Source organism: Nuphar pumila, chromosome 8 (genome assembly GCF_984573655.1).
Source record: "Nuphar pumila chromosome 8, dmNupPumi1.hap1.1, whole genome shotgun sequence".
Lineage (NCBI taxonomy): Eukaryota > Viridiplantae > Streptophyta > Magnoliopsida > Nymphaeales > Nymphaeaceae > Nuphar > Nuphar pumila.
In genome coordinates, this window is record NC_143256.1 from 106093324 (window position 1) to 106165412 (window position 72089).

The 72089-nt window shown below is 38.0% G+C and overlaps 1 protein-coding gene across 1 annotated transcript; it reads right to left on the reverse strand.

Moving 5' to 3' along the window:
- Positions 1 to 30677: 30677 nt before the first annotated feature.
- Positions 30678 to 44433, reverse strand: LOC149830130 (ABC transporter G family member 42-like). Its single transcript, XM_090016327.1, has 24 exons — positions 44162 to 44433; positions 43654 to 44080; positions 43162 to 43371; positions 42534 to 42618; positions 41791 to 41950; positions 40680 to 40756; positions 39037 to 39090; positions 38721 to 38811; positions 38254 to 38555; positions 37809 to 38090; positions 37394 to 37710; positions 36684 to 36844; positions 36360 to 36469; positions 36122 to 36275; positions 35856 to 36020; positions 35324 to 35493; positions 34298 to 34630; positions 33433 to 33723; positions 33232 to 33315; positions 32722 to 32855; positions 32353 to 32580; positions 32053 to 32224; positions 31704 to 31958; positions 30678 to 31254 (listed from the first exon to the last, which is right to left on the reverse strand). Exons 2-24 carry the CDS (start codon positions 44025 to 44027, stop codon positions 30985 to 30987), a joined length of 4479 nt encoding a protein of 1492 aa, XP_089872453.1. The 5' UTR covers positions 44028 to 44080; positions 44162 to 44433; the 3' UTR covers positions 30678 to 30984.
- Between the last annotated feature and the right edge of the window lie 27656 nt (positions 44434 to 72089).

A 72089-nucleotide genomic window follows, 5' to 3' on the forward strand; every position in this document is an offset into this window, starting at 1 on the left:
TGGCATGGACACCTAGACTAACTCTAAGAACAGAATGAAATCCAAAAATTAATATTTGTGGTATTTTTACATATGAAAATTCAAATACAAACTCTAAATTATGTTATTTTTGCCTAAAAATCTAGACCTAGCCTAGTAAAAACTGAATTTTGGGTACTAACCTACCATAGAAATTCCCCAAACCTTATGGGGTGATAGAGGATAGTTAGGCAAAGATTTTTTCCTGTTACAGATTTTGAATTTGACCTATGGTAGGAGTTTGATAGCTCCGGCAAGTTGGATCAGAATCCGACGACTGTGGAATTTAGTGCAGACTGACAGGTTTTCACAAAAATTCAAGACAAAATGGAAAATAGAGGCCAAAACCTATGAAATTTTAGGAGAATGACCCTGACACACAGGGAAATAATTCCTATTTTGACAATTTCAGCATTAGACCTATGAATTGAGTGGACACAGAGGATTATCAGACCTCTAATTCTGATAGATTAAATGAACAGGGATTTAACCAGTGAACTTATAAAATCTGGAAAAATAAAAATACAAATCTCTAAAATCCTGCAATTCTGGGAATTGATAGAGGAGTTCATGGGAAAAAACTCTTTTTTTGATAGGTTTGGCATTGGACCTATAAATTGGAGTATCATAGAGGATTAGGGTTGGTCTGGACCCTGACAAGCAGAAAACCAATTTTCACAGAAGTCTGAAAAATCTGATTTTTGGAAGAGACCAAATCTTCTTAGAAAAATATAGAAAAATATTACGTTCTATAAGGGATCTACAATATTTTTTGGAGAAGGATTCGGATCTCCCATGGTGGAGATCCAAGATCCAAAAGTCTGCTAAAATAGGATTCAAAATTTCCAGAGGGTTTAAAACCCGATCTGAAGTCCGATTTATTTGCTGAGGTTACAAACCTCAAATCTACCTAGATTGTGGCAGGTTATCACATATGAACATGTCCATAAATCACGAAAATATTCACTATTTATTGACAAAAAACTGGGCATAAAATAATAATTGGACTATCACATACGAATCAAACCTACTAACGATTAGACAAATAGCAACGAAATGAAATAAACTAACTTTATTCATTAAAATGAATTAACTATAATGCCTAAAACAAATGAATTATATGAAAATAAAGCTTAAAACAGGGAAAGATGAGGGAGATACGAACTCTTTTTTTTTATATATATTTCTTTTGACTCTCAAAGTGAGAGGTCCGATCCATCGAATGGATGGACCTCATCACTCGTTTAGTCCCCATACATAAGATGATAATCTCTCAATATTTATTAAGTTAAAACCATGAGAAAAAAAAGTTCATATAGTTGTAGATCTAGTCCTTGGTCTGATTCAATAACACTAATTACGAAAAATGAGATCTAAAGACCCCATGTCAATAGGCGGCAAGGGTGAGTACCATAAGGTTTTAGCGAGGACTAATAAAAAGCACAACCACTCACCTTGAGGTCTTGCTGCAGCAAATGGAGGACTGTAGGTGATGCCTATGGTAGAGTTGAAGATGTTGCACACGCTCAAGCAATGGAGGATGAAGTCTTTGGTTGTTGGAGATGAGGAGGTCCACCACTTGAAGATTGAAGGAGGGGCGCCAATGGGAGGAGCTTGCTGCTGATCTTGGTGGAAATGGCTGCCAAGGTGAGTCGGTTGGCTGGAGGTTGCAAAGTTGAAATGGCGGGTGTCCTTGAAAGAGGTGACTGCAACAAGGTAGTTGTTGTTGTAGTGGTAGTCACCACCATGGGATGTGGTGGCTGGAGGTGGTGCTGGATATAGTTGGGCTGCCACCAAAAAGGGGGCTGAAGAAGGTTGGAGTTAGGGCTTAGAGAGGAGAGAGAGAGAGAGAGAGAGCTAAGGGGGTTGGGCATCCAATTCCTTGGGATTTGAAAAGGCTCACACCTTATGGTGTGGGCTGGACCAAAGAGGAAAAGGAAGGAAGGAGGGAAAAGCGGAAGGAAAGAAAGGGAAAAGAAGAAAGGAAAGAGGGAAGAAAACGGAAAATGAAAGAAAGAAGGTAGAGAGGGAAGAAAGAAGAGGAGAAGAAAAGAGGAAGGGGGGCTGGTCGACCAAGGGGGAGAAGAAAGAAGGAAAAAAGAAAAAGAAAGAAAGTAAGGAAAGAAAGAAGAAGAAGAAAAGGAAGAAAGAAAGAAAAGAAGAAAGGAAAGAAAAAGAGGTGAAAAAAAGGAAAAAAAAGGAAAAAGAGAGAAGAAAAATAAAGTGGGGAGAGGGCTGGTGGACCCCCCCCCCCCTTGTGGGTCCCACCTCTCTCTAAAAAAATGAAATAATAAAAAGAAAATAAAAAGACATAAAAGAAACATTTTTTTTTAAATAAAAAGAAAGTGCAAATGGATTCAATAGTGGCGCCACCTTGAGGATGGGTCCATATTCAATTTTGAAACTCATTTTAAAGGTCAGAGGGGTAGAATGGTCTCTCAAAAAAGATCCAGATAAAGTGAGCTATTTTTGGTAGTTTTTGAAATGAGCTCAATATTTAAAGTTTTGTACCCCATTGCGAAGCAAATCCAGTTTTGAATTTGAAAAACCAAGTTTGAAAAGAATCCAGATTGTTTTCTCAGGAAAATATTTTCAAATTTAGAGTCTTGACTGTAAAAATGTCAATTTCTGAAATTCAGGATTTGGAATTGATTTTTAAAGACTTTAAAACTTGAATCTGGATTGAAATTTTCAAAACAGGAGTTTTGGACCTCGAAAATGAAATGAAATGTGATGAAATAATGAGAAATGATGTGCAATGCTATGCAAAATGCCAACCCTGAATGAAGAATTTTGGATATTGGACCTCGATTGATACTTATAGCAGTTCAAAAAATGATAATTTTGACAAAAATGGGCAAAATGGTTCAAGAAATGGTTTTTGGTCTATGTCAGGCCAAAGTGACACTGAAGATTAGGGTTTGAGCTAGTTTGAACTGAAATGAACTAGATTGAGCTGGGTTCTAGTGTTTCAGAACTCAAAGGGACTGACAAGACATTGACTCAACTGAACTCCTCAACTGAATTATCAAGAAAAACTATCATTTTTAGATAAATGATGAAAAATGGTCATTGGAGTGAAGTGAGTTACAGAACAGAGTAGGGTTTGAGCTAGAACAAAGATCAGTGATACTAAGATAAACTAAAATTGAAGCTCAAACACTAGCTCAACTCGCTGGACTCATCTCAATTTTAGCTGAAAGAGCTGAAATGGGATCCTGGATACTTGAAAGTGGGTTTGAACTAAAACTGGAGCACTTGAACTCTTGTTAAGCTCAAGCTAAACTCAAAGGAATAGAATTGGCTGGGAATGACTAACTCAGAGACAATTGGCTTGGATTTGAGTGAGAAATGAGCTCATTTTTGAAGAAATGATCCCATTTTGGCAGAAATGAACATCACCTGCTTATTGCGAGCTCAGGTGAGCTAGAAATGACTGACATTCTAACTATTCTGAGCTTGAGAATAAGCTTGGCTGACTTGGACTGACATGGGTCTAGGATGGCCTAGGGGTAAAATGGTATTTCTCCTAATGAAAGTGGGTAAATGGTAATTTTCTAAGACAGACTCGAAGTTGGACTCCTGTACTGACCTACTAGGGTTGGCATCCACACAGGGGGGGGGGGGGGTGTTTGAGAATGGATGAGGAAAATTTGGGGTGTTTACAGATGCCCCTCTTTGCTACTAAGTCGGTTTAGAGCCGAACTTAGTGGCAAAGAAAACACACCAAATTTGGGCTATAAAAATGCCTCAGTTAGAAGGATCTGACTGGGTATGAAGAAATTAGCTCTGATGAAAAATGGTAGGTATGAAATAGAGAATAATGAAGAAAGATTCACTCCATAGAAGTGAAGTTCAGGTTTTGCCCTTAACCTGGATGGGACGGAAAATACCTCGTGTAGAAACGAGGCTCATGTTTTACCCTTAACCTGACCTGAAAATGAAATACCTCATCAGAGTGAGGATCAGGTTTAACCCTTAACCTGATCGAAAATGAAAATGACAGAATCTTCGACTGAAGAATCCATGATGGGACCTTTAGACTTTCGCACAATGAATCCGATAGGGGTTTTGCAAAAGGATGAAAATGAGGTCCCTCAAGCTTAAAAAGGGGTTTAATTTTGAGTGCCTCATTGTTGAGACTAAATAACTTTTGAAATGGATGACTTTTTGCGAGAAAATGATTGATGACTTAACCTCGAGCCGAAATTGGACTGTCTATGGTGGGACAATGGGAACACAGGGAAGTATGTGAATCTGAGAGCCCAGGTGCTCAAATTATACCAAAGAAGGAAAGAAATCTTGAAAACTCCCGTTATCAAGTCCTAACAAGGTATGACAAATGATGCCAGAATGTGTCAAAAGCGGGCAACAAACTCTCACTTCACGTCAGGATAGCTAGAAAATATTGTCAAAATGTTGAAAATTGTTGTTGATTCAAAATAATTGAAAATGATACACATTGGTGCAAAAAATATTCCTTCTTTTCTACCTGAAGTATTACCTTTAATTGGGCTTAACCCTGTAGAATCAAGATTCGAATTCAAATTGCTTGCAATTGACTTTCTTTCAAGGAGGCTATCAATTTCTTTGATATGATCAGAAAAGAGAGTATTCTTGATATTATGAAAACAATTGGTAAAAGAATATTGATAATAGAATTTCAGAAAATTAAAGAAGATTCTTGGCAGATTTAGAAGTTTGATATCCTGGATTTTTCTCACGATGACCTTTCTACACTCTTTTTTTTGACAGAATAGGAGCTCTCTTGGGTTTCTGGGGAGTTTATTACATCATCCTTTATTTTAGAGATGTCTTGACTTTTCTCTCTTTTTTTTTAGAATGGTATGTCACAAACTCCTTCAACATGGAGATGTTTCGATCCTTCTTTGTCTCAGAAATTATATTGACGGTATTGTCTCATTAGTTGAAAATCTTTTGATGATAGTAGAAATCAAATATCTTTTAGGGTTTGTCGGGAGGTTCGTCACATCCGCCTTCAACTTGGAGGTGATCTGAACTTTCCCTAGAAGGATCCGTCACAAACTCTTTCATCTTGGAGATCCAAATCTTCTTTAGCCCCAGGGGTCTAACTCATCCACCAGTCTTTAACATGACGATGATTGAGAGATCCCTTTTGCAGATACTTGATTGCAACTTAAATGATTGAGGAGATATGGAAATTGAGTGGATTTTTCATTATCACCCAGGATATTTCGACTGCCTTGTTACCACAAGAATAATCTTTAAAAATGCATCATTGACTGCGATCAATTTTATTCACTTATGACTTTGTAACAACATTGAATTTTCTTTATTGACCATATCGAGGGTTTATTCTTCTTCCTTTTGGTTGGCCAATAGAAAGATTTTGAATTTTGAATCCATCTTCGCGAAAGCTTTTCTCTTTTGGAAGTAATGCTGAAGATATTCTGAGGTAATTTTTTTGTGCAATAAAGGTTTTAAAATCGATAAGTATTTGATGACAAATTGATAAAATGTTCTTAAAATCCTTGATGAAAGAAATTGCTTGAGGTCTAATTGACACATCCATGACTAAATTGAGTCCTAAAAAGACTCAGTTAAAAGATCAACTCGAAAGTTGGGTTTTATTTTGACTTACCAGCTTGAAAGCAGGATTTTTGTTTTGACTTACCAGCTTGAAAGCAGGATTTTTGTTTTGACTTACCAGCTCGAAAGTAGGATTTTGGTTGACCGACCAGCTCGAAAGCAGGATTTTGGTTGACTGACAGCTCAAAACCAGGATTTGTTGACCGATCAGCTCGAAAGAAGGATTTTGTTGACCGACCAGCTCGAAAGCAGGATTTTGGTTCACCGACCAACTCGTAAGTAGGATTTTGGTTGACTGACCAGCTCGAAAGCAAAATTTTGGTTGATCGACCAACTCGAAAGCAGGATTTGTTTGACTGACCAGCTCGAAAGTAGGATTTTGGTTCACCGACCAGCTCGAAAGCAGGATTTTGGTTGACCGACCAGCTCAAAAGCAAAATTTATTCACCGACCAGCTCGAAAGCAGGATTTGTTTGACCGACCAGCTCAAAAGCAGGATTTGTTGATCGACCAGCTCGAAAGTAGAATTTGTTTGACCGACCAGCTCGAAAGCAGGATTTGTTGACCGACCAGCTCGAAAGGAGGATTTGTTGACTGACCAGATCGAAAGTAGGATTTGGTTTGACCGACCAGCTTAAAAGTAGGATTTTGATTGAAAGACTAATTTGACGGTTTGAGAAATGATTGACATTGATAAAGTTGTGATCCGAAGGTTGGAAAATGACTGATATTGATGAGATTGTAACTCGAAGGCTTGAAAATGATTGATATTGATAAAATCGTGACCCAAAGACTTGAAAATGATTGATATTGGTAGGATTGTAACCAGAAGGGTTTGACAAGATTGGTCGACCCGGGGGTTTATTTGTAGAAATTTGGCATTAAGCACGAGATTGAACCATTATAGAGAATCATGTTACTTCTATGAATGGTCTCAGGATTATCCCTTATCTTGAATGGGAACTGAATTGAAAATTGGGGTGAATTGACAAAAAGAGGAATAGAAATTGATGGAAGATTGATAAAAATGGAGAAAATTGAGGAAAGATTGATGAAAGTTCTGAATTTCAATAGGCCATCATAGTTAACTATATGTAGCCTGATTTTCAGGATTAAACCCCTTATCCTGAACGGGAAAATAAATTTGATGCAAATGGATGCGAATGAATGCAGATCAATGCATGCAAATGAATGCAAAATGACGTAAATGGGTGCACATGCATGCAAAATGAGAGATTTGTTTGATCCTGCCTGCATACAGGATGTTTTGAAGACAATTTTCAAAATAATACCTCAGTGTAATAGGGGAAGCAAATTTTGGATAAAGGGGAGATAACTGACGTTTGAAGAACGCTCTTTGAAGGTGACAAAGCAACTGACTTTTGATTGATTCAGTAGGGACTCTGAGAGAGGTCATTCCTCATGAGAGACATTTTGCAGAGAAGGAGAATAAAAGATGGCACCAAGCTTATAAGGAAAATTGATAATTTTATTAATGCATTAAAGGAAAGATGACAAATCAAGGAAAGATAAATGGGATTACATCATAAAAGCAAAATAAGAAATGGAAAAACACTCGTGTTGTCAATTTCTTAAATGATTGAGGAAAAACTTAGTCAGGATGATTGGTCCTCCTTTTCATTTTCAACGAGAAGACTCTTATCAATGCATTCCTGAATGATATTCTTGTAGACGAAACAATGCTCGGTGTCGTGACCCATTGTCCAATGAAACTTGCAGAACTAATCTTTAAATCTTTCCATAATCACAGGAGGATCTGGCATCTTGGGAAGTTTAACCATCCCTTTGGTTATCATATATTCCAGAACTTGTTCGAGCGACTGTTCTAAGGGAGTAAAATTACGGTCGTATCCCCAACCGTCATGCTTTGGTCTTCCTTGGGGCTTTAATTCTAGTTGGATGCTCGAGGGAGGGATATCATTCTACCTGCTGATTCTGTCATCTTGTCCTGTATGATCATCTCTGTCGGGATTTAAACTTCTTGATCTGCCGGTGTGGTTCTTTCTGCCACCCCTTTTGCTTTTACCATTGTTGTTGCCGGTGGTATTCACAGAGAATGTGACACATAACTTATTTTTGGTATCAGAGCTGCTTTTTAAGAGTGTGAGGCTCTCATATACTCTATACTCTATTCCCATCTAAAGCCATTCAACTCGTTCTATCAATTCAATGAAAGATCATGCCGGGGAAGTGGAGATCAGGCCTCTCAAAGGTTGGGAGAAATTATTCAGAATGATCGACAACACATGCCATTCCGATATTGGATCCTTCATTTGATTGCAAGTGGATCTTCATCTGTGAATAAAGTCTCTGGCTTTTTCATTTTCCTTCTGCTTCAGATTGTAGAGATGATTGAGGGTCGGAAGTGCCTCGATATTGAACAAGAATCGCTCAATGAAAAGATTAACCACCTTATCGAATTCTTTCAACTCAATGGGATTGATGTACTCTGAATACCATTTGGCGGTGGTGCCCTCCAGACTGTGAGGAAAACATCTAAATAAAGCACGATTGTCTCTCTTGAATCGATTGTATTCTGCAAAGAACATGGCCAGGTGAGCCTTGGGATTGCCAGTCCCATCAAACTTGACAAATTTGTAGGGGAGATCCTCCAGGCTGTCATCTTCTTCTAAACCATCGTAGAAGTCTTCACTTGTGAAAACCTTCTTGCCTTTATCACGAGCTTGCAGATCCTTGACCATTTGACCACGTCTCTAAGTTGTGACTAGTCAGGGTCATTAACAAGCTGATCCTTGGACTTATTGGCTGACCCCTGCCCCTAAGTCATTTTCTGAAAAGTTTGTTGAGCTTCACACTCTTTATCGGTGTCGCCCTCTGACTCGGTTTCTTCTGAAATATCCTCCTACTAAGCTCTTTTTTTAAAAAAAAAAATTGGGTGTTTTTTTTTAGAATACAGTCCTTAATCTTCTTCTTGTCGGAATTGGCCCCTACTTGCTCTGTCACCATCTTACTCATCACCTTCTGAAATAATGAGTACATTTGTGGATCCACATCATCATTGGCTTATTGATTTTGTTTCCTGGTAGATCGTGGCGAATCAATTTCTTGCTCACTGTCACTGCTGGGGTGCTGAGGTAATGTTGTTTTCTTTTCAAATCTGGTCTGAATCACTCCTCAATGCCAAAATTCTTTGTAGGACAAAAGGATGATCAGATTAACAACAAAATCTTGAAGGCAATAACTTTGAGAGTAGAAGAAAAATAATGGATGAAGATCTGAAATCAGGTTGACAATTTGAAGAATATCCCTTTACCATGGATTGGGTCATTGTTGGGATCACGACAATTGTGTTGTTATTCCTTGAGAGGAAATAAACAACTGAGATATGCCTTGTAATTTAGGCGAGGTCGTCAATCATGAAGAATAAGACATTTTTTAAGGAAAAGATGTCTCTTGGTAAAAATAACCCACAACAGGGATTTGGAATGAAAAGAAAGCAAAATGGGAGGTGGATAGGCAATCTCCACCACAATAATCAGGGAATGTACGAGTAAAATAAGGTGAATAATTTTGCAAATAAATAGAAGGATTGAAAATCCGAGGAAATAAAAGAAAAATATATGATTTGAAAAAAATTACAGGCAAGATCAAAATGAGGCTGCAAATTTGAGATCCAGAGGAAAGGTAGGAAAAGGGAAATCACCTGGACTTTTTAAGAAAAAATATGAGGTTTTTGAAAATCATTCAGGATTTTGATAAAACTATTGGAAAAATAAATAAGATTTGAAAAATGATGTAAAAGGCAGATAAAAGAGAAATGAGAAATAAAGGAGAATGCATTCAATCACATCCTGCACAAACAATTATGCACATACAACACTCCTTAAGAAGCTTACTCTAAATGCATCAATTTTGAAATAGCTGTAGAACCCTAATCCTGACTCTAGGCTCAGATCAATTGTGTCCAATCATGCTATGCCGATATACTCGAGTCGAAACCCGAAGTACGTGGCATAAAAATTCATCTCTGGTTCTAGGCTTGTGTTTCCCAACATCCATGGGCGTATGCCGATATACGTTGGACTATGGCCCTTGGTATGTAGCAGAGGGGCGTTAGCCCAAATAAGTGACTCAGTTGTGAGGCTTTGTCCCGAACTATGGTTCTGAAAGAAAGCTCAGCAATGTGAAGGCCAGGAAGACATAGGTGGGGTAGTTTTTGAAAAATGATCACATGCAAGAAAATCAAAAGGCTCTAAGTCGTAAAGAAGTAGAAATTTGAAAACCTTGAAGCAAATATTGTTTACAAACAAATCCTACATTGAGGAGGGTTGTATTTCAGACCTAAGTCTAAGTGAACATGAATAGTTATCCTCAATCGGTCCTACCAAACCATGCCTAGTCTACATGCACTCCATGTCGGCTGGGTTCAAGTCTAGGCTCTTAGGTTCACATGATATCAGAAAGTAAAAGCTGATATTCCATAAAACACAATTTTGATAATTGAGCTAAGTCAAAGCACACAGTTGATCAGACGAAGACAAGTCCCATCATGGTCGCCAAACTTGTTATTATCGCAAAAAAAAATTCCTCCCTCTACGAGAGAGAGAAACTATTATGTGAGTCAAACTTGACCAAAGTTTTGAAAATTACTCGCCTCCATTTCTGCAAAATTGTGGGAAAATTTTGTGGAATGAGATTCACATGTCGATATGAGGTTCAACCGTTCCTGGCGCCTTTACCAGGGGTAACTAAACCAAGGATCAAATGTGTGCTTTGACTAAGTTTAATTATCTAAATCATGCTCTGTTTTCCTAAAATGCACAGAGAATCAGGCTTGTGTTATGAAATTTTGAAAAGATGCAAGTTTGAAAAATATGATGTTTGCTTGGAAAATTGAAATGTGCTTGGAAAAGGAGTTCCTAGGAAAATCATGAATTTCATTGGAAAATAACTCTTGAAGGAAAAATTGATTCTCAGGAAAACTTGGGCTTTGAGAAAACCGATTTTGAGATTTGGATTGCCTTTACGAGAAAATCGATTTGTAAAATGGATTTGAGAATTCTGGGAAAACCAGTTTCAGAAATAATTCAGAGACTGAGAAAATTGATTTGTGAACTTTGAAATTGAATTTGAGAATGTTAAAACATTGAAAAATCATGATTTGAACTTGGGAAATAGTTGAAATATCATTTGAAAACTCAGAGTTTTTGAGAAAATCAAATCCTGAGAAAGTCTTAGAAAATTCTGAGAAAATCAATTTCTCTGAAATGGAATTGGAAAATGAGTTTGAAAATAATGCAAATTGAATAAATGGATATGAATTTGAAAGATATTTTCATGAGAAATTGGGAAAATCCTTTTGATTTTTTGAGAAATCCAGTGCATTTTTTAAGTTAGCCTAAGAGTGTAGGCTGAATATGGCTAATACGAAGATCACAAATCTAGGTTTCATTCGTATTCTGACTACTGGGGTTAGTAGCTTCTGGGGTTAGACAAACTGGGCAACAAAGAATGCATGCACGAATGAAAGGAAGAACCAACAAACAAATAAGATAGCACACTACACAAACAAGTTGTCGGTCGGAACCCTCATTCTATCCAAGATGAAGAGCCAAATACAATAACGACTAGATACACGCTTTATCGCTAGTTGCATGCAGGACAAGTGCAAACCGTCGATTAGGCAAATGATACTGGAAATAGATGGCAAAAGAAAAAAAGATCGAGCGCTATGTTCTCTGCACTTGAAACACACAACAACAGAAGAAACTATATATATAGCCGCTAAACAACCAGAGTGATCATTTTCGGACTAGAAAATTTCTTATGCTGGAAAGAGGCATAGATCGAGATATTGAATCGATGGTAAAAATGGAAATCCCTATCTCGCTAGAGGGATTTAATGTCGCTCATGGTTGGATCAATACACGCAAAAGATGAATGAAACGGAAAAATGTCAACTCCATAAGAGCTTGTGCACGTGCCATTCGTATCAACCATAGTGGATTTAGAAAAATGTGTATGAATGATACATTCATCAGATATTGAAATTGTGAAAGCAAATTATATACAATGCATTCTATTCTAAGCAGAAAATGTAACTCTTATTCCAAATATTACATCTTGATATTACATTGAATTAAAATAAAAGGAAAATGAATAAAAGTCTTCTTCTTGAATATTCCTGCAAAACTAGAAAACAAGTTAGCACAAAAATGTAGGTTTATCTCGATTTATCCAAAAATATTAGGAAATTATCAGATTTTATCCAGATGTAAACCCTGATTCATACCTCCCTGATATAAACATAAGAAACATATGATGAAAATGATTAGAAAATCCGAAAATAAAGTTTGAAAATTCGAAATTGGGGTCAAAATGCCCCTGATAGCAAGACTATGGCCTTGAAATAAGGGTTTTTCAGAAACATATCTTATAAAATGAGATTTTGGAATTAAAATAAAAATAAATCAAACACAATATGATATGATATGATTGAAAATATGAAAATAAAAGTTTAGAAATTTGAAATTAAGGTCAAATGACCAAAATGCCCCTGACAACAAGATTATAGCCTTGAAATCAGGGTTTTTTGAAATAATTTTTATAAAAATGTAAACTTTAAAATTTAAATGCATGCGAATGACATAAAAATCAAATATAACATGATATGAAATGATGATATGTATATTAAAAACCCTAAAATATAAAAATATCCTAAAGACTGAATTTTGCCCGATTTTCGCCTTTAATTTTAAAAATCAACTAACACAAAAGGAAACTGAGTTTGGAATTGGCTTAAATTTGGCATGGACACCTAGACTAACCCTAAGAACAGAATGAAATCCAAAAATTAATATTTGTGGTATTTTTACATATGAAAATTCAAATACAAACTCTAAATTATGTTATTTTTGCCTAAAAATCTAGACCTAACCTAGTAAAAACTGAATTTTGGGTACTAACCTACCATAGAAATTCCCCAAACCTTATGGGGTGATAGAGGATAGTTAGGCAAAGTTTTTTTCCTTTTACAGATTTTGGATTTGACCTATGGTCGAAGTTTGATAGCTCCGGCAAGTTGGATCAGAATCCGACGACTCTGGAATTTAGGGCAGACTGACAGGTTTTCACAAAAATTCAGAACAAAATAGAAAATAGAGGCCAAAACCTATGAAATTTTAGGAGAATGACCCTGACACACAGGGAAATAATTCCTATTTTGACAATTTCAGCATTAGACCTATAGATTGGGTGGACACAAAGGATTATCAGACCTCTAATTCTGATAGATTAAATGAACAGGGATTTAACCAGTGAACTTATAAAATCTGGAAAAATAAAAATACAAATCTCTAAAATCCTGCAATTCTGGGAAATGATAGAGGAGTTCATGGGAAAAAACTCTTTTTTTGATAGGTTTGGCATTGGACCTATAAATTGGAGTATCACAGAGGATTAGGGTTGGTCTGGACCCTGACAAGCAGAAAACCAAATTTTCACAAAAGTCTGAAAAATCTGATTTTTGGAAGAGACCAAATCTCCTTAGAAAAATATAGAAAAATATAGAAAAATATTAGGTTCTATAAGGGATCTACAATATTTTTTTGGAGAAGGATTCGGATCTCCCATGGTGGAGATCCAAGATCCAAAAGTCTGCTAAAATAGGATTCAAAATTTCCAAAGGGTTTAAAACCCGATCTGAAGTCTGATTTATTTGCTGAGGTTACAAACCTCAAATGGACCTAGATTGTGGCAGGTTATCACATATGAACATGTCCATAAATCACAAAAATATTCACTATTTATTGACAAAAAACTGGGCATAAAATGATAATTGGACTATCACATACGAATTAAACCTACCAACGATTAGACAAATAGCAACGAAATGAAATAAACTAACTTTATTCATTAAAATGAATTAACTATAATGCTTAAAACAAATGAATGATATGAAAATAAAGTCTTAGAAAATTATGAGAGAATTGATTTCTCTGAAATGGAATTGGGAAATGAGTTTGAAAATGATGAAAATTGAATGAATGGATATGAATTTGAAAGATATTTCCTTGAGGAATTGAGAAAATTCTTTTGAGTTTTTGAGAAATGCAGTGTATTTTTGAAGTTATCTTAAGAGTGTAGGCTGAGTGTGGCTAATATAAAGACCACAAATTTGGGTTTCATTCGTATTCTGACTATGGCCAAAAATATAAATTCCACTGAGTCTGTCAACTCCATAAGAGCTTGTGCACGTGCCATTTGTGTCAACCATAGTGGATTTAGAAAAATGTGTATGAATGATAAATTCATCAGATATTAAAATTGCGAAAGCAAATTATATGCAATGCATCCTATTCTAAGCAGAAAATGTAACTCTTATTCCAAATATTACATCTTGATATTACATTGAATTGAAATAAAAGAAAAATGAATAAAAGTCTTTTTTTTTTAATATTCTTGCAAAATTATAAAACAAGTTAGCACAAAAATATAGGTTTATCTAGATTTATCTAAAAATATTGGGAAATTATCAAATTTTATCCAGATGTAAACCCTGATTCATACCTCCCTGATATAAACATAAGAAACATATGATGAAAATGAATGGAAAGTCCAAAAATAAAGTTTGAAAATTCAAAATTGGGTTCAAATGACCAAAATGCCCCTGCTAGCAAGACTATGGCATTGAAATCCAGGTTTTTTAAAAAAATATCTTGTAAAATAAGATTTTGGAATTCAAATGAAAATAAATCAGATACAATATGATATGATATGATATGATTGGAAATATGAAAATCAAATTTTTTAAATTCAAAATTGAGGTCAAATGACCAAAATGCCCCTGATAGCAAGACTATGGCCTTGAAATCAGGGTTTTCTGAAATAATTTTTGTAAAAATATAAAATTTAAAATTCAAATGCATGAAAATGACATGAAAATCAAATATAACATGATATGAAATGATGATATGCATATTTAAAACCCTAAAATATAAAAATATCCTAAAGACTCTAAATTTTGCTCGATTTTCGCCTCAGTTTCGCCTTTAATTTTTAAAATTAACTAACAAAAAAGGCAAATGAGTTTGGAATTGACTCAAATTTGGTATGGATACCTAGACTAACCCTAATAATAGAATGGAATCCCAAAATTATTATTTTTGGTATTTTTACATATGAAAATTCAAATAAAAACTCAAAATTATGTTATTTTTTGCCTAAAAATCTAGACCTAGCCTAGTAAAAACTGAATTTTGGGTACTAACCTACCATATAAATTCCTCAAACTTTTTGGGGTGACAGAGGACAGTTAGGCAAAGATTTTTGCCTTTTACATATTTTGAATTTAGCCTATGATCAGAGTTTGATAGCTCTGGCAAGTTGGATCAGAATCCGACAACTTTGGAATTTAGAGCAGACTGTCAGGTTTTCACAAAAATTCAGGAAAAAATGGTAAATAGAGTCTGAAACCTATTAAATTTTAGGAGAATGACCGACACACAAAGAAACAGTTCCTCTTCTGATAGTTTCAGCATTGGATCTATGGATTGGGTGGACACAAAGGATTACCAGACCTCTAATTCTGATAAATTGAATGAACAAGGATTTAACCAGCGAACTTATAAAATCTGAAAAAATAGAAATATGAATCCTTAAAATCCTAAAATTTTGAGAAATGATAGAGGAGTTCATGGGGAATAACTCTTCTTTTGATAGTTTTGGCATTGGGCCTACAGGTTGGAGTACCAAAGAGGATTAGGGTTGGTCTGGACCCTGACAAGCATAAAACCAAATTTTCAGAGAAGTCTGAAAAATCTGATTTTTGGAAGAGACCAAATCTTCTTAGAAAAATCTGGAAAAATACTAAGTTCTATAAGGGATCTACAGTATTTTTTGGAGATGGATTCAGATCGCCCATGTTTGTGATCCAAGATCCACAAGTCTACTAAAATAGGGTTCAAAATTTTCGGAGGGTTTAAAACCTGATCTGGAGTATGATTTATTTGTTGAGGTTACAAACCTCAAATGGACCTAGATTGTGGCAGGTTATCACATATGAACATGTCCATAAATCACGAAAATATTCACTATTTATTGACAAAAAACTGGGCATAAAATGATAATTGGACTATCACATACGAATCAAACCTACTAACGATTAGACAAATAGCAACGAAATGAAATAAACTAACTTTATTCATTAAAATGAATTAACTATAATGCCTAAAACAAATGAATGATATGAAAATAAAGCTTAAAACAGGGAAAGATGAGGGAGATACGAACTCTTTTTTTTATATATATTTCTTTTGACTCTCAAAGTGAGAGGTCCGATCCATCGAATGGATGGACCTCATCACTCGTTTAGTCCCCATACGTAAGATGATAGTCTCTCTACATTTATTAATTTAAAACCATGAGAAAAAAAACTTCATGTAGCTGTAGATCTAGTCCTTGGTCTGATTCAATAACACTCATTACAAAAATGAGATCTAAAGACCCCATGTCAATAGGCGGCAAGGGTGAGTACCATAAGGTTTTAGCGAGGACTAATAAAAAGCATAACCACTCACCTTGAGGTCTTGCTGCAGCAAATGGAGGACTGTAGGTGATGCCTATGGTAGAGTTGAAGATGCTGCACACACTGGAGCAATGGAGGATGAAGCCTTTGGTTGTTGGAGATGAAGAGGTCCACCACTTGAAGATTGAAGGAGTGGAGCCAATGGGAGGAGCTTGCTGCTAATCTTGGTGGAAATGGCTGCCAAGGTGAGTCGGCTGGCTGGAGGTTGCAAAGTTGAAATGGCGGGCGTCCTTGGAAGAGGTGACTGCAACAAGGTAGTTGTTGTTGTAGTGGTAGTCACCACCATGGGATGTGGTGGCTGGAAGTGGTGCTGGATATAGTTGGGCTGCCACCAAAAGGGGGGTTGAAGAAGGTTGGAGTTAGGGCTTAGAGAGGAGAGAGTTAAGGGAGAGAGAGAGAGAGAGAGCTGGAGAGGAATGAGAGCTAAGGGGGTTGGGCGTCCAATCCCTTGGGATTTGGAAAGGCTCACACCTTATGGTGTGGGCTGGACCATAGAAAGAAAGGAAGGAAGGAGGGAAAAGAGGAAGGAAAGAAAGGGAAAAGAAGAAAGGAAAGAGGGAAGAAAAGAGAAAAGGAAAGAAAGAAGGAAGAGTGGTAAGAAAGAAGAGGAGAAGAAAAGAGGAAGGGGGGCTGGTCGACCAAGGGGGAGAAGAAAGAAGGAAAAAAGAAAAAGAAAGAAAGAAAGGAAAGAAAGAAGAAGAAGAAAAGGAAGAAAGAAAGAAAAGAAGAAAGGAAAGAAAAAGAGGAGGGAAAAAGGAAGAAAAAGGAGAGAAGAAAAAGAAAGTGGGGAGAGGGCAGTTCGACCCCCCTCCCTTGTGGGTCCCTCCTCTCTCTAAAAAAAATGAAATAATAAAAAGAAAATAAAAAGACATAAAAGAAACATTTTTTTTAAATAAAAAGAAAGTGCAAATGGATTCAATAGTTGTGCCACCCTGAGGATGGGTTCATATTCAATTTTGAAACTCATTTTAAAGTCTAGAGGGGTAGAATGGTCTCTCAAAAAAAATCCAGACGAAATGAGCTATTTTTGGCAGTTTTTGAAATGAGTTCCGAATTTGAAGTTTTGTATCCCGTTACGGAGCAAATCTAGTTTAGAATTTGAAAAACCAAGTTTGAAAAGAATTCAGATTGTTTTCTCGAAAAAATATTTCCAAATTTAGAGTCTTGGGGGTAAAATTTTCAATTTTAGAAATTAAGGATTTGGAATTAATTTTTAAAGACTTTAAAACTCAAATCTGGATTGAAATTTTCAAAACTGGAGTTCTGGACCTCGAAAATGAAATGTTATGAAATGATGTGCAATGCCATGCAAAATGCTAACCCTGAATGAAGAATTTTGGATATTGGACCCTAATTGATACTTGTACCAGTTCAAAAAGTGATAATTTTGACAAAAATGGCTAAAATGGTTCAAGAAATGGTTTTTGGTTTCTATCGGGCCAAAGTGACACTGAAGATTAGGGTTTGAGCTAGTTTGAACTGAAATAAACTGGATTGAGCTGGTTTCTAGGGTTTCAGAACTCAAAGAGACTGACAAGACATTGACTCAACTGAACTCCTCGACTGAATTATCAAGAAAAACTGTCATTTTTAGAGAAATGATGAGAAATGGTCACTGGAGTGAAGTAAGTTACAGACCAGAGTTGGGTTTGAGCTGGAACAAAGATCAGTAATACTGAGATAAACTAAAACTGAAGCTCAAACACTAGCTCAACTGGCTTGACTCAGCTCAATTTCAACTAAAAGCGCTGAAATGGGCTCCTAGACACCTGAAAGTGGGTTTGAACTAGAACTGGAGCACTTAAACTCTTGTTGAGCTCAAGCTAAACTTAAAAGAATATGATTGACTGAGAATGACTGACTTAGAGACAATTGACTTGGATTTGAGTGAGAAATGAGCTCATTCCTGAAGAAACGATCCCATTTTGTCAGAAATAAACATGACCTGCTTACTGTGAGCTCAAATGAGCTAGAAATGACTGACATTCTAAATGTTCTGAGCTTGAGAATAAGCTTGGCTGACTTGGACTGACATAGGTCTAGGATGACCTAGGGGTAAAATGGTAATTCTCCTAATGAAAGTAGGTAAAATGGTAATTTTTTAAGACAGACTCAGGGTTGGACTCTTGTACTGACCTACCAGGGTTGGCATCCACACGAGGGGGGGGGGGGAGGGGGTGTTTAAGAATGGATGAGGAAAATTTGGGGTGTTTACAGTTTGGTAGTTTAGGACGAGCGCACAACAAAAAATAAAGAAGGCAGTGTACCTGAAAAAGCCATTTGGAACCGACAACGGGTGATGGTTGGTGATGGTGGTTGGATCGGGATGAGCTTTGCTCCTCAGCCGGACTGCAACCCTCCAATGTGCTCAAGCTTCTTCAGCGGTCGGTGAGCAGGATCCATCTTCCCTCTTTAGTTGAAAAACTCAGAAGAGGTAAATTGTTTCCTTAACCCTTTTTTGTGTTTTTCTCTACATATGAGTTTTTCATTTACACCCGTTTATATAGCCTGTAGCAGAGGGATCAGTTAGCGTAATTGTTTCCTCCCTAATCTTCCATATGTTTAGTGGAAGGAACACAAAAAGAAAAACTTACCAAATCGTGGGTAACTGTCACGATGTGTGGCTTATCCCAACAATAGGATCATCCCCACTAAATGATCACAAGGGAGATCTCCCTCTTCCCTACAACTCTGTACGTGGGAAGAAAAAGTGCCCTCTTTAATGGAGTCTCTTCCTCTCTCCCACTTCCCACATAAATGGGGAAAGTGGGGGAGAGGAAGGGACTTCCCCCTTGCTGTGACCTAGTCAAGCTAGGTGTCTCTAGCCCACCTGGCTTGGCTAGGTATGGGTTTTACAACTATAGTGGAATTCACAGATTTTTCATGCAACACACAAACGCATTACTAGTTATATAGAATGGCAGAATATCAACTGTTTCAAGCAACTCATAACAACTCTCTCTCTCTCTCTCTCATGAATTTAAACAGTTCGAATTAGGATAGGATGTGACCAATACCATATCCTACTAACCAATGTTGCCTAAACAGATTCTAATTCGGATTTGGATGGTAAAAAGCTCGTACTAAAACCACTTTTTTACATGTAAATGGATTCAAATATCCATCAAAACTAGATTTTCATCAGATTCCGTAGCAAAAAATCAAAACCATATCCACATCCTATTACAATCAGATATAGTTTTGGCTTACCAAATTCAACTAAACAGAGCTCAGATTCAATCAAATATGGATTAAAACCGTATCCATTGACATCCTTACTCTCTCTGTTGCAGCGCATTTCCCGTAGTGTGTTTGAATAGCAATGCATGTATTAAATTTGGTACGTGGCCCATTCTAAGATCTGAAGTGAATCAAACGCTAAATGAAAAGGGCCCAGAGATTCTTGAATTTCAAATTCATGGATTTCAGATACACGGGTGAGATTTGAGCATTCAAACACATCCTTAATGTAATGATGATTTGATTGAATATTGACTGTGAAAAATGGGAGGGGTTATGTTAGGGAGAGAGATTTGAGAGGGAGATAAGAGGGAAGGTGGGGATTTGCTGACCCTGCTGCCGTTTGAAAAGCCCGGGGAGATGGATTCGGGGACTCCATCTCTCCATTTCAACTACATCATCATGAAAATGTAGTTACCAACTCCATGACCATCAAAACATTTTTGTCTCCACCCTCGTCATCCCTCTCATTTCCGCTCCAACATGGGCTCCCAAGCGCAGTACAACAAGGGCCCCAACTTGTATGACATTTGAAGGGAACTTGAATGATACGGTTATATGTTCTCTCCTGTGGAATGCCATGTTAAAATAATCTAAAACGTTTTTGTGCATCATTAAACCTGAGTACTTTATCATCTTTACTTTCCTCAGCCTTTTTCTTTCTGATAATTCAAGGGAAACCCCATCACTGAAAGCACATTGGCTGGCCTCCGGTTCGTAAAACCCTTGAGGTCCCCTCTGCCCGCCCAGCTTTGACCTTGCGGCAAGGGATGCCACCCATAAGTTTTAAGCTTGTGACATCTCATCTACTTGATGGCATTCACAAGTCATCGTACCATATAAGCGGAGCCCTTGGCTACTTTCCTCAGCATTTAGAATATGAAAAAGCAAGGAAAATAATTGTGGTAAATAAAGCCCACCTCTCTCTCTCTCGGAAGATGCTCTCTAACCCTCTTGGAGAAGTTACAGTGAGGTGTTAGAGAAAAGGAAAATATACTGGTAAAAGAAAAGAAACACACTCAGTTTTTTTCTGTGTAACTCTACATCTTTTGGATGCTATCACCTCTTATTTAGACGGAAAAAAAACATACACGAAAAAAAACAACCCACGTTCCCATGCAAGGGAGTGGTGCCCAAAACTAACTCCTACAATTTCTGTAACTTACTAACAGAACCAACGTTCCCATGCACAACACGTGGAACAACCTAAACAAACTCCTCCTAAAACTACTGCAAGGATTTTGCACTACACGTGCAACTAGGAAAAACAAACTCAAATGAAAGCAAACTGATTCCTACTTTATTGCGCACGAGCTTAACCAACAATCACCCCCTAAGCTCGTGCATTTGCTTGATCTCAACCATACCGATCCTATCTCGAAGCTCTAGAAACTTGGCACGACCAAGCGCCTTGGTCAGGATATCCGCTAGCTGTTTTTCCGTCGCCACGAACTCCACTACTACCTTGCCATCCTCAATACATTCACGAATAAAATGATACCTCGTCTCGATATGCTTGCTCCTATCATGAAACACCGGGTTCTTGCACAAAGCAATCACGAACTTGTTGTCAATTTTAAGCGTGACTGCCTCGGGCTCCTTGCCGAGTAAACGAGACAACCACACCCCCTGACATGCCGCTGATGTAGCTGCAATATACTCTGCCTCACAAGAAGAAAGAGCTACCACTCTCTGTTTCTGACTTTGCCAAGTGACAGGAGCACTACCATAGAAGAACAACACCCCCGTAGTGCTTTTCCGGTCTCCCAAATCTCCAGCCATATCACTGTCACTAAACCCGGTTAACACAGCTTGGCTTTCTTCCTTCTTTCTCCCATAAAAACATCCAAGAAAACACGTCCCCGCGATGTAACGGAGAATTCGTTTCACCGCAACAAAATGTTCCTCGTGAGGTTCCTGCATGAATTGGGTCACATAGCCGACAGAAAAAGCCAAGTCAGGGCGAGTGTGAGTTAAGTACCGAAGGCACCCAACTATACTCCAGTACTTGGTGGCATCTACGAGTGGCGTAGCACTGGTCTTGGACAACTTGAGACGATTCTCCATGGGTACATGACATGGATTGCACCCTGCCATACCACTTTTTTCTAGTATTTTTTTCGCATAAGCAGATTGCCTTAAACCAATGCCGTCCGTACCTTGAACTACCTCAATGCCGAGGTAATAAGATAGAAGTCCCAGATCACTCATGCAAAACAAACTCTTCATCTCAAGCTTGAACTTTTCAATCCCATCCTTGTCCGCTCCCGTGATAATGAGATCGTCGACATAGACTCCCACCAACAACATTCTTTCGCCAGACCCACGCGTATATAAGCCATATTCCACTGTACTCCTTCCGAAACCCAGGGACACCAAACTCGCATCCAACTTGGTGTTCCATGCTCTTGGAGCCTGCCGCAACCCATACAACGCCTTCCGTAACTGAAGTACCTTGTGTTCTTGTCCAGCGATAATGAACCCGGGAGGTTGCGCCACATAGACTTCTTCGTTTAGTTCGCCATTGAGGAAGGCGGACTTCACGTCCATGTGATGCAAAACCCACCCCTCATGTGCTGCCATCGCAACCAAGAGCCGTACGGACTCAAGACGGGCCACGGGCGCAAAAACCTCTTCAAAATCAATGCCTTGTTTTTGAACATATCCTTTTGCAACCAACTGTGCCTTGTGCTTGACAATCGTACCCTGCTCATCTCGCTTCACCTTGAAAACCCACTTGAGACCAATTGGGCGATGTCCCGCCGGTGGATCCACCATCTCCCATGTATTGTTCTTGATGATGGAGTCCATCTCCTCCAACATCGCCTTGCGCCACCACTCTTCTTGCTCTGCTTCCGCGAAACTTGATGGTTCTTCTGCCGAAGTGAGAAGTAGCTCCTCGAGATCCTTCGGTTCCATTGGCGCTGTTGAATTATAGATATCATAAGCTTTCGATATCTCTGTGGTTGAGCCGGATCAATGGCGGCATCGAGTTGAGAACCTGGAGATTCATGTGACACCGGAGCACTCCCCAAGCCATGCTCAACCGAACCCGGAACCAGTGGACTTTGAACTGGACTCACGGCTTTAGTCGAACCAAGCTCGGGTGAACCTGGAGACGGCATTTGCTACTGTTGTGCCGGACTGTTCGCAACTGTTCCCGGTCCAAGCCCCGCGGCCTCTACCTCGCCTCCGATACTCCACACGGCTCCATTTCCTTTTTCTTCATGGAACTCAACTGACTCCCACAAACTTGTGCCATCATCCCACTGCCATTTCACGTTCTCTTCAAACAACACATCACGGCTAACAATTATTCTACCCCGACGAGGATCGAGCAAGCGATGTGCTTTGCATCCATCCTCAACACCGAGATAAACCAACTGTTGACTCCGGTCATCGAGCTTTTTCAAATGTGAAGCCGCCACCTTCGCATGTGCCAAACAGCCGAACACTCGCAAGTGTCCCAAGTGAGGCTTCTTCCCCGTCCAAGCTTCAAATGGAGTTCTCTCCCCCATTGCCTTCGTTGGCAAACGGTTCAAAAGATAAACCGCATGCCTAACTGCTTCTCCCCAGAGCTCGCCCGGAACCTTCATGCTTTTCAACATGGATCGTGTCATCCCAACCACGGTCCTGTTTTTCCGCTCGACAACGCCGTTTTGCTGTGGCGTGTAGGGCGCTGTGAGTTGTCGCCGTATACCCGCTTCCTCGCACACCTCTGCAAATGCTTTACTTAGGAACTCGCCGCCTCGATCAGACCGCAGCGTTTTGATACGTCGTCCACAACATGTTTCAACTAAAGCCTTGAACTTCACAAACTCCGCACATGCTTGGTCCTTACTTTTCAAAAAACACACATGCATCCATCTTGAATAATCATCAACGAATAACATAAAGTACTTATTATCTCCACTTGTCGATGGAGTAATTGGCCCACAGAGGTCGACATGAACCAGCTCCAGCCACTCCTTTGCCCGGTGCGACGTCTTTTGCGGGAATGCTCCCCGCGTTTGTTTTCCCACCAAGCATCCGTGGCATAATTGGTTCGGATGCGTGATTAGTGGCACTCCTGCCACCATGTTCTTGTCAACGAGAAATTTCAAAGCCTTGAAGTTGACATGACCGAGACGACCATGCCATAGCCATGCCGGATCCTCCATCTTTGTGAGCAAGCAAACCGGACTCGCCCTTGTCAACTCAATATGGTACAGCCTGTTTGCAGACCGAGGCACCTTCATGAGCAACTGCCCCATCGGTTTCTCCAACACCTCCAGCTTGCCTCCGTCCAGCACCACACGGTAGCCGACCTCAGTCATTTGTCCAAGGCTTATGAGATTGCTACACAGCCTTGGAATATAGTAGACATTTGTGAGAGCCCACTGATCTCCATTCTTACACTCAAACAAAATTGAGCCCTTTCCCATAATCTGCACAGTAGACCCGTCACCGAATCTCACCTTACCGGTGATTGCTTCATCCAGCTCCTGGAATTTCTCCCGGTCACCGGACATGTGGTTGCTAGCCCCGTTGTCAAGATACCATGTGCTCCCGGTGATTATGTCTTTTCCCGTTAGGTACAACTTGGGAAAAACATTGTCCTCCACCAGTAACAAGGTCTCCGGCTGCTTCTCTTCCACCTGCTCGAGCGGCGTCAGCTCCTCCGACACCGCGAGCAAAAGTGCTTGCTCCATCGTATCCGTGCGGGCATGGTGTGCCTCTTCTACCTTCCTCGGCTCCTTGCACTGGTTGGCGAAATGGCCGAAATTATGGCAATTAAAACACTGAATATTGCTGTAATCCCGTGAGCCACCACCTGTCACTTCCTTCCCCGTTGAGTTCCCACGCCCACCGGAGCGCCCGCCGCGCCCTCGGCCTGTGCCACGGCCTCTTCCTCGAGAGCTTGCCTCTGGTATCTTGCCCTTGCCGGGGTTCTCGGCACCCATCTTCTTCTGGCGTGCCTCCCACTCCGCCTGAGTGTAGAGGAGTTGCCCATCTCCGGTCGCGCCCGCCGTGGGGCGACGCGTTCGCTCCTCGAACGCCTTGAGTCGGCCCACTGCCTCCTCAAATACAAGGGTGGAAAGGTCGTAGAATTGTTCGATGCCGGCGATGACGGTAATGAAACGCTCATGAACTGTATCGAAGAGATTCTTCACAAGTGCGGCATCATCCAGAGAACCGCCCAGGCTACTAAATTTCACCGTCATAGCTGACAGTTTTCCGACGTACTGATCCACGGACTCGTCCTCTTTCATGCGCATACCGTCGAATTCACTCTTCAACGTCTGTAATCGCGCATCTCTAACGCGATCGGCGCCGACGAACCTCGTCTCGAGGCAGTCCCAAATATCTTTTGCCGTGGCCTTATTTGCCACCTACAACAGGAGATCTTCCGGCAAGCACTGGATAAGGTGCAACTTCGCCTTCTTGTCTTTCTTGATATCAACGGTCACCCCGGCCGCCGGCTCGATCGCCTCCCAGACCTCCTGGTCCTCCATCATTGCCTTAACCCGGATCTTCCAGCAGGTGTAATTCGTCAAGGTGAGTTGCGGATACACATACCATAGTGTATCCCACTCGCCGCTGCCGCTACGAGAACCTTCTCCTCCGATGACTATGGACATTGGGTTGAAGCGGGTATACTTGGGCATACAATAATCGCTCTGATACCACAAGTGTTAGAGAAAAGGAAAATATACTGGTAAAAGAAAAGAAACACACTCAGTTTTTTTCTGTGTAACTCTACATCTTTTGGATGCTATCACCTCTTATTTAGACGAAAAAAAAACATACACGAAAAAAAACAACCCACGTTCCCATGCAAGGGAGTGGTGCCCAACACGTGCAACTAGGAAAAACAAACTCAAATGAAAGCAAACTGATTCTTACTTTATTGGGCACGAGCTTAACCAACATGAGAGGGGATGACAAATATGGGAGAACACCCCGTCACCATCTGCACTCTATCAAAGGAGGAAAAAGACCACGAGTTGACAATGACTCTCTCTCTCTTTCCTCGCTCTCTCACTTGGGAAGCATGCTTTCTTCCTCAGAGCGGCGCTTTCAGCAACTATGCTTTGTTGCATCTACTTTTCACATAGAAAACACATTCTCAATTCATATCAACATTGCAATAACCTGGTCTCTCTCTCTCTCTCCCCGTTGTCTCTCTCTCTCTCTCTCTGGAGTCATCCATGAGACGTTCCTTGTTTTTTTTTCTTGGGGATTGCTGTCGGACAGCCATTGGAAGTTAACCGACAAGCATTGTGTGTGATTCAAGAGGCTCTCAATGACTGGGGGGCTGCGTATCTGCTTCGCCGATGGGGTTTTGACATTGACTTGCCTTTCAGGTTCAAGCTTGAGGCCATTTTTCATCGATGCTTTGAGATGGGGTCGTTAGGGCTGTTAGGAAGGAAGCCCTTGAGGCGTATTCGGTCATGGCTATGTTGGATTCACCGTTCTTCATAAGAGCACTTCCTCAGTGGGTGATTGCTCAAGGGTGGAAGCAGGCTCATGCCCCATGGCAAAGTTCCCTTTCAGCATTATGGGGAAGGGCTCAGTTGCAAAGGGCGAGACCAGAGGACTGGTGGTATGCAGCATGTTTTTCGCTAAATTTTCAGAGCCGAACGGAATGTCACAGATGTGGATCGGAGTTTCTCATACGTCAACACCCAGTCTGGAGGCGAACGAGTTCAGGATCATCTCGTCGTCACCATTCAACTGAGATGTCATCGGACATCGGCGTGGCATCTGGAAAAGGTCTTCAACGTGAAGGTTGAAACGCACAGTGGGAGCGAAAACAAGTATCCTTCTCACCTTAGGCAGAGGTCGGAGATCTGGATGCACCGTCAACTTCCTTCCGTGCGTTTAAGGTTGGTAACATGTGGACTCCTGTGTTAGGGCCACCATAATTAGGCTTGGCCGCCTCATGGAAGAACTTTTTTGGCGTCTTCGCCGATGAGCGTTCCTCATCCTCCGGCGGATGTCCAGCGTCAACCACACGAATGACGCCTCGGCTATTGCATCCAAACACGGCCCAGTTGGCAGAGAGGAAGAAGGACCGAGATGGGCCTTTCGGCTTCTCATGATTATTCATTTTAATGATCAGGCAATCATGACGTCCGTTACAGGGTATCAACAGAGGTTGAGTGCGGGATGCCTCTTGCATGCCACGATCCTCGCGCCTTTCTGAGGGGGTTTTGTGGTGGGTACAACTATAAGGATGCGGGCTGATCAAAGGTTATTTTTGCCCTCCGATTTCATTATCTTTTCATAACGATGGGCTGTGCATTAACATTATGTACTTTGATGCATGCACTCATGAGTCACATACCCAGCGAGGGGGATTTACCGTCATCAAGGGCTTTTGGCAGGCAATCTGGAGGAGGGTGAAGGACAATCAGGATTTATACACGCGGATGAGACCTCCTTATTAAACAGGACTTTGGGTTTGGGGTACGAGAGGCAGCCCACTTGCTTGGTATCTCCCTTTCTACGCCACACTTGGAGGTCAATCTCTACGGAGATAAATATGAGTGTGGCGGCATTGGTCAAGATGGTTGGAAATAGTCGAAATGGATTTCAGGGAGAGTCAGTTGTGTCGGGTGACCGGGATAATACATATGGTTCCAGACGGCGGAGATCAAGATCACATGCAATGACCAGCCATGCATGTCTTCCAGGCCTCATACGCCACAGATTCTATCAAATTATGTACGATGAAGTTAAGTTGTTGGAATATTAAGGGCTTAAATTGCCCAACTAAGCGGACGTTCTTGGCGAACTGAGTGAGACAGAAAAAGACAGATATTATGGCCGTATGTGAAACGAAAATGGACAATATAGTGCTTGCAACCGTGTCAGAAATTTGAAGAGGCACATGCTATTGTTTCAAGCATGTGATCAACCATGCCCAAGGTATTCTAATCTTGTGGAAGTCATCGCTGGGAGCTACACAGGTGGACTTGGGGCTGTTTTTAGTATCCATTACATTTTCTTTGCGAGCTGATGATCAGAAAGTGGTGTATACAGCTGTATATGGGCCAAATCACGCCCCTCTGAGGCCGGCATTGTGGGAGGATTTAAGTAGAATTTTGCGCTCACATGGAAATAGTCATATTTTCATGAGGGATTTCAATTGTTTGTTGTCAGTACATGATTCTAATAATTTAGTGTCCCCTGACCTGTCTATGCGTGGTTTTCAAGACTTTGTAAGTATATCATGTTCCATTGTCTTGGGAGCGATACTCGTGGTCAATGCCTATGTTGTAGGGTATTGGATACAATTTTTATGTTTCCAAGATTGCTGGATATTATCCCCGATATCGGGGGTAGTGCATGAACCTTCAATATTAGATCATGGTCAGGTGATCTTGCATTGAGCGAAAGGTTTTCACTTTGCCCGCAGGTTTATGTTTGAGCAGTGGTGGTTAGAAGAGTCATATATTTTTCAGCGATTATTGCAGATTCGTGGAATAAAAATGTAAATGAAAGCAGGGCCACGATACGGTGTCACAGGAAGTTATGTCGGATCGCGAAGAACATCAAAAATTGGCTGCACAGGCGGAAAATGGAGAAGTTTCAGGATATGAAGGGGTGGGGAAACAAAGATTTCTTCGTTGTTTCAAGCCTTGTCTTCCCCAGACAAGTCGGACTCGCAATTGGAGTCCTTGCAAATGAGGATTACAGAACTCTCGAGGTTATTAAAAAGTTGGAGGGTGAAAGAGGAGTTGAAGTGGAAGCAGCATGCCCGGGTGAAGTGGCTGGCGGTAGGCGATGATAACACCAGATTTTTTCACTCCTATGTGTCTCATCGCCATAGACAGATAATAATGTCATCCATTTATATTGAAGGCATCTTATATCAGGATCAGACACTTAGATCGGCAATTATTGAGTATTTTAAAAAGTTGTATTCCATACCTGCGGATTCATGTGGCGTCATTGGCTCAGACTTCTTTGGGATGATTCCACAACATCAAGCACATGTTTTACAATAAAGGTTCACTGAAGATGAAATTCATAGGGCCGTTAAGGAGTTGTCTGGATGGAAGGCACCAGGAGTGGACGGTTTTCATGTGAATTTTTTCAGCAAATTCTAGGATTGCGTTAAGTCAGACGTGACCCAAATGTTTGATGAGTTTTATCATAATTCTTGGTTGCCCATACCAGTTCATGTGGCTCTTATTTCTCTCATTCCCAAAGATGATGAGGTTGTAGATATTTCTCGTTTCCAACCGATATCAGTAATGGGAGCTATTTAATAGATGGTTGCTAAAGTTTTGGCCTCTAGAACAAAACGGTGGTGGACCAGATTTTTTTGGAGGCTTAGTTTGCGTTCATCCCTAATAGGCGAGTTCATCAGTTTTTTATTATCGCTTCAGAAGTCATTCATTCTCTGGAGGTTAGTGGTCAACCGTACTTTTTTTTAAAGCTTGATTTTTATAAAGCTTGATTTTTATAAAGCTTATGATTCGGTATATTGGCCATTTCTATTTCAAACATTATCCAATCTTGGGTTCGGCAACAGTCGTTTTTCTAATTAAATAAGGGAGTTCATTACTAAAGCGCAAGCCATGGTTTTTATCAATGGAGAATGAGGGGAGTTATTTGGTTTGGGGTGCGGGCAGGGATGCCCGCTATCTCCATTCTTGTTTAATGTTGTCGTAGAAGGCCTGATGGTGTTACTCAAGCGTGCCATCTCGACGGGTTTTTTGGATGCCTTAGGCATTCAATTTTTTTTAGGCCACATTCTTCAATATGATGATGATATGATGGTTTTTGGAAGGGCTACCGTCCAACAAATGCTTAGACTTAAATTGATTCTTTCAATTTTTTGATGCTTTATTCGGCTTGTCTCTTAATGAAAGCAAATGCTCTTTAACCATGTTCAATGTGGATCCATTCACAGCTGCGACAGAAGAAAAGATCTTTAATTGTAGGGTTGTGGACTTGCCAATTAAGTACTTGGGTTTGCCGTTACAAGTTAAAAATACTAATGTGAGTTCGTGGGCAATTGTAATCCAAAAGATGTGATGGGAGTTACAAACATGGCGAACATGCTATTTGTCCATAGCAGGAAGGATCACACTGATTAGGCTTGTTTTATCGGCAATACCAGAATTTTTCATGGCCATATTTGTGATGCCAATAAAGGTGGAGAAGCAGATTTCAAGATTACTGGCCGATTTCTTGTGGAGTGGGTGTGAGGGGCCAACAAAGCGTCACTTGGTAGGTTGGGAGACTATTGTGTTGCCAAAGCGCATGGCTGGACTAGGTCTGTATGTGCCCCGAAAGAGAAGTACTACGTTGGTGATCAAATAGTGTTGGATGGCTTATCGGTCAGGTAGTGCATGTGCCCAGTTTATTTTGGTTAAATACGGGATGCCCACTACTATTCTAGTCCGCCAGGGAGCTCAGAGGCCAACACTATCACATTTGAGGAGGATGTGGATCAAGGCGCTTTCTTACTTTGTCGATCGGGATTTAGAGGGTGCAGAGGATGGATCTTGGTTGTAGTGGGCGCTTTCGTTAAAGGGAATCTTCCAAACTCAAAAGGTATACAGGTCTTTATTACCACCGGGGGGAGATTGGATTCCGAAAGATGCTTTATGGGCTATGGGGCCGTCACCAAGGGCACTGGTTTTAGCATGGATGATTCTACATGATAGGGTCCAAACACAGAGTAACCTAAAGAGGATAAGTTTACAGTTACCGAGTTGTTGCGTGCTTTGTTGTCGTGCCGAAGAAACAACATTTCATTTGTTCTGATCATGCCCAGTGATTGGAGAGTTATTCAATAAAACTTGGAGGTTTTAAGGAGGAATCTTTTGCGTTGGTCCTTATTTTGGGACCGGTAGTTATCAGGAGCGATAGAAGGTGGCGAATCATCTGGCGAGTATGGCTATTTCCAGCTTGGTGGTTTGTATGGATGACACGAAATGATGTTATGTTTTGTGACGTCATTTTTAGACTTATTAATCTGGTGCATATGGTTTTGAGTGATGTATATGCAATTCTGCGCATATGCATCAAAGATTTGCCTGTTTCGGAGGCGGTGCCACAAGATATGGAGTCGGATTCCTGAACTGTTCATCACTGTCTGCTGTTTATACTTTCTTTTTATGCTGTTTCGTCATTTTTTCTGTTACTGTTACTTGTACGTTGATGTCTGTGGGGGGAGGGTTCAATGTTCTGTTGACCTCCCATGCTGTGTTTTGTTTTGTTGAATGAAAAAACGTTCCTCTCTCTCTCTCTCCATGGCAGACGATTAATGGACATGGTAGAAGCAAAATTGATATATTCCAATAGATTTAATACATGTAAAATTACAACCTCTCGTACCTTCCATTTTAGGATTAACAACCATAAATTCCAACAACCCTACAAAAATTTCTTACACATCAAAAAGACTATGGGCAAAGAAGAATACAATGGGATCATTAGTCCATTTGGATTTTATCTGCAAAAGGGTTTATTTTGCTGAGTTAGCTGCAAAACGGGTTAACCCGAACCATCCTTTTCATATATATGTACACAAAATCTCTTCTTCGAGGAATTGGTAAGAACATGTCAAGTTCTCTTGCTCATTCTCACCTCGTTTGGAAGTTCAATTTCTTGATGCAGTAAGCATACAAGAAAGCAAAGAAGACTGTGAAAGCAACCAAAACTCCAGCAATCGGTCCCATGAAGTCGGATCTGTAGCCGTACCGATCCTTTATGTGGTAACTGAGCGTCTGAGGACCTTCTCCGACAACATAGATCACTTCATCCAAATCGGCATATTGTGAGACGATCAACCCATAAACTGTCCAAGCCACTGGACAGATCCAGTAATACCAGATCCACCATTTTGGAATCCTCTGTATCAACACATTGAATCATTAGCTTTAGACGCAACAAACTGTGCTTGCGTGTGCATGCGCGCAAGTGGGACACAACAAAGTGTGTGTGTGTGTGCATGCATGCAAGTGGTCCAGTATATATATACAAATGTGATCTACTAGCCTCGTTTCATAGGGATCAGCTCTTGGATTGTCTGATTCTGACAAATGGACAAGTTTTATGGGTTTGAAAAATCAACAGCTAAAATTCTTTGTAAATTTCGAGGCTCAAAAACTTGTTTTCTAATAAAAAAACATGTGCCAATTCCTGGCAAATTGATCATACTGAATACATCTACAAAGTCAGAATTGCGAAAAAGTGCCAAAAACCCCAATTTGCATGTTTAATTGCAAGTTCCCATTACACACCACACATGCACAATAACCAGTTTAACATTGGCAATCAATTTATGTGGAGAAAGACTTACCGGTCTTGGAATGAAGAAGCCTGAGAACAAATTGAAGATAGAATAGAATGCAGCAGCAAAGATGGCTGCAACCTCATGGTTGGGTGTCATTGCAACAGTCATCATCCCATAGTAGGTGAAGTAGAGGAATGAGAAGAGTGTGATGAAGAAGAACCAGAAGAACTTGGCTGCTGTCCACTGAAAACTCATCATACTGTACACTATCAATGTATAATACACTGCTTGGAACAGTGCATATGGTATCTCCACAACCACCTGTACCATATGAAAACCAGATAATTTCAGTTAATGAAAATTCACATCCTAACATGAAGCTCACCAAAAGAAAGTAAGTTTTCTAGTGTCCTACTTGAGCCAAAGCATATGGCACAGCAGAGTACATCCCTGCAGATCTTTCTCTATAGAAGACAGTCCTCTCTACGTCAATAATGGGTTGTACAGAGGAGCAATTGTTGATACCAACGAAGAGCACAGCCCCAGACATAGCTCCGATAATGATGAAAAGATCGGTAGATGTCTTCCTGTTACAAGAAGAAATTGTCAGGTCTAGAGAGATATTTTGGCCTTTCACTGGGTTGATGGTGAGGAGGGGGTTAGTTTACTACATCATCACCAAAGTTTTATCATTTCACTTGAACTCCAGTCTTACCTATCCTTTCCAACTCCCCAGAAGATGGTTCCAAGTAGCAGAGCAGCAACAAGAGTATAAACGTATCTAACAAAGTTGTACTCAGGGCTCCTCCAGTATGTCAAGTTTTGCTTCCACAAGCATGTTTTGAACTGTCCTTTGCTTGCTTGCGAGTACTGTGTGGGGAAATACAAATCTTTTGATCCCTCTGGTGGAACACTTAGCTCTGAAACTAGTGCATTGTTACGCCTGCAGAGCAGTTGATGATTAAGAGCTGTAACTAATTCAAGCATAACTACATTAACAAGGTGTAAGCAACATAAAAGAAATCCAGTGTACAAGTCACACATAGTTGAGCATAGTTTACATTTTATAGGTTGTGGTACTTACTGAGAGAGAGCCGATGATCTGTAATATTCAGCAAAGTCCATTCCAAGACGAACTTCAGCAGCAATCGAGCTTACTTCCAGCATCCATGTTGCTGGATTGTATTTATCTTGTATTTTTGGGACCCCAGGAATCTCCTACAGAAAAGAAGATGAATGTTTAGTCCATGTCTCAACCTATATCAACCACCAAGCACTAAGAAAGGCCCTAATTTGTGCCATTAATGCTATAGAACAGAACAATTATGTGTTTTTCCCTGTGATACGTGATATCACAGGGACGTGAAAGGGAAACAATGACCTTAAAATTTATACCATCAATTAAGGTCAATAGTTTCAAGCCTTTTTTCTCAATTCACAAGTTTAACTCAATATGTGGCTGTCTCTGTTGGTTTTTTGCTTCATTGACAATCCTCATCAATAACAACAGCATGAAAAATAACACTAATAAACAATAAGAAGAGAATGTAATGATTGAATTTAAATTGCCATATAAATCCCAGATAATCCATACCTCAAAGTACTCAATGATTTTCTGAGAATTTGTGCCTAGTGGTCCTGAATATATCACTTGCCCTCCTCTTTTCATTAGTAGCAACTGCAGCGGTAATGTACCAATGTTACCAGTAAGATTTTATCTCTCTTCCTTATGAATTGAGAACAATAAACATAGATGAAAGGATTCTGATGAAAACAGATCCATTCAATGCCATACCTCATCGAAAGATTCAAAGATGTCAATGCTGGGCTGATGGATGGTGCAGACAACGGTTCTTCCTGTGTCAACTGTGTTCCTCACAGTCCTCATGACAATTGCAGCTGCTCTAGCATCCAGACCTGAAGTCGGCTCATCCATGAAGATGATGGAAGGATTAGCAACTAGCTCAACAGCTATTGTTAAGCGTTTCCGCTGCTCAGTCGACAGCCCAGTGACTCCAGGGACTCCTACCAAGGCATCCTTCAGATTTTCCAGCTCTACCAGTTCCATCACTTCATTTACAAATGCCTGAAAATTGTCATACAAATATTAGATGGATTGCAACTTAAATAAAAGATCAAGAAAAGCTGCAAAGTGGCCACAGATCCTCTTTTGGGAGAGAAGATCGATTCCAGGAAACTATTTATCAAGGAATGAAATCAGATTAGTCTGTCTATTCTAATGACATGCATTCTAAGTTTCTTCTCGAATTCTTTGAGTGTTCTAACTTAAAGACTACTGTTGTATTTAAAATTTATTAGTCACTTCTATTATGTTGATCCATTGAAGAAAGCATTTCAAGTCAACATAGTTGCCTTTATATGGAGATATATAGTACACTAACATTCTAGGGGGTTGTGAGATGGAAAGTTGCTGAGCAGTCACTGCACTACGCTGCCATTATAGTGCTGCAGTACTATTAAGTAGGTGTCATGTAATAAATTGTATCACCATAAAGAAGGGTATTGTAGATGGAAGATGCCTGTCAAAGTGTCATCTTTGCAATGGAAAGCGTGAGTAGTATCTCTTTATTGCACCTGGATGTACATAGAATGTTTTGCGAAGTAATATTTACTGGACATAAGAGGGAGAAAATCCTCACCATTTTCTCACTGTCGCTCACTTCTGGAGGCAAACGGAGAAATGCAGAGTAGATCAATGATTCCTTAACAGTAACCTGAGGTGAATGGATGTCGGTCTGCTCACAGTAGCCAGCAATTCTCGCAAAAGTTTCTTGGTTCTTCGGGTATCCTGAAATTCTAATGTCACCTTCAATATATCCCCCAGTTTTCCTGCCGGCAAGCACGTCCATCAATGTTGTCTTCCCTGCACCACTCACTCCCATTAATGCAGTGAGAACTCCAGGCCGGAATGATCCAGTTACATCCCTCAGTAACTGCAATCTATCTTCTGTTATCCCCTGTTCTTTCATTTCCTGCATGAATGAATTAACCCCACTATTAGTTTCAACTTTCTTCACTAAAACTGCTGCATTCCATGAGATAGTGGAAAAAAGTGATCAACACTCACAAGTATGGGCAACATGTTGAATTTATCCCCATTTTATCAGGATAATTCACAAAGTATTGAATTTATTGCTTACTCTTAATATACAAAGTTTTTAATGTGTAATGTGATTATAATGATATTTCCTTTATATTTATTTATTTTCATATATTTTTACATTTTGCAGTTTTGATTTTCACATTTATCGAGACTTACTTATTTTTTCAAAAAAAGAAAAACTAAATAAATTTTCTTTCCTAGAGAATCCTGAGAACAGAATTGTAAATATGGTGACATTAAAAATGGCAAAGAATACTTCAAGTAGAAAACATTAAAGGCGATATGACTTATGAAGCCATCACTGCATGTATGTTTGATAGCAGATCAGATCATACTGTATATAACTGATCACTGGTTATATTCAATCCCCATTGTGCATATCACTCGGGGAACCATGAGATTGGTGCCCAGACACATCTCTATCAAGATATGCAGTGGGGATTGAATATAGCCAATGGATTGATTACATGCAATATGACCTGATCTGCCCTTTTTATACATTTGGAAAAGCCTTAAAGTTGATGATGCTGACATAGAAGGCTGCAGAATATTGAAGACTAACCGGAGGCATGTCGACAAAATAGTTGACCTCCTTGAAGGACATGGCTAGAGGTGTGAATGGGAGAACCATTCCTCTCTTGGGAGCTACACCAGTTGCTTCCTCTAGAGCAGCATCTAAATTCCGATTGAATCCATTGGTTGCACTGCTCATCCGTCTCATGGCCATCTCTCCTGACATTGAACACATCGTCAGGACCTCAGTTTCAATTCAAAATTCAGTATAACACAACTGCATCGTGTGTGTATGTATGCATGCGTGCATGTACCTAGCATGACTGTGGAAATGCACATGTGCAATCAGATGATGGAAACTGCTAAGAAGCTACGAAGGCTAGAGCGACTTGACCTTAGTTAGGTAGGTCCAACCATTAGAGTGGTTCACAAGCTCAAAGGTGCTTCATGGAGTTTTGATGAATAAGCAATTCTTGTTGAATCAATTACTCTTAAGAAAATCAGCTAAGCACGATGCAACTACAATGGCTTAAGAAATTCAAACTTGGATTATAATATGAAGAGAAGAGGCTACTTCTTACTTGTATTGTTTCCATCAGACTTAGATAGAGATCGTCGAAATGAGTCGTCCTTCGAGGATTTAGATGTTGATACCCTGGGACCAACTCTATCCATAGATTCTTCATGGTTGGCTTCCATCTCTGCAATTGCTTCTTCAGATATCACAGCTTGTGGCTTCCCCAATGCTGTTATAACCAATCCATTACAGATAAGAAATATAGTAACCATGCATTCAGATAGTAATATATATATTTATATATAGAGAGAGAGAGAGAGGTGGGCATACGTTTAAGATACTGAAGTGCTAGGGTGAAGAGGATATTGAAAAGGATTGTAAATCCCACAAGTGCACCTACTCCTATCCAGTACCAGTTCTTTGTCGTGAACACGTCAACATTGTCTAGTACTGCAATCCCCAAGCTCCTAATGTTGTCTGCAGCCTGCAAATTATGCTTGAAGTTCAGCTTGTATCGTGATCCTCACTTCAGTTCTGTAAAAAGAAAGACGATAAAACAGTGGCATACCTTTTGGTTCATCCATTTGGGGGCAAGAAATTCGTTCACTGTAATGGCATTAAATGCGTATGTAAGTGGAGAGGACCAGTAACCCCAAATCCACCAACCTGGAATTCTTCCTGCATTTCACAAAGGACACTTATAATCATTTAAGATGATCACAAAGAAGATGCCTTAATTGTGTCTTTCTGGCTTGAATATGATATTTGTGTTAGTCAAAGTTGCTGCAACATAGCCAAGCAATCCCAGTTTGGAACTCATTGGGACATGATTAGTACCTAAATTAAAATCATGAATTAAACAGATGGGCCTCCAAGGAGAAGAGAAACTAACCACGAGGAATGGTGAAGCCTCCAAGCAAGAAGATGAGAAGGAGAACAAGTGCTCCTCCAGTGTCCGCGAGGATCATAGTTCGGCAGACCCCTGCAATGAGACGGAATAGACTAGAGGCCATCTGCTGCAGCACGAATGTGAGCAGGAACTGCTTGAAAAACCTGCACGTTACCGAAGGTAAAAGAAGCTCACTTGTTATCCTTCATATATAGCAATGAAAGAATTGATCAAATTTTGTTGGTGGCTGGCTGGCTGCCTAAGCATTCAAACTCAGATGTTGAACACTCAACATGGGCTACACTAGTTGAGGTTAACTGTTTTCGACTGTCATCAGGTAGCTGGAGTCAAAAAACTACCACGCGCCTCTTTTGCCTTGTTTGAGCTCATTAGCCTCGATACAAGGGAAACCTCACACATTGGGGGTCAAATGTCACCACGACACCCAAAGTATGTGATACCAAATTGTTCAAACAGAAGAGTTCAGTGGCCTATGAATTGACTCCCATATGGCATAACACTGTGCTCACCCCAGTCGATTGCTAACATCACAGCACATTATTTACACACCATTGAACTTACTATCAAATGTCATTCAACAATACCAATGTCAAGTTTAGACCAGGATCACCAGGGCTGTGGCTTGTGGAGCCTGGCCAAAATAGTGAACCTGGTAACAATGGTTTTGCTGATCTGTGGGAACCATGTTTTACCTGCTAGCTTCCGGAGCAAAGCCCATGGTGTAGTAAGTAACTGCCATCCAAACCGTTGTCTCGAAGAGGGAGATTGGGATCTTGAGGAGCATGTTGGGGACTGTGAAGACCCATGCAGGGTAGAAGAGGAGGTCCCTCTGCTTGAAGAAGACTGGGAGTCTTATGATGGTCATTGAAAGCTCGGCGAAGCCATTGAACATATTGATGATGACAGAGAAGAGGAGAGCACCAATGTATATCGCGCCGTCAGTCTCTGTTTTTGAGTGCATGTTGGTCCTTAGGAAAACGGTTGCTCCCACTACTGCTATGATAATAAGCTACAAAATGGAACATGTTTGATTTTAGTAACAGGCCAGAAAGTTTCATTTTGAGATGACTCAATTTTCCAAGATCAACATCTAACTGAAGGGTGTACCTGAACGGTCTTGAAGATGTAGACAAAAGAGTTGCGCTTGATTAAGAGCCATTCTTTGGCAAAGGAAGCCTTGAACAAGTCCCATCTACGCACTGCATCCTTGGTGAAGACCAAGGCCGCTCCATGGCACTTGCTCCGATCATACGGCACAGAGAGCTCACTCTCAATGCTCTGGCTGACGTGAAACGTTTTGAACCGTCGAACGAATTCGGATACAGGCACGTAGCGATATGGTTTCCTCTTGTCTGCCCAGTATTGTTCTTGATCTTTTTTAGATGTAACCTGTGTCAGATGGATGAAATATTATCAGATACAGATGATGAGTTAACTAGGAGCCCTCCTGTCCCGAATCAAGTCTACCAACTATGGCTGTGGCCTAGACATAGGATTTGGAAAACAATGGTTCCAAGCAACCTACATGGAATATTAGTAGTTGTTTCATTACCTCTTGCAGGAAGTCTGCAGTTCCTTTCCTCTCCGGGCATTTGAATCCGCAGCTCTCGAAGAACTCTAAGACATGAGTTCGAGGTCCCTGATATACAATCTGCCCCTCTGAGAGCAAAATTATATCATCGAAGAGATCGAAGGTCTCAGGTGCAGGCTGAAGGAGGGACATAAGTATGGTGCCCTCTGTTAGATGAACAATCTGTTGCAAGCATTTGACTATCTGGTACGTGGTAGAGCTGTCCAAGCCTGTCGATATCTCATCCATGAACAGAGTTTTGGTTGGTCCCACTATCATCTCACCTATATATATACAAATTAAACAAGCTCAGTTTTGAGATATGGTGACATGACTAGCATGGCTAACGGATCTACTTGAGGCATTATGACCATGGTTTTGGCAAGACTATTCTTATGTGTAATGATGTAATCCTTTCAACAGATAGAAGAAATTTGGTAGGAGCATACCAGTAGTTACTCTCTTCTTCTGGCCACCAGAAATGCCTCTGTTCATGGCATCTCCAACCAGAGTGTCTCTGCAAATGTCCAATCCAAGTATCTGCTCCCAAGAAAAATTGTGGAGTTAATGTATAGTTCATGCGCCAAAGTATAACAGTGGTATGGTAGTGGGATGTTCTACACCAGCGCTCGCATAGTTGTAGTGTTCTCCCACTATAAAACATTCCACGTATCCGCAAGGATGCACTTTGGTTTTGGTGGATGGCATGCATGTGCTGATTTTTTCAAAACAAGAGAAAAGGAAAGAATCGACTGTGCCGCTTACTCTTATGGTATAGTCTGTTTGAAGAGAATTTTCCACTCCTTTCATAGCCGTCGCCTAAGTCCAAGAAGACAAATGGCAAAAGATGTTTAGCCTAAGCACTAGATTATGATGCTATAAAAGAACCTCTTCATTGAATGGAAGTTTGTATAGCTTACAAATTCAATTAAGATAAAGAGAAAACTGAAATTAAGTGTTTAGGTATACTAGCAAGTAGAAAAAAGCTACAACGAGAGCTACAATGAGTAATTTATTCAATGAATAGGTACACGCCTACAGCCAAAGCTGAATACCTTCCGGATATTCATGTGATCCATTTGATTGGCGGAAAAGAAGTATTTGACTATCGAAATTATTGAAATGATTATTTTATCTATGTCAATAAATTGAAATTTTGGTTAATGATATGATTAAAGAAGCTGAAACTGGCTGCTTTATGGCTCATGTTCGGTTTTAGGGTTGCAAATGAGCTGGTTTTACTCCATGTAAAAGTTGATTAAATCTGAAGTTGGACTATGGTTGGAAAGTAGATCCATATGTAGGAATAATCAAATGGCCTCAACCAGAACTCATGTATTGATTGTGATATACTCTTGTTACTTTTACTAAGAAGGCTGTCATCCATAGGGATGTAAACGGTTCAGATTTGGATCCAATGTGGCCAATACAATGTTGGCTAAACGGATTCTATTTTGGATAGTGAAAAACTCATATTAGATTCATTTTTTTACATGTAAATGGATTCAGATATCTGTAAAATTTAGATATTTGTTGGATTCTGTAGCAAAAAATAAAAACCATAACTACATCTGATTGTAATTGAATATGATTTTGGCTTACCAAATGCAATTATACGGAATCAAATTCGATTGAATATTGGATAAAATTCTTTGACATCCCTAGTCATCCATGTCAGACTACCTTTCAGAACATACCGAGGAATACAGTGTGAGGCGATGAACTCGACTTGAGAGAGGGCAACTGGGCAAACTTTTGGCCTTTCAAGAGAAAACGAACCCCCATGTACTTCCTCCTTTTTGATAAACCCAAAGGGCCAATTATATCTTTTATAGATAATACGTTGACATTGGATCTGGAGATTTGAATTGGATATAGAGATAACCCCCTAAACTTTAGGTTTAAAAGGGCAACAATGCTAAGCAAGATATCGACTGACCTGAAAGTGCAGATTATTTTTACAAGAACCCAACCAAATTTTCATTTATTGCATTTAACCTCATGAATCCTTCATCCTTGTTGATCTGGTGTTTAGTCAGATGAAACAGCTAAAATATCTTCAATATTTGTTTCATTAACAGAAGAACATAAAATGGGTCATCAATAAAGGGTAAAAAGATTGGTACTTGAGATGCATTAAAAAAGAAAGGAGGTAGAAAGTGATAACAAAAAAGTTGTTGATTTCATTAAACAGGTGATAAATTTCATTGAAGAATTTACCTATACGTTACGGCATCATTTTAGCACATTATAATATTTTTTGCGATGGGCACTGCTCTTTTAAAAAAAAAAACTCTATAATCTTAGACAACATTCCAGAATGGTGACTAATGAGCGAGCTTGATCTTGTTATTTGTGATCAGTAACTCATCCGCATCCATTAATAAGTTAAACATGCAATCGATTACCTTCATAAAGAGGTCCATCTCAGGTTCTGGATATATTCCTGCATTCTTCTCCCTCCTTGCCAATTCGGAAAGAAGATCTACAACCAAAATCATATCATGTAAGATCTTGAAAACGGGTGCATAATCATGTGATTAGTCTGTTGGTAAAATTACAATACAAAACCATAAAATTTGAGTAACCTTGAGTAACAAGGTGATATTTAAATTTTGTACATTGACGTGAACCCATTGGCCAGAAATTTGTGCTCTTAAAAATAAAAAAAAATCCGCAGGTTATCACGAACACGTTGACTGTTTTATAAAAAATACAATGTATCAGGTTTTCTCAAAGTTCAACTAATAAATATGTTATTTATTCCTTACAAAACCATAAAGCTACTCATGATGGTGATATTTAGAAACTACTGAGTCACATTTAGATTTGTTAGGAATATAACTTTATGATTAACAAATTAGTGAGACAGTGAAAGTTAACACTGTAGCGATTTACCCTTTTTTCTTTTTAAATTAAAGAACGCATGCTAATGATGGCAAATAAAGTGTTCCACCTATTATAAATGAGATGGAATCAGGTCAAAGCAAACTCCCTTGTTTTGGATGCCGTTGATCTCAAAATGAACGGCATCCAAACCACTACCAGTGAGATGCCCATAACTTGGATGGGCTCCACACTTTTTCCCCATGAATTTCATGCTCCGAATGGACGACATCGGAATGGTCACAGTGAGCCCTCAGCATTGTTTGACGAGTGTCGTAAAGGTAACACCGTCACCTGATCAACTCTCGTTATGAATGGCTAGGGATGCAAACGCACCGGATCCAGTATGCCACTTTTATGATTTTTTGGCTGTTCCGACATGATTCAGATCCGGTTTTCCTATGTATTTTACCTGATCCGGATCCCATAGATCCGTATGGATGGCCAATGGAAAGAACGGCGTTGGTAGCTCGTTATCTATTATCAACCAATCATATGGGTTAGAACCACGTGCCATATTTTGTCGTGATGCACACACAACACGTGAAATACGTATTACGAGAAAAAAGATAATGTGAGGCTGCACTGCATCCACAAAAAATAATGAAACCAATATAAGCACTCTAGACTCACCATATCGGGATCCAACTCCTTGACATCTTGCCGAGAAATCCAGGGTCTCTTTGACGGTCATCTCTCCTATGTGAACATCGTGCTGGCTGATGTAGGCGGCGGTCTTTTGGGGTACAAATTCCTTCAATTTGTGACCGTTGTACGTCACCTCCCCTTTTACCTATTCAAATTGGTTTTCACAGGAACAAGGGTAAGGATAAGGCAGGTATTAAGGATCTTTTCAAGAACATTATTGAAAGAAAAGAAAAAGCATTTAGTTACGGGTGTCAATGAGTTGGGTTTGACCCGCATTCGACCCATACCAAACCCTATAGGGTCAGGGTTTGGTGATAAATAAGGTCAGATTAGAATCCGGGTCAGACCTGAATGGTCCCATTAATATATATATATATATATATATATATATATATATATATGAATCCAGGTATGGTTTGTGAAATTTCATACTAGACAATGTTTCAATGTAAAAAAGATAAAAAAAAATATTATTTTATTCGGTATGGATCGGGTCTGGTTCATATGCAATCCTTATAGGATCCAGCTTATAATGGGTCCGGTTAGACCCATGTCTGCACCCGGTACCATCATCTCAAATCAGTTGCACGTCTGGTTCCAAACCCGACCCGTTGACAACCCTAGCCAGTTGTCAAAAGTGGCGTATCATAGCATAGGGTTGGGCCAGCAGCCTATATATCTTGGATTAAAAGACAGAAATACCCTAATGAATTGATTATATGACTAACCTTCAGGTCAGAGTCCAGCTTTCCCGCCAGTGCCAACAAAAGAGTCGTTTTCCCTGAAGATGGAGGCCCCAAGAGCAGTGTCATCCTGGAGAATTTTGCAGTAATTTTCAGTTCATGATATTTCGCATAAAGAAGCGAGCAAATAATGTTTCTTTCTGTTTGCTCGTCGTAGACGACAAAGGAGGAAATGATGACATGGTAGGTGCATGACTATCTAGATTAATGGGCGCCGTTCATCTGAAAGATGGAAGGACGAGCTTTTAGATAGGATATTGTACCTTATCAAGTAAAGCATCAAAAAGTTGAAATGGGGGACCACCTGGCATCTTTAGCAAAGGAAACCCTATTCAAATGGCCTTTTTGTATTAAAAAAATTTCTTGGTTGGTAAGAGAGGAAGTAATTAAGACGGAACATGGGATCATTTCTAACTTGTAAGGATTCATTTTGATATTTCACTTGAGTTTTTTATATTTGTACTTGTCGTTTGACAGAAAGAAGAAAAACTAAAGAAAACGACTATAAATAACTTAATCTTCAAGACCTACATAAATTTTGTTCAAATAAACACAGAGTGCACACTATTTACAGATTTCAATTACAGAGAAAAGAGTTTCAAAATTAGTTCACCTCGATGGTCTGATGATGCCAGAGACATCCTTGAGAATAGTGAGGGTGGTCGTCTTTGAGAAGTTGATTCCAACCATTCCCATAACAGTCGATGCTATGTTGATTGTAGTATTCCAGAGAGTAGGGAGAGCTCTGGTTCCCACATGGCACTCTGCTTCCACAGTTAGGTGCTCGAATCGAACCTCTACCTTGGGAAGTTGAATCCCAACCCTGCAAACCAAGGACAAGAAGGAAGAAAATTTCACTCATGGATGATCATGAATTTTCATGGTAGGGGTTAAATGAAAAACTAAAGACCAAATCACATAAAAAAAAATCACATCCCCGCCCAAACCTATTAAATAAAGCTAATCATAATCAAATAAAAAGAATTTCGAAGTAAAAATTGAAACTTCAACATCATTCATTGTTTGAACAATCACACAATGATCACAGACCAACCAGACAAAACAAACAAGAACTACCAAGAACGAAAGAAAAGGAAAATCTTACCTATCGATCCTGCTCCTCAGCTTTCTGAAGAACTTTTCGTTGTCCTCCTCGGCCACCCTGAACAGCCTCTCGATGAGCTCCTGTCTCTCGGTCATGCCTAGCTTCCTCACATCCACCTCCTTGTGCACAACCTGCTCCCCTCCCTCCACGAACGACTTGATGATGCTCGTCCTCAGCCGGTCGTACGTCGGCAGCTTCTCCAGTGCCGCCCACCGTAGCGCCTCCTCGTCGTCGTCCACCTTCCGGCTCTGCCGCGACCGGTTCGACCCCATGAACACGTTCTCCACGCCCCAAATACCGACCCTGCTGACACTCCTGCTCAGGCTCCTGCTCCTCCTCTTAGCTGAGCTCAATCCTCTCTCCAGAGTCTCCATTTTTTTTACTCAAGTCGCTCTGGTTTCTATCAGATTTTCGCTTTTTCTATCCGCTGTTTGAATGAAATCGTTTGAGCAAAAACAGAGAAATGAAGGATTCTATATCTGAGATGCGAAAACAGGGGAGAAATTACCGACAAAATGACTGATGACTTCCTCCAAACTCTCCTTCTCCCGCTCCTTATTTTTTTCACTATCAGATTCGTAACGCTTCAAACCCGAACCCAGGACGCAGAATCGCAATCTATTCGGATCAAAAGGCGAGGGATTTTGAGTTCTATAATCCGTTCATCCAAATGCAGGCCGAATTCCAGGTCACTGATCAGAGCATATTTTTCCTTCCCCGAAGTTTTGAAAGGAAGAGTGGGAGAGGAAGACTCTGGTTCCTCTGGAAAAGGAATTCCCGAGTGAGTGAGGAGCAGCGGTGAGCCGACGTATTTATACAGTTGGGTTGGGAAGGCGGAAGCTTCAGATGGATGGCATAATTTGTGAGAGTTAAAATGTGTAGCTTTCAGAGGACGGCCACGTAAAATACGAGCGTATTGGTGAAGAAAACGACGAGAGAGAGAGAGAGAGAGAGAGAGAGAGAGGTGGGGAAGGCAGAGGCCTCCTTCGTCCTGGTTTCCCCATCAGTGATTTGATTCACATCACATCACTGCTTTGACTGGCGTTGGCCGTCTTGCTTGACCCTTCGTCTTTTGATATTCTACCGCCTGCCGCCGGTGGCCTGCCGCGGAAAACCGGTGGGGCAGCTCCTTGCCTTTGCTTACTTTGACCGGCGGCACTCTGTACGGACCGGATTATTCGGGACTCCTGTTATTTTGGTTCGACCCGTTCGTGGGGATGTACATGGGGGGTGAGCCACACGTGCGGGTTCGAGGGAGTGAACGTGGGCCCATTGATGGGAAGGGTCCGCAGGTCCGGATGATAGGTCCGACTGAATCTAATCCATTTGCACACTTATATGGATCATGATCCTAATATTTTGTAAACGTTAATCTAGTTGGGTATGAAATGGATATGGGGTTATCTTGTTAAATACCAAAACCAGGTTTCACCGATATAAGAAAATTTGATATTACTGATGGTTCGTAACTCGCTAGCGGATTTCGTTTAAATCATAAATTTCAAATTTTTTTTGACAGAAAAACCAAATAATCAGGTTATGTTTTTTAGGAAATGCTATGTAAAACAAAAAAACAACTCGTTTATTTGAGAGAAATATTCAAAATTATATAAAAAAATCAGAAAATCTCAGGTTTGTCCGTTTGAGTTACATTGGGCGTGTATTCGGGCATCATAGTTCCTATACTCTAGCTTGGTTTTTAATAAAGAAATCGTATACATATCGTTTCTTATTTATTTATCCAAAAAGTTGTATATTTTATTCAAAAATGATACGTTTCTTGAAATGACTTAAATTTTTTTAAATCTGTCTTCTGTCCAAAATCATAAATATTGTAATTTTTATGATCATTTTAACCTTCGCACCTATAATTTTCAATATAAATTTTCTTGGTATGCAATGTTTTGAGGTTCAAGTTTAAAAAAAAATTATAATTTTTTATGTGAAGTTATTACATTTTTTATGCAAAATAACTCAAGCATTTGCGCAGTTTGTCGGTTCAAGCTTGAAAGAAATTTTGCACTTTTTTTATGCACACTTTTAAAAAAAATTATGCGAAGTAACCCAAGTATTTACAAGGTTTTGATATTCGAGTTTAAACGAAAATTTGTAGTTTTTTTATGCAAAGTTATTATATTTTTTATGTGAAGTTATTATATTTTTTATGCGAAGCAACTCAGGTATATATGCAGTTTGTCGGTTCGAATTAAAAAAAATTGCAGATTTTTTATGTAAATTAACTCAGATATTTAAGATGTTTGGAGGTTTGAGTTTAAAAGAAAGTTCATCAAACAAATCTTAATTAAGTATTTTCATAGGAATCTTCAATGCCCTAGGTAAATGTGCATAAGGAGATAAGGTTGACCAATTGACCTCCTCTCTTTAATGCCTTAACCAAAATTATGGTTGAGTTTCTTGAGACTTTGCAATTTCATTTACAAAATATTTTGTAATTTGTGAAACTTTTATGAAAACTCTCTTGGCCTATAAAAAGGAGCTCTCATTATTAGCATAGGACAAAAAATCGAAATGATTGGAAAGCTAGTCTCTCTCTCTCTCTCTCTCTCTCTCTCTCTCTCTCTCTATATATATATATATATATATATATATATATATATATATATATATATATATATATATATATATATATATATATATATATATATAATAGGACGTCACCTGTATGCAAGTTTGTGAGACGGATGAAGAGGAGGCTCCTGTATATTGGAGTGAAGGGCGGTAGTCAAATTCTGGGAGTGATGCCCCTTGTGAGGTATTGTTGCCACTTTTGAACTTGCAACAACAAGTTTATGGAAAGTTAAGCTTGCATTGCTCTGTGACTCTTCTTATACACAATCTGATTTCTACAGTGCGTTAGAGCAGATACTTTTCCAATTTTCAGAGCAAGTTGGTTTGAACTGTGTAAATGATCAACAGTGAAAGAAAAAAAAAGAAAGTTAGCAAAAAAACATCAACATATTATAGGCAAAGGGCTGATTTTAGCAGTCAGTTTCATTACAACTATTCTCAAACCAAGCCTTTTCCTGAATTGTGTTGGTGTTTTTTGGTTAATTTTTTCTTCCCGCAAACCGTCTACACGGTTCAAAGCAACTCACTCAAAAAATTAAAGGAGTATCCACTCTAATGCACTGTGGAAATTAGACTGTGTATGAAAAGAGTCACTTGACAGCACAAGCTTAACTTCTCCTAAACTTGTCAATGCAAGTTCACAGGAGGCAACATCACCTTATTGGGTTCTTAGAATAAATGATTGTATGAGCATGTTCATTTGTTAATGAATGAAATCAATTTATTTTATTATAAATTAAATTTATTAACAAATTAATGAATTGAATGATTGTATGAGTAGGTTCATTTGTTAATGAATGGAATCAATTTGATTAATTGTAATTTTGATTGTTATTTTTTTATTAATTGTAAATTTGATTCACTATTAATTTGATCCATTTATAAATTGGATTCACTGTCATCTTTTTATTCACATAAACTATTAAAAGGTAAAAGTTGCAAACCTATAAAATCTGTATAAACTGTGCAAATATGTGATTTACTTTGTGAATAAAATTTATGAAATTTACATAAAAAATATGTGAACTTTCTTTTAAACTTGAACCTTCACATAAAAAATGTAAGCACATACATAAAAAAATAGCAAATTTTATTTTAAACTCAAACCTCGAGACTTCGCAAATACTTGAGTTATTTCACATAAAACATTTACTAAATTCGCATAAACAATATGCAAACTTTTTTTTAAACTTGAACCTCAGAATGTCATAAATACCTGAGTTATTTCATGCAAAAAAATTACTAAATTTCTATAATAAATCTACAAACTTTCTTTTAAACTCGAATTGATAAACTGTGCAAACACTTGAGTTACTTCTAATAAAAAACATAACGTCACATAAAAAATCTATGAAATATCATTCAAACTCGAACCTCAAAATTGCATAAATACTTGAGTTACTTCACATAAAAAAATCAGAAATGCATATAAGCTGCAATTTTTTTTAACTCGAACCTCCAAATCTCATAAATAGTTGAGTTACGTTGAATAAAAATTTACTAAATTCACATAAAATACCTAGGAAAAGGATCTGTGAGCATTCTTGCTCTACTTCTTCGGCACATGCTTATTTATAGAATGTGATAAGAAGTTGGTCCATAGTTTCTATTTTATATAACCTGATGGCAATCTTGGATCGCGTCGACGAATACGCATAAAGGCAGTTGTGCTTGCATACATTTATGCCTATTTGAATAGGGTGAAGGCCGAAAAAGTAAACTTAATCAGCATGTTGGTCTTGTTGGAGGTAGTTATTCCTTAATTGTACTTAAACTATTGATTTAAGCTAAATTATTTTTTATGTAATTTATCATGTTGGTCGTGTTTTATATTTTTTTATATAAGTTATCGTGTTGTTATGTGTTAATGCTTGTATGAATCTATGTAAGTTTGGTTATGTGAGCATATATTTGTTGGGAACAGGAAGAGGAGAGGAAGATGACAAATAATTGTTCTTATCTTGACTGCTTTCTATGAGGGACTGAATGCTTGACTTGGGCATAAAACATGAGGCAGATGGTTATAGCTCTGATATTATAAAAGAACACTGACTTTTCAAACCACAATCAGTGCAAGCACATGCACACAGATGTTTTTAACGTGGTTCAATCACTTAGATCTACATCCATGATTGGTCCTCTCATAATCTCTCTTAACTGTAAATGAGAGCAGAACACATGTATTTATAGTGTTTACTAAGCTACACGGTTTTTAGATGAAAGTCCTTTGAATTACACGATTACGAAAGAGAGAGTCCTAATTGAGTATGACAGTTAATTACATTAGTAAGATAAGTCTCATCTAAATTAGGTTTCTTAAGGACTCCTTCTTAGAAGCTTCTTGATCTGTTGTAGTTCTCTCCAAGATAAGCATACGTTCTTTTGAGGACTCTTTGGAAGCTTCTTGATCTTTTTAAGGACTCTCTAAGATGGGCAGACGTGTGAGCCCTGTGATGATCTACATCTTTAACTTGATCATTGTGAGCTTGGACTTTATTAATTCCAACAACACGAGTTAAGTCTTTATCTCTTCCAATGACTCCAGGATGAGTTGAGACTAGGATTCATGGGTCTTTATCTCTAACAAGGAGTGCCTATGTTTATTGTAACTTGAAAATTGGATGAAGTGAAATATCAATTTAAAGAGTTGGATTCACTTCAAGTGGGACATATTGACATGAATAAAAGAAGGTTGGAAGAAGAGCTCCAACAAGTTCATATGCTTATCGATAGTGGTGACGTGCACGTAATGGAAAGAGGCCTTTCTCTATGTGAGTAGAAATGTTGTTTGAAAATGGAGTTATATTGGCATCAGAAGGCTACAATCTAGTGGTTGCATAATGGTTACCGTAATACTTTGTTTCTTTCATGTTTGTGCCAAAAAGAATATTCATAGGAATCATATGTGGAATTTAGAATCAGAAGATGGTGTGTTGGTTTATTGTCAAAATGAGATCACCCATGTGGCAATAAAATTTCCCATGGAACTCTTCTTAAAATCCCATGTAAGCATAGATGATTTTGAATGTGTTGTTGAACCTCACGTATATGAAATGAAAAATTACTTCTTAGAGGCTCCAACTACCTCCCAAGAAATCTATCAGGTTATTTTTGAAATGAAAGGTAATGGGGCTCCGCCCAGATGGTTTCCTTGTTTTTTTCTTTTAGAAATTTTGGTATATTGTTCATGAAGATATTTGTTATGCTATTAAGAGTTTTTTTTATACAGGTCATATTTTAGAAATTTTGGTCTAATCCTCTTACTTTTTCTAAGTTTTGTATTTTCATATTCTAAAGCAGGTCTTTTGGATACAGGTTAATGAAAACTAATAGAAGAAGAAAGATTTTGAAAGTTTTTAAAAAACAGGTCTTCTTTAAACTCAGCCTGTACATATTTAGAAATAACTTTAATTTCTAAGTTCATAAATCTATATACCTTACTGTTTTGATAATAGCCAATAAAAACACATGCTTTAGTTTTAGGTCTTAATTTAGTTTGTTTGAATTCATTCAATCTAACATAGGCCACACAACTCCAAACCTTAATATTGCTTAAATTTAGTTTTCTATTTTTTCATAATTCATATGGAGTAACATATAATTTTGAATAAGGCACATGATTCAAAATATGACATGCATTGAATAGGGATTTTCTCTATAAATTAAAATTAAGTCTAAAACTAACTAGCACTGCATTCACCATGTCAATCAGAGTTCTATTTTTTCGTTCTATAATACCAATATGTTCAGGAGTATAAGGTACAATGTTTTATCTATGTATGTCATATTTTTCACAAAATTTAATAAATTTATGAGATAAATATTCTCCACCTCTATCAGACCTAAATGAAACAATTTTGCCATTGTAGAAATTTTTAACTTCAACCTTAAAAATATTAAATTTTTTGAATGACTCATCTTTACTTTTTATAAGATAAACATAAACATAAACAAATTTAGACAAATCATCTATAAAAGATATGAAATACGGATTACCCCCACGAGTTGGAGTATTTTTCAAATCACAAAAATTACTATGTATGAGTTCAAGAATTTTAGAACTTCTTTCTACTCCATGAAAATGTTTCTTAGAAAACTTTGCTTGAATGCACACGTTACATTTATTATAATGATCATGCTTCTTGCAAACAAGAATTAATCCTAATTTACCCATTTTCTTAATGGATCCAAAATGCACATAACTAAGTTTAGCTTGTCATACATCAAGAGAGTCAAGCAAGTAAACAAAAACAAAGATATTATCATTGATCACATTCAGTTTGAACAATCCATAAAAAACTAAAACATTTTTCAACAAATACACAATTTTTTGTTAATATTATATTGTTGGATTCAAAGACAAGCTTAAAAGCATGTGTAGTCAGTAGGAAGGTTAAAAAAAGGTTTTTAGTCACAACGGGTACATCGTACACATTTATTAAGATAAGACATTTTTTGGATATAAATTTTAGTTTCACAGTCTCTTTTCCTTTAACCTTTGCATGATAAGAGTCTCCTATGTAGACTTGATTGTCTTTTCCCATGACATTATATGCTTTAAACATACTCTTGTTATTACAAGTATGAATTATAGACCCTGAATCTATATACCACCCTTTGTCTATTTGAACCATGAAAATAGAGCTTACTACAACTACTAGGTTCTCTTCGAAAGCTTGCGCCTTGTCTCTTACAAATACAACACTCTCTCACATAATGCCTGGTTTGCCACATACATAGCAGAAAATAATTTCACATTTAGATTTCTTAAAATGTTTGGGTTTCTTGTTTTAAGATTTTAAATGAGGCTTGAATCTTGGATTGTGATCCATCATATTTAATTTGGTGGCAACTTCTTTGACTTTCTCCTTTTTGTCTCTATGATGAGATTCTTCTTCAATACGAAGATGTGAAAGAAGTTATTCTAAAGTGAAGTCTTCATTTTTATATTTTAACATATTACGATAGTCTTTCTATGAATTAAGTAATTTTTCAATTATAGCAGCCACTTAAAAAGACTCATCAAGCTTCATATACCTCTCACCCTAAGCTAACCAATAATTGCATTTCATTAATTTGGGGTAGAAGTGGTTTGTTATCAATAAACATAAAATTCATATATTTACTAAGTAGGAACTTGCGGTTACTTGCATCCTCTGTATTGTATTTGATCTAAAGAACTTCTCAGAGTTTTTTCGTAGAGTCTATTTTAGAGTAGAGATCAAACATGAGGTCAGACAACACATTCATAATGTGTCCTCGACACACATATTCATCTTCTATTGACTTTTAGTGTTTCTTATTCTCATCAATGGTCTCTTCTTCTTGTTTAGGAGGACATGGATCAGTGAGTACTTACCCTACCTTGGACATGGTAAAGAAGATTATAACCTTTTTCTGCTAGCGTTTGAAGTTAGTCATATCAAACTTAAACAGTTTGAAAATCTCCTGGTTTCTGATCTTCACAACAGATGCCATGGAATTACACATGTCGCTTTCAAATTATTGGATATTTGGTAAAAAATTTCTTAGATCGTTGAAACTGAAGCTTGGAGGCATGCAACAGAGGCATTGTCTTGAAAGCGACAATTGCCTCACCAAGACTTAGCCCGGGTTCAGGAGAGTTAAACATAACCTCGCTTTTGGGCTACAACTAAGTCTGCACCTCTCATGTAATACTAACCTCCCCTGACACTAGGTAGGTTAGCCATCACGACAACAACTTCACAATTAGAGAGAGACTTAGGAAGAAGCAAAAAACTAAAACAAGTTTAACTCATTTTTTAAAAATCTTTTTTCATATAAAGCAGCCCGGGTATACCAAACCAAGTGGTGCAAGATAACTCGTCCATCCTGAACGGCCACCGACCCGACATGGGTGCCATGTGTCACTATCATCTCATGGGCTGCCACCAACCCAACATGGATGCCACGTGTTACTAGCATCCCTATCATCTGTGGCTACCGTCCCAATGGACAGCCACCTATTTATCACGGGCTAGGTTTAAGTGACAATTTGGAAGCAGGTTGCTAGACTCTTTGGAAGATGGAGGAGACCTTCAGATTCAGCTCTTTTTATCTCTAATATGGTGCGGAAGGAATGGTTTTCAAAATAAACTTATTCATGGTACCTGGCTAGTCACTTCCCAAGTCATTATATCCAAGATTTGGGAGATGTGATGTCAAATGGTGTTGGAGGATGTGTCAATCACATAGTTTCCACCATCCTTAATGAGGTGAGATTTCATATTTTGCAAATTGGTGCATGGGCGAATCACCTTATTTTTTTTTTGGAAATGGTTGTATGCAAATTGATGGAGTGCTCACCAACCAGGGTTGGATTAAGGTAAACATTTTCTCCACTATTGCAATCCAAATGGAGAGTTGGCTTTACGATTAGGGATCACAATGGTGGTTATTTGGCTTTGGTTAGACCAGTTCAAGGGATTCAACAGAAATGGATAGTGTGGAAGGAGGTATTGTCTTTGGTTCTTCAGAATTCTATGGTTATTTTGGAGTATTCACGATTAGATATTGTTGCTGCTACAAATCGGGTGCTTGAAGGTCGAGCCCCCCTCAGATGCTAGCGTTGGAAATATATTGTTAATATGTTTTTTTTGGTTTTGATCATTTTCGATCCATCAAAGAGCAAAATTTATGTGGCTAGGAGTTTGGCAAGATTAGAAAATTTTCAGGATGGCTAGATTTGTAAGGATAAACCTCCCCACTGGTTCCCCGATGTTAATAGACTGCTTGATTGATCCTTTTTTTTTTTGTAACTGGTTGGGGTCTGCCTAACCATTGCTTGCCAATAAAAATAAAAATAAAACATTTTGTCATGTTTTCAAATTTTTTTATCTAAGTTTTGTTATTTTCACATAGAACAAGGCTGAGCAAACCCCACTCAAAGGAAAGAAAGGCAGATAAAAAAATTAATCTAAGTTCTCCATGAGGGTTTGTCGTCGTAGAAAAAAGAAAAGACTAGTGCGAGTTTCCACTATAAAAAGGCTACAATACAGGCTGCTAGCTTAGTGACAAACGTTTTTAGCGGCAATTTCTCATTTTTCAAAAACTCGTGAAAAATAAATTTTTTTTATAAATCTCATGTTTTTTTCTGCAAAATCTCGGCAATAAAAAAATTAATCAAAAAATATACAAATTATTTTTTTAAGAAAATATTAATAAAAAATATTTAAAAAAATACATGATTTTTTCGTGATAAATAGCCGTTTAAAATGTAAATATCGCGTTTAAATCACGGTATTTGTGTTTTTTTCAAAAAATCTCGCGATATTTTGAAAATCTTGCGAGAAATTTCTGTTTTAAACTTTCAGGCAATTTCTTGCGATATTATCACGAGATTTTCATATATAAATCTCGAGATATTTGTCACTATGGCTGCTAGGAGATACCCCTTTCAACAGATAGATTTCCAAAAGAATCTCCTGGATACAAGGCACAAAATAAGAAGGCTATCCACAATCAGTTTCTTAACTGACTGTTGATTTTAACGTTTGAACCTTCAAGTTTCATCTTATCTTTATTTTGAACACTCAATATTTTGGCACCATGCCTATTTGCCTCATTATCTGGATCTTAACCTCCCTCAACTGAATTCAGCTCCACGTCTATCTTTGTCATGTACATCCGACAGACATAGAGTTAAGGATTTTTCGTTGACTATACAAAAAAAAAAACTATTATTGGTGAGGGTCAGAATAAAAACAGTTGGGATTAGTAGAGTGTACTGATTTAGACCACAAACTAGCCTGTTCATTAGTGGCTATGTTGGTTCGAGGTCATGTTCTATGAGAATTGGTGTATGCCGTTCATCTTGGAAACCTAGTGGAGATGGTGTGGCTAGATTTGGATAGAATCCAACTTTCGTTTGAGACTTTTGGGCCTTCACATAGGTTTAGGAGAAAGGGATGTGAACGGTTTGGGTTCAGGTTGGATGTGGCCAATACCAGATCTGACTATTAGGATATTGGCTAATTGGGGTTTGGATTTGGACTTTTGGATTCAGATGGAGAAAAAAGTGCATACTGAATTTCGTTTTTACATATTATATTGAGATGTCCATCAGATTCAGTAGCAAAACCCATAACAAAATCCAAATATCATTAGATTTGACTTACCAAATCCAACAGTCGGATATTCACTTGAACATAAGATAAAATCTCATCCATTGATATCCCTGTTTGGGAGGTTTTAAATTAGGTGCATCAAATTTATATGAGAAATGTGCTTAGGGGTTAATTGCTCTTCGTCAAAGAGCCTAAATCAATGTTTGACTAGCCGACGACTTGACTTGGTTCGTCACTAGACCTGCTGGTTAAAATAGTCGAATGGGTAATGGGGTTTTGTGTAGAACTGGACTTGGATGAATATGGTCTGTGTCAGCCTGGTCAAAGACTTGGGAGTCGATTGGCTCCTAGACCTCCAGCCGGCCATGTAAGACTCAATGGAGTACTCACTAGGCCAAAAAAAAATATGGCAAGGCTGACCCACTTGGCACAACATGGTGAACCTTGATGGATCCAGGGAAGATTCCAGGGGCTCGTTCATGCCAACTGTGCCAAGGTCAGAGACTTGACTAGCTCATGATTCTGACTCTTAATCATGTGGTTAATTGTTAATACTATATGATTTTACCGGGTATGGTATGGGTCTTGTTCATCTAGTTCTTATCGGGTCCGGGCATGTTTTTCTTATAGTGGACCCGATTAGACCCAGGTCTGGACCCAATACCATACCCAAAAAGCGTGTCCAAGTCTGGTTCTACCTGGGTCCAAACCAAACGCGACCCATTGACACACCTAGGTATAGATGTCTAAGTGTGCCTTGGTGACCTGGTCCGACTCATTTAGAGAATGATTTGAAAAAATTAAGCAGGTTTTGTTGGGTCTAATCAATTCTAGGTCTAATTTTCTCATGCCCTTCATGGACCCAAGTTTGAGTCAGCTCTACGTACCAAACCTGATCCATCCGTATGGAATCAGGTTCAGCACGGCTTTGACCACAAATTTTTTAAGTTGGGCCTGAGTCAGATCGAGAATTCTCGCAAGAAGGCAATGTGGACCAAGCTCAGGCTTTAATTACCTAGAGTGACTTGCTGGCACTATGTTGGACGCATGCTTGAAAACTCAATCAGATTGAGTATCAATCATCCTAGCATACTAGCCCACAAGCCAAGGCTTTGTCCACTTGAACAGGAGGTTCGACTTGAGGTCCTCAAGTTTCAAGACATCGGCAATTTGATACTCAAGCCAATGAGAAACCATGTGAACCATAGAGGTGGTTTCTCTTCATTATTAAAAAGAAAAAAAAAATCCACCTAGCATATTAAGTTCTTATTTTCACACCAATTCAACAAAGTTTTCAAGAATACTTTTGGAATGGAATTCTATTCACCTATTTTACTTTCTTTTGGTGAAATAAAACGAAATTGACAAACGACCTTGACCAGGAGAAACTAAACCTACCCATTTTTTTGACAAAGCCCTCCTCACATTTGGTATGAATTATTATTTTTTTTTAATGGCAAGCTGGGGTTAGGCCAGTTATACAATGTACCACTGGGTTTTGAACTTGCAACGTCCCAACACAAGGTGAGTGCACTGACCACACCTTCCAAACAAGGGGAGTCCCGGTCGGTATTTGGCATGGATGATTGTTGGTCAGGTCCTGTTCGATCAGATGCTCAGCAGATGATCACAGTCCTCTCGTCATTTGGGGAGGTGGGTGTGGAGAGGGGATGGACGGACGGAGACTGATGTCATCTTCCAGTGGTTGGATACGACCATTATCAGAGGAGCAGCAACGAGGCCACCGAGGATAGCAGAGGTATGGGCCAAGAGCAAAGATCCTGCATGCCGAGGCCAAAGGTTCCAAGCAAACTTTGGATATATATATATATATATATATATATTTCGGCCAAAGTTTGCTTGGAACCTTTCTTTTTTTAGACCATCCGATAAGTTGATCGGATGGTCCCTGTAATGCTTGTTAATGAAATCTAAATTGAATTTTTAGGAAAGTAAGGGCATGTTTGATGGCTTGTCCATGAAATTAGGGAACAAACAGAACACTAGAACACTGTTATATATGTTCTTTCCGTAACAACTGTTCTAAGTCCAATGTTTGTCTCAACTATTTTGTGTTCCAAAGTTCAACTTTTGTTACAGACATCGTGGACAAGTCATCACATTAAAAAAATGTTTAAAGAAAATCAAAGAACAAAAAAAAAAAAAAGAAGAAGAAGAAGAATATCCTAATCCACATTTTAATCAAGAAGAAAAAAAAAGGATCAATTTAGATTTTATATATATATATATATATATATATATATATATATATATATATATATATATATGGTGTGTCTTGTTTTTATGACCACTTAGTGAGCTCACGTCCGTGCGAGGTAAAACTCTTGGTTGAGGACACAATTATGAACCATATAAAGCAACAGCATCCCGTGCAGCAAGAATCGATTCTGGGCTTTTTTCAGCTTGACATAAGTTCCTGCAGAGGAACTGTCAGTGCACGTCTCTCTGTGGTGGGACCCGAGTGATACGATTGAATAGCTAACCCCAGCTCGCCTTTGAAAAACAAAAAATCCTGCATACCACCATATGGCAACTACTGTGGTAGGTGGTCCTTACATACATACTGTCGGCATCCCAATGAGTTTTAGGCTCTTGAATACCAACCATATTGCAAGATGGATTGTTATATTATTGTAATCTCATGGGCAACAAAGACTTAAAATAGTCAAAAAGTGTACAAACCGTGAAATGAGGCCCACCGCATATAAGTTCGTGCTTATATCATCTCCATTGCGTTGTTTGTAGTAGTTGGAAACCATCTAGAAACTATAAATAAGACAATTAATTACATCATGAGATGGTATTGTGCACTATCGTTAAGGGCTCTGTTTGGGAGCGGTGTTGACATCGGTGTTGAAATGGTGGATTTGGCAACAACATTCTCAGGACAACATTTTTGAACTTCACCTGTTTATAACACCATCTCTTCTCCCTCCCAAAACGGTGACCCCATCATGAGATTTTTGATTTGGTGAATCCCTATCACTGCTCCCAACTCCGACTCCCAAATAGAGTCTAAGAGTCCATTGGCAACTTGCAAAAGTGCATAAGTGCAACAACAGTTTGTGCATACATTATTTAAGGGATAACATTTTAGTACTGACTCCATTATGTACACAGAAAGCATACATGTATTCGTCATAGAGCGCCTGCAGGAAATTCGACGTTCTCCTCAACCGATCGACGCCCACAATGAGCCCAGGCTTTAGGTCAACGGTGAGCAAGACCCTATACCACTTAAACTGGATGTGAGATTTGGGTAGAATTACAACTACAAATCTTTCATCATCTCCGTAGCATCCTACCCCCTTAAATAATTGGAGAAATAGGCACTTACGTGAATGTGGTCTCTCCAAATTCACGTAACTCCCACCCACTAACCCGATTATGTGGCCGCTAATGTGACCCACTAATGACTGTCAAACCGGGTCACTCTGTGGGTTAGACCCAGACTCATTATGTTGAACATTCTCCCACTTGACTCATTGACACCAAAAGTATACTAAATCGAAGTGTATATTGTTATCTCGATTTAATTCTTCATGTGGGTTCACATGCCACTCTTTATCACAAGGATAAATCATCTGAGTCATGGATATGAACACTCCTTTATGAAATGTCATATTCTCATGTACTACACTACAATTCACCTTCAGTGCTTAGGCATGTAGAAAATAATATTTATGAATAGGTTGGTCTCTCACCTATTCTATTGGTCCTTTAATATTGTTATTCTGCTATTCTCTCTAACCCATATGAGATATCCTTTATGAAAAATCAACAATATACAAAGCTATAGAGAATCAAGTTCATATACGCAAATGTGATCACTTAATGTATTGTCATACATCAGAAGGAATAAAAAAGACCCATCCCTTTATATGTTGGGAATACAATCCCAGTGCTAACCCTTTAATAAGGAGATCTGCAGTCATTTCCTTTGTCCCAATTGTATCAATACATACCAGATGATTCTCAGTTTTTTCTTTAATAATAAAATATTTTAACTCCATGTGTCGACACGATGTTGAGCTCTTATTGTTATTTGAAAAAGACACGGCTGCTTCATTATCACAAAAAGATCTTTAGTGGTCTCTCAATAGAGTCCACAATACCAAGACCTATAATGAAGTTTCTTATCCAAATGGCCTATGACGAAGTCTCATATAAAGCAATAAATTCAACCTCCATGGTATAAGCAGTAGTGGTAGACTACTTTTCACTTTTCCATGAGACAACACAACCCGCTAGTAGGAAAATATATCAAGTAGTGGATTTTCTACTGTCAATACACCCACCTAAGTCTGTATCAGAGTATCCAACGACCTCTAGGTGGTCAACTTTCTTGTAGGTCAACATATAGTCTTTTGTTCCTTGTAAATATCGCATGACCTTCTTCGCTGCCTTCTAGTGCGCAATGCCTGGATTTGACTGATATCTACCAAGCATTCCCACAACAAATGCTATATCAGGTTGAGTGCAGGTCTGCGCGTACTGCAAACTTCCAACTGCTGAAGCATATGGAACAACATCCATCTAAGCCTTCGCTATATTATCTTGAGGACAATCCTTTAAGCTCATTTTATCCCCTTTCACTATAAGTGCCGAACCAGGAGAACAATTCTCTATCCCATATCTTTTAAGAACCTTAATGATATAGGATTTCTAAGAGAGGCCAATGACACTCTTAGTTCTGTTGCGACAGATCTCGATTCCAATGACATAAGTGGCCTCACCCATGTTCTTCATATCGAAATGAGAGAAAATAAAATCTTTTGTTTCATGTAATAGACTCAAATCATTAGTTGCAAGAAGAATATTGTCAACATATAAAACCAAAATTATGAACTTACTCCCACTAGTCTTAATGTAAATACACTGATCAACAATATTTTCAGTGAATCCAAAGTTCATAATTACCTTATTGAACTTCTTATACCACTGGCGGGAGGCCTGTTTAAGTCCATAAATTAACTTATTTAATTTATAAACTAAGTTATTTGAGTCATCTATACTGAAACTAGGAGGTTGTTGCATGTATACCTCCTCTTCTAGATCCCCATTCAGGAATGCAGTTTTCATATCCATCTAATGTAGCTCTAAATCAAAATGAGCTACGAGGGCCATAATTATCCTCAATGATTTCTTAGTTGAAATAGGAGAAAAAGTCTCATTATAATCAATGCTCTCTATCTGTGTGAAACTTTTTACAACAAGCCTAGCCTTGTACCTCTCCACATGACCTTCAAAATCTGTTTTGGTCTTATAAACTCATTTACAACCAACAGGTCTAACTCCATCAGGTCGAGGTACAAGATCAAACACTTGGTTCTTTGCCATAGAGTCAAGCTCTTCTTTCATGGCATTGATCCAATGTGTTGATCTTTCACTTTCAATGGCTTCTGCAAATGTGAAGGGATCTTCATTAATGTCTATAAAATCATTTGACTCTTATAAATACATCACATAGTTTGGATGAATAACAGATTTCCTGATTCTAGTGGACCTCTATACAGGTACTACATGTGGTTCAAAATGAGTCTTTGTATCCTGTTGTTGTTGTATATCCTCATCAACAATCGGATCTAGTTAGGATAAATGTTCATTGAATGAACTTTCTCTTACATTACCTGAAGAGACAATGATAGAGAAAATCGGGTCTTTATCCTTAGCAGGTGTGAAACCTGCATTTCCTCAAAATCAATATTTTGAGATGCATCTATCTCAATAGAACCATTTTCAAGAAATCTTACTTTATCTGTTTCTACTATCTGTGGTGTATGAGATGGACAATAAAACCTAAAGCCTTTTGACCTTTCTGGATAACCAATGAAGAAACCACTAGTTGTCCTATGATCAAAAGCTTTTATATGTGGGTTATACAATTTAACTTATGTTGGACATCCCCGTATGCACATATATGACAAAGAAAGCTTTCTACCTGTCCATAACTCATAAAGAGTCTTTTGAACAATATTCGTAGAAACCTTATTCAAAATATGCACTATTGTCCTAAAAGCTTCACCCCACAAGGTCAAAGGAAGGTTTGAGTGATTCAACATCGCTCGAACCATTTCTTCAAGCGTACGATTTCTCCTTTCAGCTACACAATTCTGGTAAGCACTACCAGACATAGTATACTGAGGTACAATGCATTCCTCTTTTAGAAACTGTGCTAATGGACCTTTCTTTTGTCCCATCTCAGTGAAACAACCACAATATTTGCCACCTCTATCAGACCTAACAACTTTAATAACTTCATCGATTTATTTCTCTACTTCTTTCTTGAAGTCCTTAAAAACCTAAAAGACCTCTGATTTTTTAGATAATAAGTAGAAATACATATACCATGAGTAATCATCTATAAAGGTGACAAAATACTTTTCACTCGTATAACACAGTGAAAAAGGGTCGCACACATCCGTATGCACTATCTCCAACCTTTCATTGTTGCGTTTGACATCTTTCTTATACGTGTTAGACTGCTTAGCATTTATGCAGTCAACACATGGCTCTATATTCGTAAAATCAAGGGATCCGAGGATTTCCTCTTTCATGAGTCTTTGGACTCTCTCTTTCGATATATGTCCTAACCTCTGATGCCAAAGCAAATAGAATTGATCATCCTTTAGGCCACGTTTATTGTCAATCATTGTGTTTTCAATAGAGTGCGATTCTCGAATTTGGAATTTGGTTCTTAATTTATACAAATTGTTACGATAATGAAGCCGTACATGATACTTCAAGTACAAGGTTTTGATGATGAGCAAGTGAAATCAACTGCATTTCAGCTAAGGCAATGAAGATATTGAAGAATTCGATGAAGAATCTTTGAAGACTAGTGTGCAAATGTTAAATTCATTAAAAGTCTTAGATTCTTGTAAGAGCCTTACTTAGAGTGCATATTTAGGTTGCATTTTACCTAAAAAGTCTTTAGAAAAACTTTTCTAAAAGAACCCCTCATGAAAATCATTTTAGAAAACTCTTTTCTTAAATTTTCGTGTTTATTAGTCGACCAATAGACTCACCAGTCGACTAATCCTTTCGCGCCATATTTTCTAAAAAGTCATTTTTGTCAAATTAGTCGACCAAAAGTTTTATCAGTCGATTGGACAAAATGTCTGTTTTCTAGAAATTTAGCAATAGTCGACTAATGACTTTATCAATCGACTGGACAAAACATGTGTTTTCTGAAAATTTAGCAGCAGTCGTCTAATGCTTTTATCAGTCGACCGGACATAATGTATGTTTTTCAGAAGATTTTAGCAACAGTCGACTGAAAGGTTTTTCAGTCTACTGATGATATTATCAGTTGACTAATTTTATCTCTAGTCGACTAAGTTTTGAAAGTTCAGATTTTCAAACGGCTCGATTAACAGATCAGTCGACCGACGATAACTGTCACTTTACTAATAACTAACTATTAGTCGACTAACTACTGTTCCAGTCGACTAATTTTGTCATTTTTCCTGAAACTTCAAAAAGGCGTGTCTTTTCTTCTTTCAAACGTTTTGATCGTTCAAAATGGACTGTTTTGACACCCTTTCATACCCTCAACGTATGGAAACTTTCTACTATAAATATGAGTGCATTTTACACTAAAAAACACTTCAATTCAATCAAATCCAGTTGAATTACTTCTTTCTTTTCACTCTTATTCATTAAAGTATTTATTTTCTCACTCACTTGATATTTTCACTTGAGTTTTTCACTCAAATTCCTTTGAGAGATAGTGAATTCGTGAGTAGAGTATTTCAACAACCTCAAAAGCCAATTGCATCTCATTTGCATTCAAAAGAAGGGCTCATAGGTTGTATTGTAAGTTGTTACTTATTTTCTGTAAAAGGAAGAACTCCTTGGTTTAAAGGAGTTGTTTGCTTTCAGTAGGCGTGTTACTGGAAGTGGGACCGGATTTGGTCTGTATGATCTTGTAGTTACACAAGGTTGATAGTGGAAATCTCAAGCGGGTTTTGCTTGGGGATTGGATGTAGGTCGGGAAAGACCGAACCAGGATAAATTTTTGTGTTCCTTTGTGTGATTGCTTTTCAAATTGCAAAATCCGTTAATATTTCGCAGACAATTTTTAAAAGCACTATTCACCCCCCCTCTAGTGCTTGTTGCCTCGATCCTACTGCACTTTTATTTGGTATCAGAGCAGATTTGCTATTATTTTGATTTGACCATCATCTAGCATGACAACTACAACATCTCAGCACAAAGAAGGATGCTCCTCTGTTCGTCCTCCTCTCTTCGACGAAACAAACTATGGATACTGGAAAGTGAGAATGACAATATTCTTGCAATCCATGGATCTCAATATTTGGAGAATTGTTTCAGATAAATACCAAACTCCATCAACTAATTTTAGCCAATGGACTAATGAAAAAAAGAAGACTGCTTCACTGAATGCCAAGGCAATGAATGCATTATATTGTGCCATTGACAAGGTAGAGTTCAATCGCATCTTTCAATGCTCTACAACAAATGAAATATGGCATACTCTTCTCGTGACTCACGAAGGTACGTCAAAGGTAAAGCAATCCAAAATTGCTTCTTTGGTTCATAAATTTGAATTGTTTAAAATGAAGCAAAATGAATCTATATCGGACATAGTAACAAGAATGACCGATATAACTAACACTCTGAAATCCCTTGAAAAAGAATATTCACAAGTGGATTTAGTCAGGAAGATCCTAAGGTGTTTAACTCCTGAATGAGAGAGAAAAACCACTGCTATTGAAGAGGCAAATGATTTAAACACTCTCACTCTTGAAGATTTGGTTGGTAACCTAATGGCATATGAAGTCCAACTTCAAGACAGACAAGAAGAAGAACCCAAGATGAAATCTTTTGCTTTTAAGGTTACTTCTGACTCTGAAAATTTAGAAGAAGATGAAGATGAAGATGAAGATATTGCCCTCATTACAAGGCAATTCAGAAGATTCATCAAAAAAAGAAGATTTCAAAGAAAGGTAAAGAAAGCAGATTCTTCCAATCTAAATGAAGTCAAGTGTTTTAATTGCAAAAAGGTTGGACATATCAAGAAAGATTGTCATCTTCTCAAAATCAAGCCCAAGGACAAATTCAAGAAGAAAAAGGCATTTCAAGCATGTTGGGATGATAGTGACTCCTCTTCCGATGAAGAATCAAATGAAGAAGTCGCCAACACGTGTTTTGTAGCACAAGAAGATTCAGTAAGTCAATTTGACTATAATGATTTATTAGAAGCATTCAATGATTTATATGCTAAATTTAAGAGTCTAAGTTCTAAAAACAAAGAGTTGAAAACTAAAAATTTAACTCTTGACTCTCAAAATAAAGTGTTACTTCAAGAGATCGAAGATCTCAAAAAGGAAAACTCTTGCCAAGCATTTGAGATAAAAGAAATTGGAATTAGAACCAATCTCTTACAAAAAGAAATAACTAGTCTAAAAGAAAAATCAAATGATCTTCTTTCTATAGTGACCAAATTCACAAATGGTCAAGAGAATCTAGAAAGACTTCTTGGTTCTCAAAGATGCTCGGTTAATAAAACCGGATTGGGATATAGCTTCTTTGATACTCAAAATAGACCAAACTATGTTGTGAAAAATCAAAGACAATATTCTCAACCATTTGTTTAAAGAACTAAATTTTCTAGTAGAAATGCATCTAATCATGGAACTTATAATGCTTATAAGCCTAGACATGATTACTCTAGAAATGCTAAAGCTTGTTATAGAAAGAATATTTATTATCAAAGGAAACCAAAATCCAAATGGATATGGATTCCTAAGACTAACTCTCATGGACCCGAAAATAGAAAGGGGGAAAATGCTTTATCTTCTAAATTTGTTGTAGGTACACAAAATAAGGAGCAAATGAATATTGGACAGCAGTTGTTCCAAACATATGACTGGAAGGCCGGAGTTATTTTCTACCCTCCAAAATAAGGATGGAGGAACCGTCACCTTTGGTGACAATAACAAGGAAAAAGTAATAGGTATTGGTAATATTGGTAATCCAAAATTTCCCTTGATAGAAAATGTTCTTTTAGTAGATGGTTTAATGCATAATTTATTATCTATTAGTCAATTATGTGATAAAGGTTTTCATGTTTCTTTTGAAAATGATTTATGCTTAATTTTTGATTTTCAATCTAAAAAGATCATTTTTAAAGGTAAAAGAAGGAACAATGTGTATGAACTATATCTAGATGAGTTACCCACTTTTAATGAAAAATGTCTTATTGTTTCAAATGAAATTCAATGGTTATGGCACAAGAGACTTGGACATGTTAACTTTAAAATTATTTCAAAGTTATCTAAGAATGATCTTGTAAGAGGCCTACCTAGAATAACATATAAGAAAGATCACTTATGTGATGCTTGCCAAAGGGGTAAACAAATCAAGAGTTCTTTTAAAGCAAAAGATATAGTTTCAACAAAACGTCCTCTTGAACTTTTACATTTAGATCTATTTGGACCATCTAGAATTCAAAGTTTGAATGGTAGCAAGTATGCTTTTGTTATAGTAGATGATTATTCTCGGTTTACATGGGTGATTTTTCTAAAAAGCAAAAATGATGCTTTTTCAGAATTTTCTAAACTTTGTAGAAGAATTACAAATAAAAAATCTATATCTATAATTAAAATTCGTAGTGATCATGGTGGTGAATTTGAAAATGAATCTTTTCTAAAGTATTGCGATTTACATGGTATATCTCACAACCTTGCTTTTCCTAGAGCGGCTCCACAAAATGGAGTTGTTGAAAGAAAGAATAGAACTTTGCAAGAATGTGCTAGAACCATGCTTCAAGATAAAAATTTACCAAAATACTTTTGGGCTGAAGCAATAAATACAACATGTTATGTTTTAAACTGTGTTCTTATTCGACCAATTTTACATAAAACATGTTTTGAATTGTATTATGATCGTATACCAAAGATCTCATATTTCAAAATTTTTGGTAGTAAATGTTTCTTGTTAAATACCAAAGATAATCTTGATAAGTTTGATTCAAAATCAGATGAATCAATATTTCTTGGATATTCCTCTAGAAGTAAAGCTTATCATATTTTTAATAAAAGAACATCTTGCATCGAAGAATCTTTACATGTTGCATTTGATGAGAATTGTGAATAGGTTATACCTCTAAGCGAAGGAGAAGAAGTAATACTTAAAGAAGAACCCTTGATAGAGAGTACTTCTCAAGAAAATATTTCTCTTCAATCGGTTTGAAAAGAAGTTCCCAATCATCCACATGAACAAGTTATTGGAGAAATAAAAAGTGGTGTTCAAACTAGAAAGCAATTAGAAAAATATATTGCAAATGTTGCTTTCATATGTAAAATAGAACCAAAGAATATCAATAAGGCTTGTGATGATGAATTTTGGCTTTTGGCCATGTCTGAAGAACTTAACCAATTTACTAGGAAGGATGTTTGGGATCTAGTTGATAGACCAAAGGATCATCCGGTAATTGGAACAAGATGGGTCTTTCGAAATAAGCTGGATGAAAATAGCGAAGTCATTCGAAACAAAGCAAGGCTAGTAGCACAAGGCTATAATCAAGAAGAAGGCATAGATTTTGATGAAACCTATGCACCAGTGGCTCAATTGCAGTCAATTCGAATGATGCTTGCTTTTGCTAGTTACATGAACTCCAAGTTATATCAAATTGATGTTAAAAGTGCATTCTTAAATGGACACATCAATGAAGAAGTTTATGTAGAGCAACCTCCAAGCTTTGAAAATGAGAAATATCCAGAAAAAGTCTACAAATTAAAAAGAGCTTTGTACGGACTTAAACAAGCACCAAGAGCGTGGTATGAAAGACTACGAAATTTTCTAGAACAATCTGGTTTTTCCATTGGTCGGGTAGACTCCACTTTATTTATTTAAAATCTTAATTTAGATATTCTTATTGTGTAAATTTATGTTGATGACATAATATTTGGTTCTACTAATGATTCTCTTTGTAAAGAGTTTGCTAAGGCTATGCAGGAAGAGTTTGAAATGAGCTTGATGAGCAAATTAAACTACTTCCTTGGACTTCAAATAAAGCAAACTGAAGAAGGAATCTTCATCAATCAGGCTAGGTATACAAAAGAACTTCTCAAGAGATTTGGGATGGACTCATCGAAATCAAGAAGGAATCCTATGAGTACAACTACTTCTCTTGATAAAGATGAAAATGGTAAAAGTGTAGATACTAAGCTCTACAAGGGTATGATTGGATCTCTATTATATTTAACTGCTAGTCGACCTGATATTATGTTTAGTGTTTGTATGTGTGCAAGATTTCAAGCTAATCCAAAGGAATCTCATTTAACTGCAGTAAAACAAATTCTTTGTTATTTGAAAGATACTTCAGATTTCGGTTTGTTTTACCCAAAATCATCTTCCTTTGATTTAGTTTCATATAGTGATGCTGATTTTACAGGAAGTAAATCTGATCGCAAGAGTACTAGCGGAACTTGTCATTTCTTAGGAAATTACTTAGTCGCTTGGTTTAGTAAAAAGCAAAATTTAGTGTCACTCTCAACAACTGAAGCAGAATATATAATAGCTAGTTTAGCGTGTTCACAAGTACTATGGATGAAATAGACCTTAAAAGATTTTGGTTTGAATTACTCCACAACAACTATTTATTGTGATAACACTAGTGCTATAAATCTTTCTAAAAATCTTGTTCAGCACTCAAGAACTAAGCATATTGAAGTTAGACATCATTTCTTAAGAGATCATGTGTTAAAAGGAGATATTTCGTTAAATTTTATTTCCACTAAAGGACAACATGCCGATATCTTCACTAAACCTCTTAAAAATGAAGATTTTATGAGAATTAGAAGAGAACTAGGTATTTGCTCATTTTTGGATTTATAAAAATATTGATTTTTGAACAAAATCTCAAAATCGTACTATATTAGTCGACCGATAAAATTTTAGTTGACTGATGTTTTAAAATTTTAGAATGAATCGCACCATATTAGTCGACCGATAAATTTCTAGTCGACTGATGTTTTAATTTTTTTTTTTTAATGAGTCGCATATTCTTAGTCGACCGATAAAATTTTAGTCGACTAAATTTTTTTTTTTTAAATTTTAACTGAAGGGACCCGATACCCCTTGGATTTTTTAACACCCATTTTTTTTAAAAAGGGCATCGTTTCATTTCATTTTCACACATTTTCATTTTTCTTAAAAACAAAACCCTTTGAAAAAAAATGAAACTCTCTCTCTCTCTCTCTCTCTCTCTCTCTTTCCTCTCTCTCTTCCGAAAAACCCTTGGAGTGTCATTCGACCCTCTCCTCGCCGGAATCTTCTGGCCATGACAGGGAGTCACTAGAATCTTCTGGTTGTGACAGGGAAACACTGGAATCCTCTTGCATTAACTGGCACATCTTCAAATCTCGCCGGAATCCTCTTGCTGTGACGGTGTATCTTCATCCATTGCCGGAATCCCCTTGTGGCAACCTTATCACCCGTCGTCAGTCATCGTATCCTCCTCTATTTCTGTTTCACAATGCTGGACAACATCTTCCTTCTGTCGGACGTCGTTTGGAAGCCGACATTCTTTTTGGTAAATCTGTTTTAAACCATGCCTCGTTCGAAGACTGCATCTGTAAAAGGTTTAGGTTCTCCTCCTCCTACACCTTCTTCAAGACATGGATTTTCTCTCAGATTACTCCAAAATCCTCTTTTATATGATACTTTTGGATCGATTTATGCACTACCTACTTTACCAGTCCGAAATGCACTGTTTAACCTATTTTCTCGTTACAACATAAGAGAATTATTTTCAGGAATTTCACATTCTTTGATCAAACAATTTTTAAAAGAATGAAAATTAAATATCTGTCTCCTTTAAATGTTGATCAAACTGAACCATTTGATCCTACTGAAGCATCAATTTTTGAACCTTCACCATCTTCTGTGACACCTTCATCCCATGTAAAAAGAAAGAAATTTTCTACAAGTCAAGACAATGATGAAGTTTTGCAGCGAATGGAAGCTTTGGAGCTGCATCAACGCACTTTGCGTGAAGATGTGACTCAACAACTTTCTTCGATTCAGAAAGATGTGACTGTAATTAAGGACTTGCTCAACTAACTTTTATGATCTTTATGTTCTGTCTTTACTAAACTTTGATACTTTATGGGTTGTAATATTTTAAACTTGTATCTCCATTTTGCTTATGCTATTTCTGCCCTTATTCTTTTTTATTATGACAAAGGGGGAGAAAAAAATGAAAGATAACATATAAAAGATAGCATTACGTTAAAATTGCATGAGATCTTGCATGAGAAATGCGAAATTAAGAGAAAAAGAAAGAATGAAAATGCAAACTAATCAATATGTGATATATGTGCTTTAAATGTGCTAATGGAAATGCAAACCAATCAATATGTGATATATGTGCTTTAAATATGCTAACTTTTAATGTTTTGCATCATATTGATAGGGGAAGTAAAATCTCCATCTATGCATCTAAATGCTTCATCTTTGATTAAGTTTGTCATCATCAAAAAGGGGGAGATTGTTACGAGAATGAAGCCGTACATGGTACTTCAAGTACAAGGTTTTGATGATGAGCAAGTGAAATCAATTGCATTTCAGCTAAGGCAATGAAGATATTGAAGAATTCGATGAAGAATCTTTGAAGACTAGTGTGCAAATGTTAAATTCATTAAAAGTCTTAGATTCTTGTAAGAGCCTTACTTAGAGTGCATATTTAGGTTGCATTTTACCTAAAAAGTCTTTAGAAAAACTTTTCTAAAAGAACCCCTCATGAAAATCATTTTAGAAAACTCTTTTCTTAAATTTTCGTGTTTATTAGTCGACCAATAGACTCACCAGTCGACAAATCCTTTCGCGCCATATTTTCTAAAAAGTCATTTTTGTCAAATTAGTCGACCAAAAGTTTTATCAGTCGACTGGACAGAATGTCTGTTTTCTGGAAATTTAGCAACAGTCGACTAATGACTTAATCAATCGACTGGACAAAACATGTGTTTTCTGAAAATTTAGCAGCAGTCGACTAATGCTTTTATCAGTCGACCGGACATAATGTATGTTTTTCAGAAGATTTTAGCAACAGTCGACTGAAAGGTTTTTCAGTCTACTGATGATATTATTAGTCGACTAATTTTATCTCTAGTCGACTAACTTTTGAAAGTTCAGATTTTCAAACGGCTCGATTAACAGATCAGTCGACCGACGATAACTGTCACTCTACTAATAATTAACTATTAGTCGACTAACTACTGTTCCAGTCGACTAATTTTGCCGTTTTTCCTGAAACTTTAAAAAGGCGTGTGTTTTCTTCTTTCAAACGTTTTGATCGTTCAAAGTTGACTGTTTTGACACCCTTTCATACCCTCAACGTATGAAAACTTTCAACTATAAATATGAGTGCATTTTACACTAAAAAACACTTCAATTCAATCAAATCCAATTGAATTACTTCTTGCTTTTCACTCCTATTCATTCAAGTATTTATTTTCTCACTCACTTGATATTTTCACTTGAGTTTTTCACTCAAATTCCTTTGAGAGATAGTGAATTCGTGAGTAGAGTATTTCAACAACCTCAAAAGCCAATTGCATCTCATTTGCATTCAAAAGAAGGGCTCATAGGTTGTATTGTAAGTTGTTACTTATTTTCTGTAAAAGGAAGGACTCCTTGGTTTAAAGGAATTGTTTGCTTTCAGTAGGTGTGTTACTGGAAGTGAGACCGGATTTGGTCTGTATGATCTTGTAGTTACACAAGGTTGATAGTGGAAATATCAAGCGGGTTTTGCTTGGGGACTGAATGTAGGTCGGGAAAGACCAAACCAGGATAAATTTTTGTGTTCCTTTGTGTGATTGCTTTTCAAATTTTAAAATCGGTTAATATTCCGCATGCAATTTTTAAAAGCACTATTCACCCTTGTCTAGTGCTCGTTGCATCGATCCTACTGCACTTTCACAAATCATCGCATATATATGCATAACCTATATTCATTGAATTTTTCATAATAATAAGCTTAGAATTTTCAAATTTAAATGCAAAGCCAAACTTATCAAGTTTTGAAATTGAAATGAGGTTCCGACTATAGGATAGAACATAGAATGTATCGACCAAATCCAATATAAATCCTGACTCCAACACAATTCTGCTGGTCCCAACGTTCTTGACATGCGAACGCATCTTATTTCTTGAGAAGATGCTTCTTTCATGCTCTGTTGGTTCTCTCTTGTTCAGAAATGCCTGCAAAGAGTTGGTAATGTGTACCGTGACACTAGAATCAATCCACCAACTATGCAATGGAACATGAATTAAATTATACTCATGAGAAACAAATAACTTATTACCTTTATTTTCGAGCCACTCATTGTACTTCAAACAATCCACCTTCTTATGCCCCTTCTTCTTGCAGAAGAAACACTTTATAGAAGAGCCTCATGACTGAGATCTAGCTTTCGCCTGAGAGTTTGAACTCTCATCAGTGGCTTTCTTCTGATTCTTCTTTTTGAAGGAGCTTTTCTTTGGCCTCAACATCTGTTTATTCTTATGAGAGGCCATATGTGCACTTGTCACCCTCTCACCCTTTAATCTCTCCTCTTCTTCAATGCACTTGGCCAAGAGGTCATTAAAAGACCACTTATCATTATGTGTGCTGTAGGAGATTTTGAAAAGTCCATACTCAGTAGGTAATGAGATTAAGATCAGATGGACCAATAAGGAGTCAGAGATGGCGAACTTCATGTCATTCAATTGAGTCGCAATATTCCTCATTTCCAAAATATATTGTCGGATGTGACTGTCACCAGCATATTTCATAGACACTAATTTGGACATGAGCGTATTGTCCCTTGCCTTATTAAAAGTGACGAATTGAGCCTCAATGGCTCCCAAAAATTCCTTCACTGTCCTGCAGTGAGGAATGATGCCTCAAATATTCTTAGCCACCCGAGATTGCAAAAGCAACAGGCTAAGTCTGTTCGAGCGTTCCTACTTCTTAGAGGCAGTCTTCTAATCGGCTGTACTCAGATCTGTAAGAGCGGAAGGTTCATCAATTCTAAGGGCCAGATCTAAATCTATATAGCTCAAAGTGAATAACATGATTTCTTTTCAATCTGAAAAGTTAGATCCGTCTAAAAGGAGGATATTACTAGAATCGTCGATAAGGAAAGAACCTGATAAAACAAGGAACAAAAATGAAAAAACATCACTATTATTGCTCAGACGAGACTTATGTTGAAAAGGTAAAAGTGAAACCCTTTATTTTCACCTTTTTTGAGACGAGCATAGTTGAGCCATTATCGTTCCACTTTGGTGAAAACGACAATACTCATAGTTGCTCCGTCTCTTCAATTCTAAAAAAAATGACTTCAGTTGGTGAAACTAGTAGATTGTGTATCAAGAGGCAATTCAACACTATACCTTTTAGTACGAACATGCTTCATGGGCTGAAATACACATCTACTATCGCACCCTTTATAAATTTAGAACACAACGACCTACCTTTGGGAAAAATCGATGTTTCATAAATTCACACACAATCATAATAGCGAATCTTAATACGGCCCAAAGAATCCTTAATCAACATGACTCATATCACTTTGGTGATTACAAGAATCGGTCAATCAAGATCTTTTACTGAAAACCTATTCGTATTATGGAGCATGCCCATGCACACATTTTAATGCATGTATATTCATGACATAATAAAAGTTCATGCTTCAACTAATATTCATGCTTAAAACCATCATG

Excerpts from the sequence above, each read along its gene's own strand:
- LOC149830130 (XM_090016327.1), bottom strand. The coding sequence starts at position 44,027 with ATGGAGACTCTGGAGAGAGGATTGAGCTCAGCTAAGAGGAGGAGCAGG. Across the intron at positions 32,856-33,231 it reads AAATCATTGAGTACTTTGAG|GAGATTCCTGGGGTCCCAAA; the intron begins GTATGGATTATC and ends TCTTTTCTGTAG. Across the intron at positions 32,225-32,352 it reads TGGGGAGTTGGAAAGGATAG|GAAGACATCTACCGATCTTT; the intron begins GTAAGACTGGAG and ends TTCTTGTAACAG.